The 61,108-nt window shown below is 45.1% G+C and overlaps 1 protein-coding gene across 1 annotated transcript; it reads left to right on the forward strand.

The window, feature by feature from the left end:
- The first annotated feature begins 5,012 nt into the window (after positions 1 to 5,012).
- On the forward strand, positions 5,013 to 59,358 carry YES1 (YES proto-oncogene 1, Src family tyrosine kinase). The gene is made up of 13 exons (XM_066579612.1): positions 5,013 to 5,237; positions 14,539 to 14,595; positions 41,102 to 41,359; positions 41,692 to 41,791; positions 44,746 to 44,844; positions 46,299 to 46,402; positions 46,738 to 46,887; positions 47,479 to 47,634; positions 50,665 to 50,848; positions 54,516 to 54,588; positions 54,672 to 54,825; positions 55,790 to 55,921; positions 57,039 to 59,358. The coding sequence occupies exons 3-13, from the start codon at positions 41,107 to 41,109 to the stop codon at positions 57,245 to 57,247; spliced, it is 1,614 nt and encodes a 537-aa protein (XP_066435709.1). The 5' UTR covers positions 5,013 to 5,237; positions 14,539 to 14,595; positions 41,102 to 41,106; the 3' UTR covers positions 57,248 to 59,358.
- The last annotated feature ends 1,750 nt before the right edge of the window (positions 59,359 to 61,108 follow it).

Genomic DNA, 61,108 nt, shown 5'->3' on the forward strand with positions numbered 1-61,108 from the left:
ACCCTGTTGCACCGCCTCTAGCTTGGATACAAGATGTGATACGGGCGAGCATGGAGGCATAAAGGTTCTGTATGGTATCCTGCGGCATATCTTTCCACATTTGCTATAACAGCCTCTACATCTAGCAAACTCATAGACTGTCGAAGTTGGTGACCCAGATGGTCCCATACATGTTCTATTGGCGATAAATCTGGCGACTGGGCAGGACACGGAAGTGTGACAATGTTGTGGAGGCATTCCTGTGACCCCCTTATGTGTGCGGCTGGGCATTATCCTGCTGCTTCTTGGAAGCCGCCATGAGAGGAACACATGTGGCTGCAGGATGTCCTGAACATATCGCTGAGCTGTCATTGTCCCTTGTACCACTACTAGAGATGACTGTCATATGTGATGCCCCCACCCAGACCATCAAACCAGCAGTAGGGACAGTGTGCAGCTGCACAGCAAAGGTAGGATTGACGCACTCTTCCCTAGGTCTTCAGACACGAACACAGCCGTTGTTGGTGCCCAAACTAAACCTGGAATCATTGCTGAAAACAATTTCACTCCGTAGCATCCAGTTTCATCATTCACGGCACCACTGTAAACGGAGGAGATGGTAGGTGTCAAAGGCTGTAAATGTAATGGGTGTTGTAAGACCAAATGTCCTTCATCCAAACCCCTAGAAATGGTTCTGACAGATACATAGGCCTGTAACGATGGTGCTACCTGTCTCTGGATGGTGAATAACAAAGCAGTTGGAGCTGCTCATGCTTGTCAGACAATCAGATGATCATCTCTACTATTGGTTTATTGAGGGTGTATTGAGCCCGTTGCCTTGTGTACGTGCCCTCATGCATCCAGTGGTCCCAACACCTCCTAACAGTCTGGTCTTAAGGACCCAGGTGGTGGCAATTCATCAATATGACCATTCAGATTCTCACATCCCAATAATGCTTCCACTCTCAAACTTTCTTAACTGGGCAAAATCTCTTTGATTGCACCATAGAGGCATCTACTATCAACAAGCTCTACACAAGCGTAAAAAGAGGTGACTACACACAAGGAGCCTCCGAGAGCCTTTCTATAGGCCAAGGGTGGAATCACTCTTAGTGCCTCATGTGGCAAGACCGTTCATTTAATCATGCCACAACTCTAATGTTTCATATCTGCTTGAGATGAAACTGAATGCCGAGTTTTGCAGCAAAACGACAACTACTTCTAGGTGCTTGATTTTTTTTGACAAAGTGGGTATACCATAACTGTATATAAGGCACTGTAACTACTGCATATAATATTGCGTATCCTGTCCATACCATAACTGTATATAAGGCACTGTAACTACTGCATATAATATTGTGTATCCTGTCCGTACCATAACTGTATATAAGGCACTGTAACTACTGCATATAATATTGTGTATCCTGTGCGTACCATAACTGTATATAACGCACTGTAACTACTGCATATAATATTGTGTATCCTGTCCGTACCATAACTGTATATAACGCACTGTAACTACTGCATATATTGCGTATCCTGTCCATACCATAACTGTATATAACGCACTGTAACTACTGCATATAATATTGCATATCCTGTCCTACCATAACTGTATATAACGCACTGTAACTACTGCATATATTGCATATCCTGTCCGTACCATAACTGTATATAACGCACTGTAACTACTGCATATATTGCGTATCCTGTCCATACCATAACTGTATATAACGCACTGTAACTACTGCATATAATATTGCATATCCTGTCCATACCATAACTATATATAACGCACTGTAACTACTGCATATAATATTGCGTATCCTGTCCATACCATAACTGTATATAAGGCACTGTAACTACTGCATATAATATTGCGTATCCTGTCCATACCATAACTGTATATATACATATATATATTTCTTTTTAACTACTGTATATCTCATTATGTATTCTATGTGTAACATAGTAGGAAAGTGCAGGCCGAAACGTGCGTTGTGGGCACTAGACTTCAGATTTGCTATCATCTATGCTGATATTGGGGGTTTTTTGCTATCAGATATAATTTAATAGTTTCTTTGGCTATTTGTGTTAAACTTTATAAGACACATTGTTTTCGCTCCAAGTACTGTTGCAATTGCACTTTATTAGTGTTATTAGTATGAGAGTTCTTTCTACTGATTTCCATGTGTCTTTTGGTAGCCATCTATCTGCACCTTGTTAAGGTATGCTTACCTCTACTCTGGTTTTATTATGGCTGTATACATTCAGGGTTATTTTTAAACTAGTTTGCTAATAAAGATTGTCGTGTAACTTTATAATAACTGGCTGTGCTGCGAATCTTCTATAGGTGCAGTATGTCTTATTTCACAGCTATTTACTGTTGGTCTGATTATACGTGTTATATAGTAACGAGAGATGAGCGAGCATACTCGGTAAGGCGATATACTCGAGAGAGCATCACCTTTTTGAGTACCTGCTGGCTCGTCCCTGAAGATTCGGGGGGGGGGGGGGGCGGGGGTTGGGGGTGGTGCGGGCAGCGAGGGGGAGCAGGGAGGAGAGTGAGAGAGATCCCTCTATCTCTCTCTCTCTCCCCCTCCCGATCCCCTCTGCAAACCTCCACTCACCCCCGCGGCCCTCCCGAATCTTCAGGGATGAGCCAGCAGGTACTCGAAAAAGGCGATGCTCTCTCGAGTATATCGCCTTACCGAGTATGCTCGCTCATCTCTAATAGTAACATAGGTGCAAATGTATGTTTGGACTGAACTTTACTTTTATATAATCGTTTCAAAAATCATTCAATAGAACAAAAGCGATCGATCGATATTTAGTTTAAACGCGAGCCAACGACCAAACGAACAAGAATGTGCGCTGCTCGTTCATCGTTCAGCTTCAGACGACATAAAACTCATTGTTGGCTTCTCGTTGCGTTTAAACATTGAACAAAAAGTGAAGAAGTTCACAATTCCCAACAATGATCTGCTTGTCTAAACAGGCTGACGTCACCAGCCCGTTCACTCGGGCAAACGAAAATCGTGAGGATCCAGTTTGATGTAAAAGGGCCATTAGGCTGAAAAAAGGCACATCCATCCAGTTCAGCCTACTACCCCCAATGTTGATCCAGAGGAAGGAAAAAAACACCAGCGAGCTAGAAGCTAATTTTCCTCATTTTTGGGTACATGCACACGGACATTTTGTTCCATCCAATTTTTGGACCAAAAGTTGGTTCAAAAATTGGACAGTGATAGCACCAATGCATTTGACCAGAATGCGGATGGGATGTCCGTGTGCTGTCCAATCCAAGCTGTGCCTAAGAACTTCAGACGCAACTTTTTAAATGCTCATGTGCACGTGCCCCTAAGGTATACGCCCTCGGACGAGATTTCTGTCCAATTTTTGGACAGAAATAGCTCCCATCATTTGACTGTGCATGCACATAGGCTTTGTTTTTCACTCGTGCAAAAAAAAAAAAAAAAAAAAAAAAATAAAAAAAAAAAAATAAATCGCTGCATATCCACATTGGTGAGTTAATTCTATATGGTTGATATATATATATTATATATGTATTAAGTTGTGAGTGTATCTTATGCTTGAGAAAGGCATGTCAAAGACGCCGAAACGCATTGCATTAAAAATTGGTTAATATAACCCACGGACCATCGGGTCTATTGCAATTCTTTGATTCTCGGAGCGCGGGGAAACTTTTTTCTATCCCTTGAACATGTCAATGTGCGGTGTTTAGCACATGAAATGGATATCTGATGCAAGTTTAGCCCGTCTCGCGTGCAACTTTGGAAATGTCCATGTGCATGTACCCCTAGGGGAAACAAATTTCCTTCCCGTCTCCAATCTGGCAATTGGAATACTCCCTGGATCACCGACCCTTCTGAGTAATCGGTGACTATAACGGGTGACATTCCTATACTCCAGGTAGACTTCCAGGCCCCACTAGAACTCTATTAAAAGTTTGCCATTACCATGTCCTCAGCTAGAGAGTTCCATAGTCTCACTCCTCTCACAGAAAAGAACCCCCTTCTGTATACAATAACTGTAGCTGCTGTATATAATATCCTGTATACACCATATTCTGTATATAATGCACTGCAACTACTGTATATACCTTGTATACACCATATTCTGTATATACTGCACTCTAACTACTGTATAGAATATCCTCCATACACGACAGCTCTATATACTGCACTGTATATAATAACCTGTATACACCATAGTTGTATATACTGCACTGTATATAATATCCTGTATATACCGCATTGTAGCTACTGTATATATCCTGTATACACCATAGCTGTATATACTGCCCTGTAACTACTGTATATATCCTGCATACAGCACAGCTGTATATACTGCATTGTATATATCCTCTATATACTGCACTGTATATAATATCCTGCATACATTACAGCTGTATACACTGCTTTGTATATATGCAGTATACACCACAGCTGTATATACTGCACTGTATATAATATCCTGTATACACCACAGCTGTATATACTGCCCTGTATACACCCTATTCTGTATATACTGCCCTGTAGCTGCTGTATATAATATCCTGTATACACCACAGCTGTATATACTGCCCAGTATATATTCCGTATACATCACAGCTGTATATACTGCCCGGTATATATCCTGTATCGACCATATTTTGTATATACTGCCCTGTAGCTGCTGTATATAATATCCTGTATCCACCATATTCTGTATATACTGCCCCATCTCCCTACAGTGTGAGCTCCGCTATTCCCGGCTGTGAGGACATGTCTCCCCCGGGAGAGGCGCAGCAGGTGACCGGTGTGAGCAGTGTGCGGTCTCCCCTCCCTGCGGTAACACCAGGCGGCCATGCTGGGGTCAGCTCCGGCATTGTCGCTCTCCTCCTCCCCCCTCCGAGCCAGGAGAGCCCGGTACAGGAGGCGCTACAGCCCACAGCCGTCCGTGTGCTAGCGCCGCTCCCCGGCACCTTCCATCGCTCCGTCCTCCCCGTCCCGCATTCCTCCTCCTCCCGCATCCCCGCCCCCTGGACTGGAGCCGCTGCGGGGAGGGCGGGGGATCACAGGACCCTGGATGTGCCTGATTCCTGCAGGAGGAGGGAGAGCAAAGTGCGCGGCCCGGGGCTTCACCGCCGACATGGAGTGACCGAGCTTGCGCTGCCCATGGCCGCCGAGTCCCCGAGGGAGTGAGGAGGACGCGCAGCCGGCATCACCCCGCGGAGGACTAGTAACTTATGTGAGGTAAGAGCAGAGCGCCCCCCGCCGGCAGCCGCGGGCCCCGGGTTGCATCCCGGCTGACGCCCCGTGCGTCCGTCCTCCGCCGCCGTCCTCCCAGGCATTGTGCTGGGGAATCCCGCGACTAGGCCCGCATCCCAGCCCTTCCCTTCCTGCTCCGGCCGGCGCCGGGAATGTGGCTGCCGGGGCGGAACTTCTCCCCGACTTCTCTGGCCTCCGCCAACTTGGGATGGATGTGAGGAGCCCGGGGGCGCCATACTGGGCGGCGGGCCGGCGTGTGCCGGGGGTCGGCATAGACCACCACTGCATGCAGGGGGCGCCTGGTGACGGGGATATATACCCCCCAGCCTCTGTATACCCTGTGTACTATATACCCCTGACATGTGTCACCCGTACAGTCTGGGGGGGGACCTGGCATGTAGGCAGCTATAGGACCCCATATATATATATATATATATATATATATATATATATATCTATCCCCATGAATGATACCATAGACCACCACTACATGCAGGGGATATATACCCCCCAGCCTCTGTATACCCTATGTACTATATACCCCTGGCATGTGTCACCTGTATAGTCTGCGGGGACCTGGCATGTAGGCAGCTATAGGACCCCCCCCCATATATATCCCAATGAATGATATCATAGACCACCGCTACATGCAGGGGAGGGGCTGGTGATGGGGATATATACCCCCTACAGCCTCTGTATACCCTGTGTCAGGGGGCTCTGTGCACTATATACCCCTGACATGTGTCACCCGTATAGTCTGCGGGGACCTGGCATGTAGGCAGCTATAGGACCCCCCATATATATCCCCATGAATGATACCATAGACCACCGCTACATGCAGGGGAGGGGCTGGTGATGGGGATATATACCCCCCAGCCTCTATATACCCTGTGTCAGGGGGCTCTGTGCACTATATACCCCTGACATGTGTCACCCGTACGGTCTGCTGGGGGACCTGGCATGTAGGCAGCTATAGGAGCCCATATATATCTCCATGAATGGTGCTATAGAGCAGGGGTCCCCCAACTCCAGTCCTCAGGGACCCCCAACAGGTCATGTTTTCAGGATATCCTATGGTAAGAACACCTGTGGCAATGTCTGAGGCACCGACAATAATGACATCACCTGTGCAACACTGAGGAAATCCTGAAAACATGACCTGTTGGGGGTCCCTGAGGACTGGAGTTGGGGCACCCTGCTATAGAGGCAGTCGGACCACAGCTTGGGACTTGTTTTGGCATAGGCAGTCTTCTCGTTCCCCGACCGTCGGTCCTCTATGTGGCGTGACCTGCGCTGGACCTCCACAAGCAATAAGTCCTACATGTAGCACAGACGCAGTGTTTTTTGGGGGGTTTTTCGCACGGAAATCCCAAATAGTCATGAAGTAAAGGAGAGTTCAGGAAATAGAATCCGCGAGAACATCCGCAGCGTATTTTCACCTGCCGCATGGCGGTGTATACTGGAAATGTCCCCCTTTAAGTGAAAACGCTGCGTCGTACAGCATTTTCAAATGCATTCAACCTCGTTAACGCACCCCATTACTGCAGGGGGTTAGAGAGTGCTGCAGCGCGCTAAAATAGAACAGATGGCGTTCAATTATGGCAGCATTAGAAGCCCCACTCTAGAACGCTCGCCTGGGAAGCGGGCGTATAAAACGCTGTAAAAAACCGCCTGTGTGACTGCGGCCTAAGGACATAGTGCTGCGTATTACGCATGCGCAAAATACACAGCACCAAACGTCCATGTATTTCAATGGGGCCTCTCACACGGGCGGGTTTGTGGCATGTATTTTACGCACACAGTATCACGCGGTGTGGCTATTTTTGGCGTTTCAGCGCGTATTTCACGCATAAATCGCCTATTGAAATGAATGGGCTGCATATAGAATGCAGTGAATATGTAATTGCACACGTAATACTGCGTTTTACTGCCTGTTTTGTGCTGGTTTCTGTGCCTCGGGATTAGTGGTGACGGCATCAGCTTGCTTGTCTGTTTTTACGCACACAAACGCAGCCGTACACGCAGTAAAATGCTGTGTTTAAAAAAAAAAAAAACCGCGGCATTTTTACATACGGTCATGGCAGAGCGGCCTATAAGGGCTCGTTCACATGAACATATTTACTGTCTGTATTCATGGACCGCATGCAACCAGGGTCATATTTACCCCTAGACACTAGAGATCCAGCGCCTAGGGCGGTTCCTTCCATGGGGCGGCTTCTGGCCAGATGATTTAAAAAAATAATAATAATGCTTTGTCTTAACCCCCTCCCTGCTGGACATCCAAGCAGTACTACCGGAGGAGGGTGGGGATCTCCACTCATCACCCCCCTGACGGCACACACTGCATCTTATACTTGTAGTTCAACTCACTACCTCTGTAAAGAGCTCGGCACTGCTGTAGGGCCTCGGTGGTTTGGGCACCCAGATTTCACCTCTCCTCCTTGGTTCCTTGGAGTGGAGCATCGACCATGTATGCTGGACCAGCGCGCCAATCTTTCTGATGTCATTGCAGGGGAAGGAGTGACAGGCAGAGGACGACTCGGGACCCCCATTCTCGAGACCAGCGGGGGCCTCAGTGGTGAGACCATCACCTATAATCAAGTTATCCCCTCCCCTGTGGTGTGGCGGGAATATTCACTTATAAAATGGTGATCGTTTTTGTATTCCTGTAGTGTTATGTTTTATACATTGAATGGCGGTATTATTTAGCCCCGATATGGATTGTGAGCAGCCGTAGTACGGCAGTGTTACCCAGTCATTATATTGCGGTGTTGGATAGTCTCAGGCTTTAATAGGGGCGTATTCAGGCTCTGGAGCTGTGAATATGGCCCTGTATTGAACACCATTGGATTCAGATGAGCATTTTTTTTTTCACGGAACAATCATTCGCAAAAAATGAAAAACGCATCTACTGTTTTCCGCCAAAAATCCTGGACGGAAATCGGCCGTTAAAATCTACGGGTTTATGTAAAAACTCAGCAAATAACGCAGTGGCGTGCCTATTCACTGCAGGTTTTACACATGCTGCCAGGTGACAGTTGGTCCCCCTTGTATGGGTTTTGCTTTTTTGCACATGAGAAAAACAATGTATACAGAAGCGATACGGACGTAAAAACCGTTCATGCGTCAAGCGTGCAAGCAACATACATATTCACCCGCAGTGGAAACAGTGCATTCTTCACAGACCAAAATTGTATATCCGAGAGCCCAAACCCCTGCGGGACTGCTCCATAACCCGACACGGACTCTGCTGCTGGAAGTGCGTCCCGTGAATGTATACTTAGGCCTCATGCCCATGGGCACGCACGGATACTGAGTGTGGAATCCCGCAGCATATTCCACCCGTGCCCGCAGACATGAGGCAAAAAATCCATTTACCCACGTGGCCGGATCTTCTTTCCTCTGCACAGGAGATGCGCTCAGCACGCTGGCCGGTGTGCCACGTGCATGCGCCGTGCCCTTTTTCTCCTTTTAAATCTCCTGCTTTCCCACGGATCCGCGCACATCCACAGTGTCAGCTGCCGGCGTGCCGTGGACTGAACAGCTTCTATCGACTCCAATAGAAGCCGTCTCTGCGGGATCCGCAGAAAAATGGAGCATGCTGCATTTTTTTTCCCACGATTCGCATGCAGGGGAAAAATGACATCGGCAGGCATTTACATCCCTGCGGATGCCCAATGATAGTCTATGGGCATATTGAACTGCGGATCATCTGTGCAGGTGGCCCACACGGATTCCGCAGTCCGCTTATGCCCGTGGACATTAGGCTTTAGGGCTCGTTCACACCAGCATATTTGCGCAGTGCATAGAACATAGGTTCCTTCATATATTCGGGAGATGTTCGGTGTGTATTCGCACAGCCAATCAATGGGTCCTTCTGCGCAGCATGTGTCCTGCGTACCTCCTTGTGAACCGCCCTTGGATTCGGGTTACTGAATGCAGGAAGCGCTTCCCACTTATCAGTTTTTCCAGAACTTTTCTTTTACACTGTTTACCACGGGAACCCGCTCTCAAATTCCCACCAATCAGCTGATTTCCAAGGCTGCTGTCACTGAGGTTGTGACAGGTGTCTGGGCGGAACTTCCAAAATCTGTCTACAGGTCTGGCCGTGGAAGTCGCTCAACTCATTGGATGGATGAATTTCCCTGTGAAAGTCCATGACGTTTCTGCAACAAACGGAGTGTGCTGCAGATTACAGAGGTCAGTCAGGGCTTCCGCCTCTGATCCTTTTTGGGGGAGAGGAACTAGAATTGGACTGAAAATAAAAACTATCCCATTTGCATTCCATTTTTTTTTTTCTTAAACGTCGTTGAAATCCATTTGGGAAAAAAAACGAGCCTCTTTTTTTTTCACTCTGATTTCAGTTTCTGACCTCCCAAAAAAAGTAGCAAAGAAGGAAACCTTAAACTGCCCGTAACGCAGGTGTGACCGCAGCCTCAGGCCAGGCTCACGCAGGTAGATTTGTATTGCGGATTCCTCAATCGCCGTCCAGGTAGACGATCCACGGTAAAGCGCAGGCATTGAAAGGCATGTACATTCGTTTTTTCTCTTCGCGCTCATGGATACTAATTGCGTATTCCGCAAGCAGAAGAAAAATTGCAGCATGCTCTGTTTTGCAGTGGAATCCGCGCAGGTAGCCACCATTGACGTCAGTGGAGATGTCCGACCCGCAGCCCATACGAAATGAACATTGCATATGGGCTGTGGGCACCTGTGTCATCGCTGAGCGACGGCGTGGGAAATACAAATGGGGGGGCCTGTACTGCGCATGACCACCTGTGAGCCTCCACGGTCAGTTTAATGAGGTGCGCAGGGTCATCGTCCGGGCTCACAGCCGGAATCTGGCCAGCTCATGTGAGCCTGGCCTTAAATAACACTAAAAACGTGCAATATGTATCAAAAAATATGTAACAAAAAGGCAGGAGGATCGGAAGGTGTTGATAACAGTAAGGACTTTGTAGCGGTTTGTAGGAACCTGTGATGTAATGATACGCAGAGGTATGAGACCAATGATCTTCAATGGTTTCCCTCACATCCGCCATGTTTTCACTCATGCGATATTGCGAGGAAAAAAATGCAACGTCCAATTATTATTTTTTTATCTCCCATGTTTCCCTATGGAGCCTCCGTTGCATCGCATCGCAAAGCATGAACTTGCGATTTTCTTACGATGTGATGTCAAAAAACGCGCGAGAAAATTACAAGCAGCAGTGATGTTTTAATGAGAGAAAGCAGCGCTGCCGCTCAAAAATCACATGGGAAAAGTTGCGATTTTTGCTGCGATTTTTCTCGCAGCGATATCTGGAACGCCAGTGTGAAGAAGCCCTCTTTCACGCTGGCAACAGTGATATCGGCGCTACAAAATCACTGTGATGTCGCAGCTTTGTACACGCGGTTTTGTAGCGTCAGCGATGCTCTTTCTTGTGAACTAAAGATCTTGCATCGCGTCGTTCTGCACGATTTTCTTGCGCAATAGGAAGTTCATCGGACTTTCTAATGTTAAATTTGCATCGCACGAAAATCGCAAGTTCGAACGATGCGATAAACTATTTGGCTCTATAGGGAAACATGGGCCACAAAACATCGCAAATCTCAGCAGTAGAGAGCGCGCTGCGATTTTTATTTTTTATTTATTTATTTATTTTTTTTCCCAGCAACATTGCATCAGACAAAGCATCGCTAATGTGCAGCAACCCAGTGGAAACCACGGGCTTCATATACATGTGTTTTATAGCGATGTCGCATCATGACAAAATCGCCGCAGCCACATAGCTCTGATGCCTTTCTTACCTCCAGCAGAAGCAAAAGGATCGGTCATTGAAAATCTATTGGCTCAATCCTTCTCCACAGCATCATCTGTCTGGGCAAAGGTAGATGTCCCTATAATTTTTTGGTCCCACTGATATTGGCGGGTTAGGTCTGTTTCCATCCATTTATGATACAACCGCCCCGTGACGCTGTATATCGGACTGTATAGTCCTATGTGTCCCTGTGATGGCAGCTATGTATTGTTCATCATGACTTAAGTATGAGCACAGGTTAAAGGAATTTCCTTCTGTATACTGAAAAATGAAATCCAAAAACAACCCCCCCCCCCCCCCCAAAATAAAATAAATTATCCAATACTTTAGATGTACCCAAAATGATGCAGCAGTGAAGTGGAATAATTTTCCGGGATAAAGCATCGTTGACGCTCAAACATCGCATGAGCAAATATGTGATATTGCCCCGAGTTGCTTGCGGCGATATGGTGCTCGCCCGTTAAGGGGTTAATAGTAGTCGTTCTGAGTACTACAGATTTGGCCCATTGAAGTGAATCGACGAAAATCAGGTGATCGGGGAGGATCCCAAGCGGCGGACCCCACCAATCAGATATTAGGGGCCTATTTTACAGCTAAGCCATCAATTTTTTAAAAGGCTGGATAACCCCTTTAATAGAAGTCCAGCAGCGATGGTGGTCCCCGCGGGCCGTGTTGTGAGAGCACGGGACTACTGATTTGTCATGTGCCTCACGTACTGACATCATCCGTGATTGCCTGCGCGGTACGTCATCGGCGCTGCCATGTAAACACAAACTGGCGGGAGGCCTTAGGAGCATCAGTGGGAAGTGGGAATGACATGTTAGTACGGGCTACCCCTTTAATGCCTGGTCCTACCATGGAAAACCCCCGCACCTTGGCAGTAATTATAGCCTTCTGTTCACCCATGGGCGGCACTAGTAAAGCCATATGAAGGGTTACCTGGGGTATTACTAGTGTCGCCTAAGAGGTTAATAGTTTTGCCTGTTGGAAGAGGAAATAAATCCTGTAATCCTGCTTTTGACCCTCTTCCACATGAATAGTCATAGAGGAGGAGGAGGAGGAGGAGGAGGAGGAGGATTCATCCCCGGCCCCCCTCCCCCCTCACATCCTTTCATACAAATGCACTGCTGTCTTGTCTGCTGATGGCTGAGAACAACTGCTCCAAGGACTCACTAGGCTCTTTCTTCTCGCAGTCCTACTGGATGATTGAAGAGGACAGCGTGAACATGTTTGTGTGTATACGGAGGTACAACTGGAACCTCTTGTTAACCCTCTCTAGTAGGCCAGGGAATTACATTGATATATAATGTGTGTGCTGTATACAGGGCATATACTCCGTCAATGGGGGGAGAATCCCTCAATAATAGGCTATTGCAGTAAATGTAGTTGCTTGAAGGGATTCTCCAGGATAGGTTGCCAATAGTGCATCAATGGGGGTCTGCTGCCTGGGACCCCTCCTGATCAGCTAATTATATGTTGCTACGGGCAGCTGGACCTGTCAAGGCTTCATCTGTAGCCGGGTGGCCTGGTTTGACATTACAGTTTTCTCCTATTAAAGTGAATGGGAAAGAGCTGCAAGGCCAAACCAGGCCACCGTGCTGCGGAGGGCGCTATGACCATACTAACTGTCCATAGCAGCATGTAGTCGGCGGATCTGCTAATGGTGACCTATCCGGAGGCTAGCTTGCTGCTGGAAAACCTCTTTAAGTATACACTCAAGGCTCTACTCACATATGTCTTTGGCCCCGACTTCTCTCCATCCACTTGGGTTTCCGTCTCCTATGCAGAAAACTGCGCAGTGATGGAAGCTGGACAGAATCGTGGTGTTCAGCGGATGAGATGGAAAGCACTTTGGTCTCCATATTTCCATAGGTTTTCAGGCTGGTAAAGCTTTCTAGCTGGACAGAAAAGCAACCGTGTAATGTGAAAAGACTTGGGGTCTGTTCACAGCTCAAGGTCCCGGATATGATGCAGTGAACTGTAGTAAATACCATACTAAAATAGTTTCTGGCACGGTGTCTGTCATTCTAACAAAAAAAAAGTAGTGCAGAATGCTGCGCTGTTTTTTTTCTTTTCTTTCTGAATTTGTGCTGGAAACCCTGGACTGGAGGCTTCAGATGGAAGGGTGAACAGAGCTGAAATGCGTCGTGTTTTTCTCATATTCCAGGTTGTTTTACCATGTCTTGGCTGGAGGGGTTGTCGCCCCCCTTTCTTGCAGCAGGTTTTTTGATCATGGGTCGATCATCTGGGATCAGGCTCCCGATCCCGTTGAAGTGAGTGGCCACTCATATTACACTTGCAGTGAAGTCCGTGGAGGCCGCGCGACCCGCAGCCCATCCACAATTTAAATTGCGGACAGGTTGGGAATTCCGCGTCATCACCTACTGTTGGCGAGGGAGAAAAAAAATATCTGTACTGCGCATGTCTGACAGCAAACTGCTGGGTCCATCCGCAGTACAGATGAAGTGGGGAAATGACAGGTATGTGCGGACGCCACTGCTGTCACCTCCAGATTCTGCTGCGGGCAGCGGCATGCAGAATCAGGCTCTGCCGTGTGCAGGCGGCCTTAGAGAGGAAGAGAATGGGGGGAAAAGGCACCATGTAAAACAAGAATAACGGTGCATATTGGAAACATTAAAAAAGGCAATGAAAATAAAGATGATTAATACATAATGGCAGAAAATAAAAATTATAGTATTTGATAAAAATGACATCCAGAGGATAAAATCCAAGAAATAAGTATTCATACGGATATATCAAATCAGAACTGGTTAAACTAATAGTCTTACACAAAATAGCAGAAGTGGGCAAACGTGTATAAATGAGCTGGATTATACCAGATAGAATATACACTGAGCAGCTCAAACGTAGATAGTGGGGGGGGGGGGAGGGGTGTACAATATTCCTGGTAATGCTGAGCCAATTATTGCAGGTGAGTGGAAGGAGGGAAAAACCGAGTTCTGCATGTGATAATATAAAGACTGTATCCAACGCTGTATCACTGGCATGTCTCAAGCACATAACATGTGTATTAAAGAGGCAGCGCAGCGATATAGCATTACGCTTGTCCAATTGGTTGGACCTGTTATTTTAAAATAAGAAAATGTGTTCTGAAGGCAGCAGGACGGGGATGAGGAGACCATTAACCCTTGCCAATCCAGTGTCGGGCCTCGTCCCACATTGAGATTTCTCTGCATAGCTCTGCTGTCGGACGAGGTCTTACACTATGCAGAAGGGAGCTGCGATGTCAGATCTCTCCTGTATACTGTAATATACAGAAGAGCTCCAATGACCAACCCCTCTCCTGCATGGCGTTTTATTTATATATATATATATATATATATATATATATATAATATAAAATTTCTGTCCACTGCAATATTCCTCACTTGGACGTCTTCCACATCCCTACCCCGCGTCATTCTTTCTCTGCTCTTAACTTATTTTCTCCTTCCCAGGGTAACCTTCTTCTTTTTTTTCCCCAGATTCCTCCGTATATTTCCCCGGCAGTTAGGACCTCACGTCCTTCGGGTCCCTAGCTGGTAAGCTCTCACACTTCTTGTATTCTTCCAGTGATGGTCTTATGCCTGGTCTACTGCCTTCATAACACACAACACATTTTTACTTATAAACAACCACAATATCGCCCCACTGCAACTTAGTCACTTTTTTTCTTGTTCCCCTTCTCTTTGTGCTTGAGACATTCTAGTGATACAATTAAGTTATTAGATACTGTACCTTTATATTATTTATCAGATGCAGAACGTCTTTCTTTTTTTTCATTTCTCTTATTTATTTGTTCCCTCTTTCCCCTGACCTGCAATCCACCGCAATAGTTGGCTCGGCATTACCAGTAAAGTTTTACATACCTCCTTTCACTAGTTTTATTGCTTGGGCTCAAAACCCATTTACACAGAGCGATGATCGCTCAAAAATCGCTAAAAAGCGATCGTTTGAGCGATCATCGGCACGTCTAAACGCGCGGCCATCGTGCACTTTTCGTGCACTGCTAGCTGAGCGTTAAATTCAGTCCCACCTAAAAATCCTTGTTCAGCCTTGTCAGCAGTTCTCCATGGGGAGTGCTGATAGCATTGTTTCCCGTAGGAGAACAAAGGATGTGAGCTCAGATAATAGCCCTCAGGCTATTAAGAGCAATTAGGTGTGCAAATGAAGCCTTCCCTGAATGCAGTTAAGTAGCTGAGGAGCTACTGTCCCTTAAGCAATCATCGCTCCGTGGAAATGGGTTTTTAGTCTATATTCTATTTGGTGTAATCCAGCTCATTTATACACATTTTTGCCCACTTCTGTTCTTATTTTGTGGATTCCAATCCATTCGTACAAGGGGTAAAGCTATTATTGATTGATGTCAGTCTAAGGCCGGCCTCACACGACTCTGCGTACCTGTAGTTTCATTCGTAATTTCCACGCCGTCACTTAGCGATAATGCGGGTACCTGCGGTCCATTCACAATGTTAATGGCGTATGGGCTGCGGGTTGGATGGCCTCCATTCACTTCACTAGAGGCCGTGCGCAGCAAAATAGAGCATGCTGTGTATTTTCCTACTCTCGCAGAATGCGCAATTGGTATCCACATGTGTGTGATTTGCTGTGTATCCTTCACGCTGATCGCAGGTTTTGCAATAGGAATCCTGTCTCCTTGGCACATGGGTGACCCGGGGTATATTGTATATCCTTGGATTAGACGGGAGGAATACGGCTGCGTGCGGCTGTAGTCCAATCATTCTCAGTAGTGACATCCGGTAGGATGATTAGTCCTCACACCGCTGATTGGTCAGCGACAGACCCTGGGCACTTTGCTACCTCTTCTCTTGTGGATGCCTTGTATTGGAACACTGCTTTTGTCAGGCCCTGCGCTAGGAGTATGGCTTTTGTCTGTTTAATTCCCGACATATCAGGAATACGATAGATTATTCGGAGTAAAGGCGTCTACATATGGTGATGGAGGAAACAGATGGTTCATTTATGTCAGAGAAGCAGAATATGGAGAATATAGATGGGACCTTTACTATTGAGAAGTGTGTGGATATGGCTGGGAGCCTTGCCAACTACTCTGAACAAAAGCTGAATTTTCACTTTTACGTACCTGGCGATCACGCCGCATTATTATTTGGCATGGACTGGAGCTTAAATTGTACTTTTACAGGGGCACAAAAGCTACGATTTATGAAAGTATTGTGGATTTGGCCATAAACGGCCGAATGTTCCTGGAATATGTCATGCGTAGATGTCTGTACCTGCGCAGGAGATACAATGACCCTTCCACCAACCAGGCTAGAATAAGGACTGTTACAGATGAGTACATTACAGCCACGTCCTGGCACCTGTATTATTAAGTATTCCAGCCCAAGTACGGATCTAATGCCCCAAATCTTCTGATGCTGTGAGTTGGGGGTCAGTAGACGAACGGTTGGGCTGGGACGCTCGTCCGTCCGACAGGTGCAGAACTGCCCTCGCAATTTGCTTGTCTGAAATTGGCCTTGTGCTTCCTACACACGGCCCAGCGTAATATCGGGCTGTGAAACTCTGCCCAATACGGCTCTCGCCAACATGCTCTTTTCTTCAAAAATGCTTCCCATCACTTCAGTTTTCAATGGGAAACCTCGCATTGCACTAACGTGCGCATCACATGCCGTGCGGTGTGTTTTTCTGTCCCATTGAAAACAATGGGTGATGCATTCCGAGGAACGCGTAAGGATAGGGCATGCCGCTTATGTATAAGAGTCTATTAAAAAGAATGGGGTTCATATTCAGGGGAGATTTGTACATCTCGCAATGCCAAAATCTTGTGTGATTTTTGAAATGACCAATTACTACCAGATATGTTCTTTTCCCAGCAGAATTATGTAATGTTTTAGCATCTCTTTGCGTATATGCGCTCAATGGGTTGTATTCACTGTGTATTGCAAGTATGTCCGTGTGAAGGAACCTTCCTGTACTCGTTGCAAGAACTAGGGACAACTGAATGTTTATGAAGCACCCAGTCGGAAGGCAATGCTGAATCCATTACCATAAATGCCCCGAACCCAGCAGAGTGCTGATCAGGAGACTCTTGTCACTTCTCATTAGCTACTCCGTCCTTGAGGTGGAAGTGAGATCCTTGAAGGAGCCGCTGGTATGTAGGGTATTAGTCAGCTGCAGGCTTCCTGTAGTAACAGGACAAGATATCCTTGGCAGGGTGTGGAGTTCCTGATCACCTTCCTGCTTGCTGTGGCAGGAGCGCTCCTTGCTGACTGATTCCGTCTTGTCTTTCGTGTAGCACATTTCTATTCATGTCTCTCAAGATGAACTTGATACTTTCTGGCTACACCTTGTTTATATTGTGTTTGTGCTTTTGTTTCCGCCCTGGCTCTGTTTATTCTCTGCTTGGACGCAGCAGCTTGTTCCGGCTTTGTTGGAAGGGTGCTTTTTCTTTACTTTTCTCCTCCTCCTTGTGGCTTCGGTCACTATTATATATTTTTTGTATGTAAAGGGATTTTGAAGTATTTATCACGGCTTGGTAGTGTAGTCAGTAATTGTTAGATTTGTGGCATACGGCGATGGCTCGAACAAGGGACACGTGTATCCCAGGGAGGCTGGGGTTACTAGTGAAGGAACAAATGGAATTTCCTCCCTTTGTCCACACCATGGTTAGCATTGACTGCAGTACTGTAGGGGGTTTCATGGCGGGGATCAGAGGTAGTGGCTGACAGTCTCGGATTGTATGCCAGTTGGCTTTATTCTATTCTTCTTATTTTCACCCCAATTATCTGTGCTTCATCATGCGGTAAATCTAAATGCGCACTGGCCATTGTATAGCACGGGGGAAACTTACTAGACTGGCAGTTTATTCTAAGTAAAGGCAGAGTCAAGTGTGCTAAACTAAAAAGAATTAACTGGGAGCAATTGGGTCCTAAACTGAAAAATGTAGGATCCAGAATAGTTTATAGTTGCCAAATTTGAATGTGTGCAATGCCTGCTCCTCAATCTGGTCCTTCCAATTCCTCCTTTTTTGCTTTTTAAAGATTACTTGTAAGTGTGATCATGGTTTCCACACCTCAGGCATCATGTTATAGAGGAGGGGGAGCGGAGCAGATTGATATATAGTTTATGGGAAAAGAGTCAGTAGAACTTGTATTTTATTCATTTATATCGCTGCACATTCTGAGCTGAAGAGTCCAATGGGCGGAGCTATCAGTGATTGACAGCTCCCCCTATATCATATACAGATAGCTGTCAATCACTGATAGCTCCGCCCATTGGACTGTTCTGCTGTGAATGAGCAGGGATATAAATGAATAAAATACAAGTAATACTAAAGCTTTTCCCATAAAACTATATATCAATCTGCTCAGCTTCTCCTGCTCTACAACATGATGCCTGCAGTTTGGACAACGTGTTCTAGTTGACAGGTTCCCAGAAAGTGAATTCTGCTGTCTGAACATCCCCCCAGTATCATATACCTGCTCATCCAGCCGACTGCCTACTACTGTGATGTGGAGTAGATACTGGTTGGTCCCCTGACTCCACTGTAAACATGCTCCGTCAGATTGGTCAAGTGTGTGTATAAGGCCGGCTGCACATGGGGGGATTTGCATTGCGGAATCCGGAGTAGTCATCCGCCTCTGGATTCCGTAGCAAAAATCACCCATAGCATGCTGTGGCGAAACGTAATTTCCTCTACACGAGCGGAAATCGATTGCAATTTTTCCATTCACAGAGGAGAAATCGCACCATGCTCCATTTCTGTGCAGATTCCACGTGGACGTCTTCTGTTGAAGTCAATGGAAGTCGTCCGATCCGCGGACCTTCCGGAATGACATTGCAGAAAGGTCGCGGATTCCACGTCATCGCCAGGCGACAATGCGGGAAAAGCAGAGATTTAAACCTTTTTAAAAACCTGTACTGCACAAGTCCGCCGGCTCGCTGTGCGGACCATCCACAGTACAGATAAAGACTTCAGGACAGGCACGTGCGGATGCTGGCTGGGCACAGGGTCGGATATCACATGGGGAATCCGCCCCAATGTGCAGGCAGCCTTAAGTGAGAAGCAGCGGCTGGTACTTGGGTGCCGCTTATCTCCTGCTTATGCACGTCATGTGCCCACACGTAGCATAAATCCTGTGATTGTCCACAGCGTTACTGCCTTCAGCTAACCTCCGGTGTTGTACTGTGCTGGCCGTGTGGATGTCAAGTCCTATCATCACACACTGCAGAAGAAATCCGCAGGTTCCAACAACACGTGCTGCGGATTTATATCTCCAGCATGCCAGTGTATGCTGTGGTGGTCACGTTGGGTTTGCATGGCACCGTACCATCTCTAATTGCTGTGCAGCACGGAGACTTGCTATTAAGTCCTGGTGCGCCACCTCGCCAATTAGTAGCGCTCCATATGTGGCTCCTGCAGACATTCGCAGTATATACGGACACCGTTGGCAGCTTTCACCTTGCAACAAAAAAGTTAGACTGGCTTGTCTTAAACGGATTCCTATCATGGAATCCGCGATCGGCGTCTGCACGGAGGATGCGCAGCAAATCGCATGCATTGAAAGGCATGTACTTTCAGTTTTTTTTCTCACATATGGATACGAATTGCATATTCCACAAGAGGAGGAAAACTCGCAACATGCTCTATTTTTCTACGGACGGACCATAAGCAATTAACATTGCACATGGGTTACGGCTACCCATATCATCGATCTGCGGTGGCGCAGGAAATACAAATGTTGAAAGAAAAACAAACGTGTTCTGCGCATGACTGACGGCGAGCGCTGTCTGCTCTACTTTCACGTGTTTTAGTGCTTTTTAATGCATCTCATCACCAATAAAGGGATGGGGTGCGTTAAAAATTTCTGTAACGCGAGTTCAAAAATGCAATGCGAAATCGCGGTAAAATGCTGTGGTTTTGTGCAGCGTTTTCTGAACACGTGCGAGAGCAGCATTGGTGGTTGTGTTCAGAGTCCCCATCACTAAATTAAAGTATAGGACAGCTGGGCGCAAATTGAACAGCCCCATTATAGTAAACGGCGCCGTTCGGTCCCATCAGAATACGGATCCATTTGGCCAGAGAAGCAGGAGCCGCAGCAGCCCCACGGTGGATTGGTAATGGCAGTTTCTGCTGAGATTGTGATAAGCATGACTGTATTTGATAAGTTGCTGTATTTACATAGTGAGAACAAGTGGCGTTTGTTCTTGTCCAGCAGCGTGTAATCTGCAGTTGGTGTACTTTGAACGGAGGATTTTCTTGCACGCTAAGTTGGCAGTAAAAACTTCCGCATTGTCAGTCTTCTTACTAAATGTATATAATGGACGGTGAGTGCTATACGTGGTCCGTGAGCGAGGCTTCTGGTCATAGAGTGTTGGTCCTTGCTAATGGAGACTGCATTACTTTCGAGTAAAGACTGCGCTTTTCATTGCCCTGTGTGTTCTTAAAGGGAACCGGTCACCTAAAAGTTCCTTTTCAAACAGCCACCCTAGTGTTACGCTGTAGGACACAGGCAGAGCGCATGCGCTTGCAGCCCTCCCAGTCAGCATGTCCCGGCCATAACCCGATCTCTCCCCCTGTGGCATCATCCTGGCACATGCACAGTGAAGCAAGGGGTATTGCGCATTCACCAGAAGACTCCAATGCAGCGTGAGGAGAGGCGGGGTTATGGCAGGGACATGCTAGCTTGGAGGGCTCATGGCACCGCCTCTTTGACACAAGGTAGATGATTTGTGGACTGGGATCGCTACATTCAAAGTGAGGCCACCTACACGTGGGTGGATATTTGCTGCGGAATCCACGGTCAGCGTCCGCACCACAAATTTGCAGAAAATACCGCCCTTTACTTCCTGTGTGCGAACAGAAAGCAATTGTGATTTCCGCTCACGGAGGAAAAATCACAGCATGCTGCATTTTCATGCAGGCTCTGCACAGACGGCTTCCATTGAAGTCTATGGGAGTCGTCCGACCCGCAGCCCGTTGGCAATGAACATTGCGGAGAGATCACTGATTCCGCATCATCGCATAGCGACGGCATGTGAAAAAAATTTAGGGGAAAAACAATCTGTACTGTGCGATGGCATGCCGCCGGGTCCGTCCATAGTACGTAAAAGCTGGCAACGGAGCAGGCACGCACGGACTCCGCTACTGCCAGATCCAGAGTCCGGCTCTGCTGTGTGCAGGCGGACAAGTTTCTGCAAAAGCGAAAATACTTTTTTGGCGTAAAAGCAGAAGTGTTGTGCTTGTGTCACACTGCGTAACACTGGCGGGGGCTTCACAGGGGGTTCAGGTGACAGGTTGTCTTCAACCAATCACAGCAAAGCAAGAAGTATAGTCGTGCTGTTTATGGCAACTTTCTTATCCTTCTATTTTTGACAGGACTGAGCAGCTGTTGGCACCCATAATCATGGGCTCCTTGTCCTCTCACTGAAAAGCACCATGGCTTAGTTTATGGCATAGTTTGGGGTGGACAGGGTCCCCTTCAAGGGTTAAACATTCTTCTTCTAAAGTTCCGCATAGAACTATAGATGAGCTTTGATTATAAGGGTGACTCTTCCCTTTGGCTTTGTGTGCCATGTAATTCCTTCCTACCATGACCTGTTTTCCTGTTTAGAAGCGCAGGAAGGAATCTGGGGGATCAGGAAGGAATCCGGGGGATCAGGAAGGAATCTGGGGGGATCAGGAAGGAATCTGGGGGGATCAGGAAGGAATCTGGGGGGGATCAGGAAGGAATCTGGGGGATTGTCACTAGATTTATGTGATCTGTTTGATAAGTGAAGGAGTCTTGTTCCCTTTCCATGAGGTCCCGCAGTAATCCTTGTCCTCACGGAGCGCATCCACTAGATCGCTGCCTTTGTGGTGTCTTTCCTCCACTAATTGTGAGTGTTGATCACATGCCGCTGCTATTTATAGGCTCGGGCCCTTATTAACATTTAATTTGATTTCTGTTAATTGTCACGCTGTGGACAATTGTGCATTAAAGCAGTTCACATGCATTCCAGGTCTGCGGAAGAGAGGAACACAACGTAGATCGTACAGTTTGAAGCATTAATGTGGGGACTTCTTCGTACCACCCTTTTTTTCACTAGAGCACTTTGCAGATTACTTACTGGTTAAGGCCGGGCTCAGACGGCTGGGATTCGCTGCGCGGGATGCAGCAAGTATGCGATGATGGCAATCGCCATGCACCATCTTGCCGTGTGGGTAGTACTAAGATAGAATGTGCTGCAATTTTCCATGCATGCTTATTTTTCGCTCGGGTGACCCTGCGCTCGGGTGAGCCCACTGTAATCGTTAAAGCGATTTTATGAGATTAAAAAATGCCTGTACTTGTGTGCCGTTCATTGCTGATGTGACTGCTCAGCCAGTCAGCCGCCTCAGTGGTCACGTGCCCGTTCATGCACATTTGTCATTTGAGGTCGGTAATTGTGTGAGCAGACTCAAGAGCTGAGTATAGTGTTTTTTTTTTTTTTTTTACTTTTTATTTTATTTTATCCTATTTTGTTCCAGCAACTTTTATTTATTTTAACCCTTTCCAATCCACTGTCTGACCTCTGAAGACATTATGATTTAAGGCTGTGCAGCTCCGATGTTGGAAGACATCCGTCGGGGTTTTCTTACTGTATATTGCCAGCCTCTCTGCTGTCGGAGTCTATCCAGCGTGTCACCTCATGCAGTACTGGCTTTAGCCAGCAGATAGCGCTGTTGTATAATGGTAGAAAAAGAGTAAGCCCCCTAGGAAAACCAGGATAGATATTGGATTGGAAAGGGTTAAATTTAGTAGAACCCTGGAAAGCATATTCTGAATTTTAGGAGTCTTTTTAAGAAGGTTGTCCAGTTACCGGACAACATCCCTTTAGTGCAGCTGTCTGTAGTGAAATAATAAACAGCTATCCTTACCCCTTCGTCGCCAGGACCCAGCACTGCAGTCCTCCTGTGGTCCCGACATTTGTGGTGACAGCAGCTCTCACCAGAGGTCAGGGGGCTGCTGTAACATCAGGCTCTCTAATTCTTGGCATCATGGCGCTCAGGATATTGGTGCCGATGCCAGGAGAACAAATTGTGACGCTGCAGCCGTCACCTGACTTCTCGTGAGAGCCGCTGTCACAACAAGCATTCACACCCCCTGGGAATTTCCTACCTTCATGTTCTCTGAAGAAGTCTAAAACTTCTTGTGTGATGAAATTATATGGACTGTTCCACACATGCTGTTCTCAGGGGTAACAGTAAGGCCTCATGTCCACGGGGAAAATCAGGCCCGCCGCAGCGGGTCCCTCCTGCCCTGCGGACATGAGGCCTAAAAAGAAGAATAAACTGCGCATGCCCCTGGCACATCCGCCGGGCCGAAGAAAGAAGATCCGGCCGCGAGGAAGGGAAGAACCACATCGTCCGGAGCAGGTGAGTTTAATTCTGGTATGGGTCTCCCGCGGATCCGGACAGCTTCCATAGGCTTCAATAAAAGCCTGCGGGAGCCGTCCCCGCGGGAGCATCACTGCCCTAAACTCCTGACATCATGGCGGCCAGGATGTTGGTGTTGATGCCAGGTATTCGCGCGTTAACGCTGTGGCCTCTGATTGGCTGAAGCAGTCGCCTGACTTTTCTCCATGTGATGTCATTCTGCATGCTGAGCCGGTTTACAAACAAGCTGTAGCAGCCAATGACAGCAGTTATGGTTGAGCGCTGTCATTGTCTGCTACAGCAAGTTTACGGGATGTCACTGCTGTCTGTAAACAGAACCTTTTTTAACCAGTTGGCGGTTGAGTGTACTATGTCCGCTTTCTTTTATTCCATATGGAAATAGGTGGTGTGATGCTTAAAGGAAACCTGACACTGCCTGTTATCACCAGAAACTGTTAAGGTGCTTTTTTTAATATTTATCAAGCTCCCCTTTCCCGTTCTGTCACCCGTAGAAGCCAGTGAGCCGACAGCGCAACACACATCTCTTCAGGCTGCGTGCATGCACTCACTTAGAGAACAGTGAGAGTGTGTGCACACAGCCTGCGCAGTCCGTGCATTGACTTCCACGAGTCACTGTGTGGGAGCAGGTAGTATAAAAAATATCCTCGACTCCTCAGGACATATCCTATGAGCACCGTAACACAATTTATAGTGCTTATAGGTGGTGAGGGGTTCCATTTAATATTGAATCTGCCAGCTTTGCTCATGGACCAGATGGAAAGGGTTGCTCCTAGTTTATTTGTATTTCTGTTCTATTGTTTATTAAATTTACTGCCAGATACAGAAGTCTTTTTCAGAGGCAGGATTTAATAGGAAACACTATTGACTCGTCACAATACATTGCAGTACAGAAGTATTGCCATGTACTATACAAAAGGGATCGCATGTTCAAATTTCCTTGTGGAACTTAGGCCCCCTGTCCACGGGCGTTGCGGTATCCCGCCTATCTAGGCTGACCACGGAGAATCTCTGTAATTTGCAGCATGCTGCGAATTGCCACCCACTATGATTCTCCCCTCGTGGATAGGGGGGAAGCGCTTTCCATAGCAACGCTATGGAAAGCTTTCACTGTGTTCCCCGCGGCCGTATTATCGCCATGGGCAACGCAATGAAAATACGCCCGTGGACAGGCCTCGAAGTCTCATCAGCAAGGGACTAGGCACGGGGGCAGAGACTTGCCCTGCTGTGGGAATAAGCCTTTCTGACATCACTGCTTATATACCTAGACCCGGCTGTCTATAACAGACAGAGCTGAGGATGTCAGTCATTCAGCAAGGGATGGGGTTTTGGAAGACTGAAGAGAAAGCCTTGCAATGGACCATCCAATGGCCTGGAGACTATTTGCATATTGTACACTCCTGGGAAAAAGTCTTGCTTTTAGGGCAATTGTAGTAGTTTGACAAGAAAATGAGGTAATTATATACCGTATATACTCGAGTATTAGCCGACCCGAGTATAAGCCGAGTCAATAAGTTTTATCGCAAAAAAACTGGTAAAACTTATTGACTCGAGTATAAGCCTAGCTATACTCCAGTATATACTAGGTAAAGAGAAAATGCAATACTCACCTCCCAGCCGGCAACTGTGTCCCTGGCGCGATGCTCCCCCCCGGCGGTGCGGCAAGCTGCTTGAGATTGTCCCTGTTGGGCTTTGAATTCCCCTGCCATCAGCACTGTGTAGGTAAGCGCTGTGATTGAATCCAGCGCCAGCCAATCACAGCCGGTGCTCGATAAACCACTTCCAGCCATTCAGTGATGTCATCCACTGAATGGCTGTGAATGATCGAGCGCCGGCTGTGATTGGCTGGTGCTCGATCCAATCACAGAGCTTACCTACACAGCGCTGATGGCAGGGGAATTCTCAAGCAGCTTGCTGCACCACTGGGGAGAGCTTCGCGCTGGGGACACAGACGCCGGCTGGGAGGTGAGTATTGCAGGTTTTTCGTTGTGTTTAACCTCACTCGAGTATAAGCCGAGGGGGAGGCTTTTTCAGCATTTAAAAATGTGCTGAAAAGCTAGGCTTATACTCGAGTATATATGGTACTTTATATTATCCACTAATGGTTGGGATTGTTTTAGGGTGGTAAATATTGATGACAGCATTCCTTTTAAACATATTTTTTTTAGAAATAAAAAAAGCCAAAATATTAAAAACAATTTTACTATTAATCATGTAAAAAGACAGAATTGATATCGCTGTGTTAATAAGTCCAAACTATTAAAAAAAAAAAGTTAATACTTTGGCTGCAGGACAGATAATTTCTAGGCTTTGGAGATTTTTACTACGTGATGGGCTCTAAGGAAACAAAACCTAAAATGCAATGTCGGAATTTCAAATTTATTTTTTTCTCGTTCCAGTTCATTTTTTAAAAAGCGTTCCGACTAATAATACGTCATGCGGTGCCATGCGCTGCCCATGAAAATGATATCTCAATGGCTCTTGGAAGGTTGGCATGAAAAAGAACAAAAACTAGCTGCGGCACCAAGGAGTTAGTTTAGTGTTTGCAAAACCCGAGAATTTTAACATTTTTCACCTGATGCATTTCATGAACAAGATTTTTAGAATTTCTAGAGCCATCGACTGTAAAATATGACAGCCATGACCGAACGGCTCTTTACACTTTTCATCCGTATTGGTAGAACTATATTATTTTCTCATCTGAAAGTGTGCTTGACCTTTAATGGCAGGAATATTGGCAAATGCTTGATGATGCTTCTTACATTACTGTCAGCTTGTCAGTCGGAATAGGTTTCCAGGAAAGCATACCAGCCAAAAAATATGGTTTCCATAGCAACATTGATGCCTTCATTTGCAGCGCTGAGAAGTTTCGTTAGATATCTTGATGGACCGCCGCAGTTTTTAGCGGCTGTTTACAATGCCCTTTTCAAGTGCCAAGAAACTGAACTTTATTGTCTTCGCACTTTGTTCATTGCGGCATCAGGTTGAAGACCGAATATCGGTAGCGTTATAATAAGATGTGATATTCATGCAAACGGGGGGGGGGGGGGGGAGATTTCCCCCCCCCCCCCCCCCCCCCCCCCGCTTTTAATAACCTCTGGATTAAATAGTTGAAGGATAAAAATCTGACCAGTGGAAAAAGCCCCGATCTGACCGTGTCAGCTATACGGCAGCCGCTCATTAACGACGAGCAGATGTGCGCAGCGCTACAATTTGTTTTATTTCTCACAGATGTTAATGTTTCCGTGTAGTTTGTGCGGCTGGCGCGACGGCAGGAGGGCTCATTTTACGCGATGAATCATTAATGTTCAGCAGTTTGTTTCGGTGGCCAGAGAATAGTCATCACTGGCCATACACATGGGAGTTTGAACTATTTTCTGTAGTTTATTTAAAACCTTGAATAATATATTTGACGAATTCTTGAATGATGCATCATAACCGATTATTCACACCGGGTGAAGCGGCGGTTTAACTTTCCAACCAAGTCTTTGAACCGAAGCTATAAATCGGGGCATCTGACCCCTGTGCAGCGTAGAGCCAAAACTATTATTTGTCCCTTACAAAGCCAAACCACAATACCATGGCACGTGTGTATCTGCTGAGGGGCAGCATATTATGTCTTGGCAGCTGGGCACGGGAGGGGAAGCCAGGATGCAAGTCAGCATTTGTGTGCCATGTGTTTTAGCCATTTTACCTTCTCACCCGGGTCAGGGACATTGTTGTTCTCTATGAAATCCTCTGATTCTTTGTTGGTGGCCATTAGCGACTCGTAACTCTTTTGCCGGTTTTTATATTTCTATCCCATATTTTCACTGCACCTTTGTCGAAAAACGGCATGTAAATATGCAGAAAAATGGAAACTTGGCCTTTAAAGCGACCCTCCCGTTCACAGAATGCATATTGACATATCTGGTGCCCTTCTTTCAATGTTAGAGCCACAGCTTGTCTCCTCTAAAGTCCCCTAGTCATGTTTATAGTGGCTTCCACATTTTCACTGCCCCCTTTGCTCCGGAATGGGCCAGCACTGATGACCTAGTAGGCACATGTCAATCCTCCCCTTCGCCCCTGTATGTGTAGGGAAAGTCTTATCAGTCAACTGGAGGGTCACTTTAATACACTAACTGTTGTGTTCTTCATGTACATTACCTATGAGAAACTTTTTTCCCCCCCCAAAGTTCAATTATCTTTGCTCCTTTTTCCTGCTGCGGTGATAGGAAGTTGTCCGCAGCTCGGGGAACAATCTCTGTTATTACAATCCTGCTAGATAACATTAGACTTGCCATACTTTCCCGTTCTCACACTAGAGAGACTGCTTGAATCCGTGCACCTGTAATCCTCCCCGTCGCAGGCCCTTGTTCATTTCTTTGTTCTTATTTTTCTCCACTTTCAAAAAAATCGTAAGTTTTTTTAAATTTACCGGTGACTTGGCTACATGGGGGATTGTTTTTTGCAAGATGCATTATACCATTCAATGTACCATATAATATATTTTATTTTAAAAAGTTTTCCAAGTGGGATTAATTGGGGGGCAAAAAAGCAATTTCACAAGTTTTTGGGGGCGGAGTTTATTTTACAATGCTTATGGTACAGTAAAAATGCCATGTTTATTCTGTGGGTCAGTACAATCTTGGCGGTTCTAAATTTTTTATTTTTGTTGTTGTATTCCTTTAAAAAAGTGTTCTTTGGCCAACTCCTGACCCTATAAGGCAGAGCCAGATTCCGCATGATCGATATCATAGGTGGATATGTCTCTTGTGGCCCAAGTAGTCATGTACAGGGGGTGGACAAAAGTATGGAAACACTGTACGAAATGCATGCCTTAAGTTACATGGGATTTTAAATCCTATTTCACAATACTACCGGTAAATTTTAACTAAATCAATAAAACATGTAGAGACCGTTTTGTTTTGTTTTTTTAAGTGGAGGTAATATAACAGATTCTACTGGGCAAAAGTGAATATCTACCCGAGCAATAAGGTTCCATTGGTCAGGGTGTTTCCATATTTTTGTCCAGCACTGAGGGTTCAGGCTAAATTTCCTGAATATTTGCTAAATGTTTTAGCTGTTGATCTCGCTCAGCTGCTCTACCTGAAGGCCCGGATTCCCCGTCGGCTTCATGTGCAGTAACACAACATGTAAGTGCGCTCATGGGGAGGAAAGTACACTTGGTTAAATGCCAGCTACCAATTTCTAGGCTCATTGACTCCTGGATTTTCCAGCCCTGTTTGCTGTGATGATGTGTGAGAAACTGCAGGGGCTTTACCCTTTCACTGCCGGGACCATTTTAACACTTCAGACACCAACCTAAATTATTACAAACCTATTATTGCACCTCTGTATCTTTGCAATGCCCGCACCATTTCAGCATTGACCGGTCAGATGAGACGGCAGGCACAGACCTCACATCTGTCTACGGCCATCAAAGGAGTTATTCTGTAAGGTCGTCTGTGTTGTTTGCCCAATGCTACTTGTGCTGGTTTATCAGACCCCGTTAAAAGGGCCTTTGAGTTTAGTCCAGTTTGACAAGTGTTCTTATGTATTATCATTTGTCTGATCGTCAGCCTGTGTAGAGCTGCACCCGATCAGCTGACAAACCCTGGTTGTCAGCCGCAGATCTCCCTGTGTGATTGGTGGATGTGCTGCCGACAGTGGTTCTCTCTATCCGCGAAATGATCCCATCAATGATCGATCCATATGAAGGCTGAGTAAATGAGCACCGATCGCGTTGATTTGCGCTCATCTACAGGAGCAAAGAACCTCGTGTGGCGCAGCAGAATGCAGTCCTAAGCTTTCTCTCACGACCTGAAGGTTGTGGGTTCAATCCCTACGTGGTTCAGGTAGCCGGCTCAAGGTTGACTCACTGTGTGATTGGTAGATGTGATTAGATGTGATTCTCTCATCCCCCGAGGAGTCAGTCATGACTCGGTGCTTGCCCGAGGGGACATTATCTTATTACAGGACTAAATCACTACATGTAAAAGAAGTCTAACTAGCAATTTGCTTCCGTAGGTGAGTGCCTATCAACTAGGCCTATCTGTATTGGCCTGAGCAAAGCAGAGGTGAGGTGGAATGAACAAGTCATGTATATTGGCATCCCCTCTTCACGTATGCAGCTGACAATGTTTTTATTCTTTTCTGGCTTTTTTTTTTTTTATACTTTTTGGCTGCACAAAAGATGACCTTTGCTAACAAATGAACATTTACTCATTGTCATACAAGCGGATTTGAAAGGCATTTGTTTCCGATTTTTCGTTGGCAATCGCAGGTATGAATTGCAAATGCTGTGAGCGGAAGAAAAATCGCAGCATATTCTACTTTACCGCAGATTCCGTGTGAACAGCCCCCTTTGAAGTTAATGGATGTGAGTGTTCCATCGCCCATACGCAGTTAACATTGTGTATCGGCATCGGAAATGCTTGCAACGTCAAAGGAAAACAGATAGAAAAGCCGGATTGGCATTTGCGATCTTCTGTGTTCATTCACAATTACTTTCCGCGAATGATCGCAGGTCTTCCATTGCGGAAATTCGCATGCAGAATCCGACCTGTTCGTGGGAGCCCGGCCTTCGTCAGATCGGGTGCAGGCCTACACACGCCCAACAGGCCGACAAGCAAGTGTTCATACACACGTCTGTGCCAAATTGCCGGCCTGTGGTAAAGGGACTTGAGTCCAAGGGTTGTGTTCCAGAACCTGATTTACACTTACAGTTCACAAACGCTATTGAAATGGGCAGTATTGACACAAGGTGGTGAACGGCTGCCAACCTGCACAACATCTACCGCCCGGCACTTATTATATAGGAGCTGGCCGGCCCCTTGGACAACACCAAACGTGGTACAAAGATCTTCTCACAAGTTCACCATTCTTGAAGGAAGTTAGAAGTTTACTGTGGCAGAACAAGCTGCCCCCACAGAACTCATAGCAGTGTTATGGGGTCTTCACACCTGCTGTGGGGGTCTTCATGTTGGGGTGGAATCTAGTGTTACTTCTCTGCATTTATCTTTGTGTATGGCTTTTGTTCAGAAATAGATCTCTAGTAAGAATGGTCATGAATGTAATAGGGCTTCGAGGAGGGACTTGTATCAGCAGCACCTGTCAGTGGCATTCCTTGGAGCTCGAGTAGAGCAGAACGGATTCCTCACAATGAGGGCGTATTAACTGACCATGGGCACTTGTGCTGCCGTAGTTGGCCCCAGAGTTCTTACAAGTGAAATGCATTTATTTTCCATCTTTCACCTGTAAAATCTTGGGCCTAACTACTGCATGCGGCTTTTCATACAGGTTTAACTGAACCATAGAGTGTGACTCTACCCTGAGCTTTTAAGTTTGAGTCGAAGGTATATGTCATGCGGTCCTCACCCTAATGGGATATATGGACACTGGTTGTCCTCACAAGATCAAACCCTTTATTAATTTTTATAATTAGGATTTCCGGCTTGGAGCAGATTCACACGAGCGTATGTGTTTTTGCGCATCAAGCATTGCGTGCACGTTGCTGTCAGCCATTGAAATGGCCAATTATTTTAAGGAGTTCTTTCCCTATACAAATGTACAGGAAAATAGAGCGTTCTGCATTTTTAATTATTTATTTTTTTTGCGCGATGTAATTGTACAACCAAATATACGCATTTGAACAAACCCATTGAGTTCTATATTTTGCGTATTGTGCGTGCAAATTATTTGCATGCACACATGAATCCGGTCTTAGGACCCGTGGAAGTCAATCGGGATGCGCAAATGCACAATAAATTAGGAGATGTGTTAATCGCTAATTGCGCCGGAAAAAGAGCTTATCTGGAACGCAATAAACTAATTAGCCATCTCAATCGGTGCATGTTTTTTTTGCCGCATGCAAATAAAAATGCCATGCAAACGGAAAAAGTAAAGTAAAATACACTGATACGTGTGCAAAAAAAACCTGGTTCATTACGCATACGCTCGTGTGAAAGGGGACGTAGACTGCTGCTACACAACAGCGTCGAGAGCCGCTGGCTGATACCGGCACCTGGACTCGCCATGGTTATTGAGCTGAGAGGTCCAGGTGCCAGCTGCAATCAGTGTAGCCCCACCTGCATTTAATTACATGGCGAGTGCAAGATCTGGCCGACAAACTCAGACCAATATCCGTTTCTGCCATGTGGGTAAGCGTGGCGCTGGAACTCCAGGGTATAAGCACCGCGGCCTGCGCAGATCTGGACTGGAAGGCTTTTCTGATTACTAGTAAGCTGCTTACATGGTAAGACCTAGTAGAATTTGTTTTCTTGAGTACAATGCTGAGAATAGTGTGTAGAATATCCCGTGAGTACAGATACCGCCTGCGGGCTCTCAGAACACATTCGACATCTTGTATTCTCTGCTATTATCCTCTAGATTCCATTAGGGACCTTACAATGGTTATTATAGTGCATTAAAGTAGATGAACCGCCAGATATCTACAGACTTGCTTATAGACCATTGTTGTAAGTGTTCTGTAACCTAAATTCCATGTCCTCGCGGCGTCCCCGCATCTATGTTCTTTAGTGATCAGGCATGCAAGCGGTTCGGCCCCTTGAAGTCATTACTGCGCACCTGCAGCTGATGACGATGCAACAAGAAGCTGCCAGAAATGGACATTCTGACGTAAAGACGGGGAAATATCAGCACAGGTTGTATGTTATGACTTGCACCTCATGTCCACTTGCACGTACGGATTCCATCTGTTGAATCCTGCAGCGGAATCCCTCATTTGCCCACAGACATGGACATAGACGTTTTCCTACCTGTACAGGTACAGTGGTGGTTTCCTCCGCGACGGCCACATGAGCAGTGCAAATCTCCAGCTTTTCCCTCGTATCCGCGGCACATCCACAGTGTCAGCTGCGGGTGTGTTGCGGATCGGACGGCTTCCATCGACTTCAATGGAAGCTGACCCTAAGAGATCTGCAGAAAAATGGAGCATGCCGCGATTTCTTTTCATGAGTGTGATCCACACGCTGGGAAAAAATTACATCCGCATGCTTTTAACTGTTTTGCGGATGCTAATGCATCCCTATGGGCGGCTTGATTTGCAGATCTCCCGCGTGGGTGCCACAGATCAAATCCTCTAGTGGATATTGGGCCTTGGTGTATCAACGCCTGCTGGTACTGGAAAATATTCTTAAGAGTATGTTCACATGGGGAAATTTGCTGTGGATTTTCTGTGTGGACCCTCCACGGGGAAAATATGCAACATTTATAGTAGCAGCAAAGTGAAGAAGATTTTAAAAATCCCGTCCTCACACTGCTGGAAAAATCCGCTGCGGAAATGGCCATGCGGAGGGGAATTTAAAACCGCAGCGTATCCACCTCTTCAAATGAGGGAGTATATTTCAAAAACTGTCAATCGGCAAGGAATGCATTTTGTTACGTGCGCTTGTGCAGCCGATCTGTCAGGCTTCGGTGGTAACAGCCATCCAGCATCCAGGAGCGTGAGGATAGCTCCGCCCCCTGTAACCATACTCTCCAATTTTTTGTGGATTTTTACTGTTGCAGAAAACCTGCAGCAAATTAGTTATCTCGCTTGAGCACCGATCTAGAATGACTACGACCAAGAGCATTGTTCCATTCGTTGTTGATGTCGGAGGAGGGTACCGTTGCCTATCTGTTGCACCCACGAGTGCCGCGGACAACCAGGGGGCCTCCGCCATCCGGCAGGGGGTTGTCTCTCGATTTTCCCAGCAATTGCTGCAGTTAGAGCACTGTGGGCCGGAACAGCTTCTGACAAGCTTGCAACATGACCAAAAAGTGCAAGTCATCTCCTTGTTATTGTTTTTGTAATTGATGCAAGCCTGTATCTCGCTGTTTCTGATGAAGTCAAACCAAAGGACACGGAGAATCTGGCGTTGGCATCGCATGTGAAAGGACTCCAGACACTCAGTGGTTTGCGACAGCAAGGTCCAAGTCTCCAAGCCGGACAATAATATTGGCATAACGCAGGTCTAGTAGAATCGAATCTTAGTCCTGAGTGTTATGTTCTGCCTCCACCAGAGTTTATCCAGGGACCTCATCGCTGAGGCTCCCAGCACTATTCTCTGCAGGATGTCTGAAATCGCCCTCCCATCTGTGTGTTGAATGCTGCCGAGGTACACTAACTCATTGACGGCATCAATTCTGTCCGTTTACGTCTAGGTCCAGAGGCATTGCGCTGGCTCCTAGATTCTGCAGCTTGGTTTTTTGCCAGGAGATGTGAAGCCCAAGACAGCATGCCTCGAACTCGAACTGTTCAATGAGTGCCTCAGATTATTAGATGTGACATCCAAAAGTGCAACATCGTCGGCGTAGTCCAGGTCGGCAAAGTGGTGCTCCGGAAGAGTGACCCCATTATGTTGGACAATATGCTGAAGAATCCAGTCCATGGCCCTGCAGAAGAGTGCTGGAGCCAAGACGCAACCTTGTCGAACACCAGACGAGGTCCCAAAACTAGCAGAGGTTGAACCGTTGATACAGACTTTGGCAGATGTGCCCTGATGCATGTCTCTTAGTAGGTTTAGAAGGGACGTGGGTACGCCAATGTCACGCAGTGCCTTCCAGAGAGCTTCTCTGTTGACCGAGTCGAACGCCGCCTTGAGATCGACATACGTGACGAGGAGTGGTTTGTTAAATTCTCTATGTATCTCTGAGAGGAGCCTAAGCGCGAGTATGGCATCCATGGTGGAGCGGCCTGCCGTGAAGCCTGAGTGTTTGGGTCTCCGCTTGGAGGTCAGGAGTGGTTGTACCCTTGAGAGTAGAACATGTGCGAAGACCTTGCCAGGAACCGAGAGGAGCATTATCGGCCTGTAGCTAGTGCAAGTTGTTTTTGGGCCTTTTACCTTGTAAAGGGCGAGGATGATGCCCTCCTTCCATTTCACGGGGACTTTCCCACAAGACCAGACGCGCAGAAGTAGTTGACGTAAAGCAGTGCTTATCGGCTCAATTGCACATTTCAGCAGTTCGGGTGGAATGACATCTGATCCGGCGGCGCGTCCGTATCCAATTTTCTGAATAGCAGAATGAACCTTTTCCCATGAAGGAGCATCCGTAGGCACAGAATGGTTATCCACAGCAACGATACGAGGTCATCGAGGTCATGGCACGGGTTTGCCAGTGGATGGTTTAGGGCGGATGAGAAATGTTCATGCCAGCGTTTTAAGTGTCTCGTCATGGTTGGTACAAGGGCTGCCATCGGATTTGTGAATTGGCGTATGCCGGCTGGTCCCTGAGGACCCTCGGATTCTGGCGACTTTGTATGCTGCTCTTAAATTTTTTGACTTTAGACCCTCCTCAGCTTCATCAGCCAGAGCATTCTAGTACCACTCCCTGTCTTTCTTGGCCTTTGCCTAGAACACACCCTTCAGCCTTTTACATTCCGCTTGATTGTTTTTAAGGCGGGCTTCCGCCTTCGTTTCAAGGACCTGCATAGTGTCATCTATTAGCCAGGGCTGCCTACGGGGACACCGGTATCCAAGAACGGTCTTTGCGGTTTCACGGATAGCGTCTCTTGTGACATTTCAAGCTGCCTCTGGTTCATTCGGGAGATTGCCAAGAATGTGGAACGAGTTTTCGATTGCGATTTTATATTGGTATTCGAGTGCTGGATTTTCCCTTAGGGCGTCAACGTTTAATGAAGCTTGTGATCCTGTCTCATGGGGTGGACTGAGTGGAACTGCTATTTCGGCAACAAGCAAACGGTGGCCTGTGTTTGCTGGAGCTTCTGCCCCGCGATATACTCAACACGATTTGAGAGAATTGCGATGATGAATGCGTATATGGTCCAGTTCCTTTTTTGTACGTCCATCGTTGGATATCCAGGTAAACCTATGAATGCTACATCTCTGGAACCGTTCTGAGGCACAGAATGACAGCTTCTGGTGTGAATTGTCATTGGTTGGGCCTTTGCCAAAGGGTCCAACAACGTCTTCATAGCCAGGAGTCCGGGGACCTGAGTTTGCATTCAGGTCGCCGAGCACTATGAGTACATCATGCGGAGGGACGGACTGCACAGTGGCGGCAAGCAGGTCATAAAAGGCATCTTTGTCTGCAGCTGTGTGTTCTTCAGTTGGTGCATATGCCACAATGGTGGATATGTGACCATGACGATGAACAAACCTGGCGTACAGCAGACACGGAGAGATCGGATGCCACATTTCCATGGACTGATTTATGGGAGGGCGAAGGATCAGTGCCACTCCCTGGGTGTGGTCAGTGCCACCGGAGTGTAATATGGTGGCGCCATTAACCTCGCGCTGGTCATAATGCAGTAGACAAGCTTCGGTGATGCCAGCTATAGTGATGTTATATCTAGCCAATTCGTTGATGAGTGCCACCTGGAAGCCAGTCCCATTCAGAGTAAGGACATTCCATGTGGCAAAGTGGGTGACTGAGCGCAGGTCAGTTTTTGGGACCCGGTGATCAACCTTCATGCTGAAAGGGCCGTCCCAAACTGGGCTTTCGGCTCTTTCCTTCATGCGTGCACTGTGAGGTGCTGGTTGGCAACGGGAACTCTGGTTGTCAGGGGCTCTAACCCTGGTGCTTGAAGTGCTAGCCATTGTTTTTAGATCAGGAGTCCCTGAATACTTCGTCGCCTTGGGACGGGGCGGCGGGAAGCGCAGTAATGAGGCCCATTTCAAAAGTGTATTGGTACTAGGCTTTTCACTATTGCATGCTGTTGCGGTTTGCCTCGACTAGGAGGTGCATCCGCCTTCGGCAAGGAAGGAACCGCTGCTGCCCGGCCTTCACCAAGACCCTCGTTAGCCAGCCGTATTCGAGGTTCCTGACAGACCTTTACGGCTACCGTAGCGGCCACCATACTTCGCCCTGTCAGGCAGTCCCCTACTTAACTGTTGCCCGTCTCCCATGAGCAGTAAATTGGCTTTGTGTAAATACACCCTTAAGCCGCGCTCACACATGCATTCACAAACTACCGCATCCGAAACAGAAAGCTGCGTTTTTGAATGCATGTTACAACGTTTGTGTTAACTAGCGCTAAGATGCAGTAAAATAGGTGCAGACATCAGCAAATCGCAACATTTGTAACGCTGGCCTGCGAAGCCGATTGAAATCAATGGAGATGACGTACCGCGGTTAGCTAATCGTGGTAAAAAGCGGGCTGTGTGAGAGCGGCCTAACAGTAGCTCCTACCCAACGGTAGTCTGTCAATCTGTCACTGCGCCAAATATCTGAAGGCTAGGATGTTCTCCTCATAGTTGGTAGCGGTAGAACCACCTGGTGCCGACAAGGGGTTGTGCAGGATTAAATGAACATGGCCGCTTTCTTCGAACCTGTCCTTGGGTTGTATCTAACATTGTAGCTCTGCTCTGTTGAAGTGAGCACACAACAGATAGCCAGAGGAAATGCTGATTTTCGACATGTTAGAAGCTTCTAACCCAATTAGCAAGTTCCTTTCACTACTATAAGCAGTAATACTCACGACTAGTTATGCCCCATCAGAACATGTTTGCAGTCTGTTCAGATGTACGATTGGGCTTTTTTAGCAGATAGCGGTTTGGGGCTTTTTTTCTTTCTTTTTTTGGGGGGGGGGGGGGGGGCGCTTACAATTTTGAAAGGCACAGACTTGCCCCTGAAATCAGTATGTAAACCTGCAGGTAATGACTCACATTAATGGGGCTAAACTGCTGCTTTCTTGATTGGAATCTGCAAGAAGAATTAACATTTTTGATTGTTTTCATGAATTTTTTTTTTTTTTTTGTGGTGCAGACAAATATACACGTGGACTCTTTCAGGACCATGTGACCAGGGATACAAAAATCCTATTCATATGCATTGTATGCAGAATGTTAGCAGTATTAGGCCTCTTTCACAGAGGCGTTGCGATGCACAAGAGAAAGCCGCGAGCAAGTCGTGGCTAAATCTCGCGTTTTCTTACCCATTCACACAGCTGGGTGTGGTATATATACGCCGCAGCCCAGAATTCCGTTGGCCGGAGGGAGACAATTTAGCGATGCTAAACTCTCTCTCTCCCTTCGCTGGCTGACCACGGCAATAGAAGCTCCTATAGAAGCCTATGGGAGCTGCTGGCAAACGGAGGGGGAGGGAGTTTAGCAGCACTAGGCTTCTATGGGAGCTGACGGCTGATGGCAGCCAAAAGATGGGGCAAGACCGGAATCCGCAACGTATGTGCTATCTTTTCCAGGCAGACAAGTTTACACGCCGGAAAATCACCCATCTGAACAAATGCATGGAATCCAATGCTTCAGATGGCCAGGATTTTCATCAGACGTTTTATCGTGGCAAAATGTTCATGTGAATAAGGCCTAAATGCGGATTTTGGCATGGAATTCCGTGTGCTAATCCTCTTCAAATTCTGAAGGTGTGACTGGCCCTTAGTATTCAGAAAATGCTGCAGCAGCTGAGCAGAGAAGGAAAGTTGGTGCTCAGGATGTGCAGGAGATCCCGATGATCTGCTGAACAGAGAAGGAGAGTTGGTGATCGGGATGTGCAGGAGGCCTCTATGAGCACTGAACAGAGAAGGAGAGTTGGTGATCAGGATGTGCAGGAGGCCCCGATGAGCTGCTGAACAGAGAAGGAGAGTTGGTGATCGGGATGTGCAGCAGGCCTCTGAGCACTGAACAGAGAAGGAGAGTTGGTGATCGGGATGTGCAGGAGGCCTCTATGAGCACTGAACAGAGAAGGAGAGTTGGTGATCAGGATGTGCAGGAGGCCCCGATGAGCTGCTGAACAGAGAAGGAGAGTTGGTGATCGGGATGTGCAGCAGGCCCCGATGAGCTGCTGAACAGAGAAGGAGAGTTGGTGATCGGGATGTGCAGCAGGCCCCGATGAGCTGCTGAACAGAGAAGGAGAGTTGGTGATCGGGATGTGCAGCAGGCCCCGATGAGCTGCTGAACAGAGAAGGAGAGTTGGTGATCGGGATGTGCAGCAGGCCCCGATGAGCTGCTGAACAGAGAAGGAGAGTTGGTGATCGGGATGTGCAGCAGGCCCCGATGAGCTGCTGAACAGAGAAGGAGAGTTGGTGATCGGGATGTGCAGCAGGCCTCTGAGCACTGAACAGAGAAGGAGAGTTGGTGATCGGGATGTGTAGGAGGCCCCGATGAGCTGCTGAACAGAGAAGGAGAGTTGGTGCTCAGGATGTGCAGGAGATCCCGATGAGCTGCTGAACAGAGAAGGAGAGTTGTGATCGGGATGTGCAGGAGATCCCGATGAGCTGCTGAACAGAGAAGGAGAGTTGTGATCGGGATGTGCAGGAGATCCCGATGAGCTGTTGAACAGAGAAGGAGAGTTGATCAGGATGTGCAGGAGGCCCCGATCTGCTAGTATGATGCAACTTGGTAGATTTAGGGTATGTTCACACAGCGCAATTCACCGTGAATTCCACCTCTAAAATCCACATCTTTTTGATAGTTTTTCACGTGGATCTGTATGCAGAGTTTGCCGTCAAAGAGCAAAATCCACATGTGGAAATGTGAGGCAGGAAAACTCGTTTCTGCATCAAGAACACGATTACTGCTCTGTATTACAGGCATGCACACTACGCTTGTCTACAACTTGCTTCTGTAGAAGCCGGTGGAAAACACTGGCGTTTTTTTTTTCTTCCAATCCCCGTCCAGATGGGTAAGGGTGCTTTTACATGGAAGGGTGATCGTTCGAATTTACATATTAATCGTTCAGTGTAAAGGTGGCCGATGATCAAACAATAATTTGTTGGTTTATTGTTTTTTTTTCATACAAGTAGCTGTAACGTGAACATGCATGGACTGTCTGTATTCACTGTATGTTTTATGCTCCCATAGACTTTCATCTGCTGCTTTGGTTCATGACTATGGGGTAAAATAGTACATCCTGCAAATTTTTTTTTCTTCTTACGCTCGTGAATTCAATGGGTCCGTATTCGCACAATAAAATGATGGAGTGAATGCGGACGGGCAGTACGCCTGTGTGAATGGGTCCCAAGGCTTGGGATGGATTTGTCTATTACATAAAATTGCGCCGCACCCTTAGACAAATTCTTGAGCCGTTAATAATCTAGCGCTGTACGAGCGTATAATCCTCCCCAGTAAGTCCCTGGACTCTTCGCACTGCCAGCAGCGATTATGTAGTTGTTTAGTAGTGTGACATCAGGACAGATGTTTTTAATTATTGCGCGGTTTAGTCTGTAGCATTAACACGAGGTTAGAGTCTTCGCCTGAATCACGATTTTTCTCTTGGGTTAAACCCACTGGGCTCTAAGAACAAAAATCGCCAGAGGCAAAGGAGAATGCTGGAGATAAAGACCGTTGTCACCGCTCTGCGCCCTTGTGGGTCTTGGCATTACGTTTTAGGTTCCTGAAGCGGATTTAATTCCGCTGGTTCTTGGTCATCTATCGATGGGAAGGGCAGACGTAGAAGATGCTTTGAATGTTCCTGTAGTGCAGCTGAACTGCAGTTGCAGATATGGCCCATAACAAGGGGAGCACTTTTCCTTTGGGGGGGGGGGACTTTTTTTTTTTTTTTTTTACATCTTGGATATTTTTTATAACTTGTCAGAAGAGGACAAAGCAAGGAGTTATTGTTTTTACTCCTTTTTTAATTTTAGTGTGAAACGTGAGTAGAATTGGGGTGTTGAACACTTCCCGGATGTGTTTTCTTGTTTTAATCTGTGTATGACACCGTATCTGGACTGCAGTCTGTGGAACATCGTATAGAGCAGCTTAAATGATTAGTGTATTTTTGCATCCCCATCATGCCTTTGGTATTGATAGTAAAGCCATGCACGCTGTCCTGGCCATTTTACAGTGTGTTCACAAGTAGGGATCTACTATAGGCTCTATGGCAAACACCCGGATTTCTGGCACAGGTATGAGGTTTGATGTGCCACGGAGCCACCTGAGGATAAGTCCCGTTCAATAGAGAAATCTGCTCCCAAATCTCCTGTCAAGTCATGAATCGGAGTACAAGCCCTTAAAGAGAGATTCCCATCTTGGCAAGTTATTCCCTATCCACAGAATAGAGGATGACTTGCTAATGGCCAGGGTCTGACTGCTAGGACCCTCAACGATCATAAGATTTCACCCTCTGGTGCGTCATGGAGTTCTGACAGCTGTGGTCATGCATGCATATCTCTGCTCCATTCACTTCGAAAGAACCCCTGGAGAGATAGTTGCCGACCAATTGAAATCACATATCTTCGTATGTCCCCTAGAAGAGAGTGAAGCAGAAGTGCGAAGGTCAGGCCACCAGTGTTAAGACTTCGGAATGTGCCTGGGGTAAGATATTGGGATCGGTGGGGACCCCAGTAGTCAGACCCCCATTGATCAGCAAGATATATCATATATCCTGTGGATAGGACATAACTTACTTAGATGGGAATACCCCTTTTAAAACTTCTACTTAAGTGCTGCCAAAATTATCATTGCTCTGTTTAGAAGAAAAGAGTAGAATTCTTTCCAGCGCTGCTATTTAAGCACTTTACGAAGCTTCTGCTGCTGCAAAAGTCTTTATTGCCATCTGCAGAACCGGATCCCCAAGCTCCAGATAGATAGAGCATGCATTCATCTGAGCAGAGGGGAACTTTACCTTCTCCATAGCTCTGCTGTTGGACGTAGCAGTAGCATGGAGATGGTCTAGTGTAGTACTGCCTTGTTCTCATCAGCGCTGCCGCCTACTCCAGCCATTTACAGTCCTGTCTCTTCTTTTTTACATAGGTATAATGGGCTGCATAAAGAGCAAAGAGGACAAAGGTCCATCAATAAAATACAGATCGGAACCCAAACAGGAACCTATTACCCAATATGGCGGTGACCCCACACAAGCTGCACAGTCGCCCGCAGTTAAAGGACCACCTACAAACTTCAATAGTCATTCCATGACACCGTTTGGTGGGTCTTCTGGAATGACTCCCTTTGGAGGGGCTACTTCCTTATTTTCACCAGTGCCAGTTCCTTACCCCGGAGGGTTGACCGGTAAGTTTATATTATTTTCAGTAAGATAGGACTAGACAATTTATTGAAGTTGTGCCTAAGTATCTAAAATGCTCATGGATAGGCCAGGGATCTTGAGTAGAATTTCGAAGGTGGATCTATTAGAAACTGTGGAGCATGTGACAGGGTTCTAGTGAGGGGGGAGGGGCATATCAAATGGAGTTCTTGGGGCAAGAAGCTGGATGGTGACAATTGGAGACTATGAACATAGCATTTAAAATGTATAGCAAAATAGGGCTTCTACTTTTTATTAAATTTGGTGAAGCCTTACTTGTAGTTTAACATCCTTCTGGGTTACTTTGTGATCTTTGCAGGGGGTGTTACAGTCTTTGTTGCCTTATATGATTATGAAGCTAGAACATCAGAAGATCTTTCTTTCAGGAAAGGGGAAAGATTTCAGATCATCAACAACACGTAAGTAGTTTCCTCTCCTGTCGTAGTCGTGTTTAACATGGGTTTTCAGAAATAGGATATCTTGATTTCCTTGGCGTTCAAAATGTTTGCGCTGTGTGTATACATATTCTATGTATATATACTGTATGTGTGTTGAATATTAATAATTATGTGTGTGTAGTATTGTGTTTGCCTCCATATGGGCAGCATCACGGACCCAGTTAATACAGGTAACTGGACAACCCCTGTCTATTCTATGGCATCCTGCACACAAAATGAACCCCTATTTGCATTAAGCTATAACTTTTATTAAATCCCACTAATATCATGTACCCACAGACACACACAAAAAGGGCAAGGATAAATGCGGCCTACAATGGCCCTTCACCTTTACTCTAGAAGTCCAATGTTCATACAGGAGCATTAAAGGGATGGCGCTCCAAAAACACAGACTTGTATCAGATGGTGAGGGTCAAAAGGTGAACTCTGCTGTGAGCTTGTGGTCACACTGAAGCACGCGCTGACCACAAGCTGGTGATGGGTACTATTGTACCTTGTCGACACCGGAAGTGGTGGGCATCGACAAGGGGAGAAGGCAGTTTGACAGCCAGGTGAAGCCCCCAGTCTGATTGGCTGCACAACTCCCTCACTCAGGTCCTGCGACTCACCACTTCGGTCTCCCTTGCCTGCACGGCTGGCTCGCTCCCGTCCTCAGGCTGCTACTCAACACTCCTGTCTCACCACAATGCCCCCCACCCCGGAGCCACTACAGCATAAAGTAGAGCGCCGACACAGGGTGAGTAAGAAGAGTCGGGAGCAGTTAACCGCTACAACCCTGGGGCACGTTCTGTGACAAGAGGCGCGAGGGGTACCGCGGATGCAGCCGGACGCTGGGTAGGAGGAGACACTGGGAGCACTGCTCCGGGAAAGACAACGATGAGCCTTATCAGGGATTCACAGTGGGATACAGCTGATATTGTTTCAGCTGTATCCCGCTCCCTTATAACAGGCTTAGTATGGAGAACAAAGCAGTCCAGTTCTGTTCTCCATGGAGCACTCGGCTGTATAACGGTCGGGCGCTCCGTGCAGAGAACAGCTGGATGCAGCAGACAAGCGGGGACACCCTGCTTGTCTTCTGCATCCTCTGCTCAGAGCGCTCGGCTGTATAACAGCCAGGCGCTCAGAGTGGGGGAACAGCTGGATGCAGCAGACAAGCGGGGACACCCTGCTTTTCTTCTGCATCCTCTGCTCGGAGCACTCGGCTGTATAACAGCCAGCCGCTCGGAGCAGAGAACAGCTGAATGCAGAAGAGGAGCGGGGACACCCCACTTGTCTTCTGCATCCTCCTGTATAACAGCTGGGCGCTCCAAGCGGGGAACAGCTGGATGCAGAAGACAAGCGCCCTCAACATTGGAGCGATCATCTTGCGCTGCAAATGACACAACGATTGTCGCTCAAAAGACATCTTTTGAGCAATAATCGTTGTCTAAATGGGCCCTAAGGTTTTACTGTACCTAAATCCTGTGCGCAAAAGTTCTTTGTTTTTCTTTTGTTAATATTTATACAGGGTGACTGCCCTGATTAGGGTGACACCCCTAAGATTCCCTGCTTCTATAGTATAACAAACAAGCTGGGTGTGTCTGGTTTGGGTATAGCACATTCTTTGTATTTAATTAGCTGACAAAAATAACAAACTCCAAGCTTGAGAAAAAACACTTCTGACAATAACCCAATGAAAAAATAGCCTAGTAACCTACCGAACAAGACGAGTGGTGGTGATGGCACAAAGAAAGATATAAAATACACCAACTATTTAATAAAAGTTATAGTTTAATGCAAATAGGGGTTCATTTTGTGTGCAACTTATTTGTGATTGATACCCCTTATCATAGACAGGGGTTGTCCTGTTACCTGCATTAACTGGTTTAGTGATGCTGCTTATATTAGGGCAAGAACAATATTACATTATTTTATATACTTATAATTATATACACACACACACAGAAACCTACTAATTAAATCATAACCCAAGTCTATTATTAACATAAAGTGGGTATTCTCTAGTTTCTTTTTAATCAGCTAAGTGAGGTAAAATAAGGTAAAGTCCCCTGGTGCAAGCACCGAGTCATGATTGACTGCTATGGTGACCTTTTTCTTGGTAGACTGTTTTTGCGGGGTGGTTTGCCATTGCCTTCTCCAGTCAACTTTTACCCCCCAGCAAGATGGTTACTCATTTTACCAATCTCATAAAGATGGAAGGCTGAGTCAATCAATCTTGAGCCGGCTACTTGTACCAAGCGGGGATTGAACCCACAACCTTCAGGTTGTGAACGAGAGCATTTCTGCTGCCTTAACTTGCTCTGTGCCACATGTGGTCCGGGCCATCCACAATTTCTAAAGGTGGTGACTAGTGATGACCAATATGAGCAGCTCTCTGTTTAGGACTGGCTGCTAATAGTCTACTAACAGAACCCCTGTGAATTTACTATACGGGGTAAATAAGAGCGTTCTCAGGTGTTGATGGATATAAAGCTGGTACCAGATTAGGAGTGAGATGTGATACATTTGATGTATAATTTTCGCAGACCGCAGTTTATTTAGCTGTACGCTTTTCCCTTCCTTTCCAACAAAGCAGGCAGTGGTAAATAATTCCCCAGGGAAATTACTCCTTCCCCTGCAGTCTAACATGACGCAGCTACTCAGTGATAAGTCATTATTGATTTGCAGTTTTATGGTACACAACGTAATGCCAGTTTCTGCTTTGCTACATAAACCTTTACCTGCACAGTATCTACCGACCGCGTGAGCCGCCATACTTCTGGCATTGTACCGCTTCGCACTCCTGACATCTGAGGTGACAATCCTGCTGGCAGACCAGTTGCAAGAAGCCTTCATGTTGATGTAGATCGTTGTCTTGGCCGTCTAATTTGTACAGTACATTGATTTCTTTTCTTTTTTTTGCCTTTTTAATTCAGAGAAGGAGACTGGTGGGAAGCTCGATCCATAGCCACTGGAAAAACAGGTTATATACCCAGTAATTATGTAGCCCCGGCGGACTCCATACAGGCTGAAGAGTACGTATAATCAATGTTTATTTATCTGCTTAGCATTTAGATATTGGCACAATAAGAAGCAATTATTGCAGTGGGCATCATGGTGGAAACTAGTAATTTAACAAGTGTCATCACAAGATGGCTTATTTAAATTACATTTTTGTATAAACAAATTTCTATTTCCAATCTTTCTTTTTTCATTCTGCCAAATTGGTCTTTTAATTGTCCAATATTTAGTTTCCAGGTTAACAGTATTTCTCTAATGGTCACTTCTGTAGAGACACCTATATAGTAGTACATTTGGCCTTCAGAACCGTGGCTGTGCGTCACGGCTCCAGGTATCGGGGTGTGCTAAGGAATGGCAGGTTTTGCATTTTGACGCATTACTTGGAGCATCAGCATTGTATTCGGCTGCAATCTGCTTAACTCATTTAGGACCAAGCACTGTAAATTTACAGCACTTGGTTCTGGGCTTTAAACCCAGCCGATTGTAGAAATACAGCACGGGTTTAAAGCCCGAGAAGCAGGACAGTTCGTCAGCTTTTAGTCACAGCTGATAACCTGGAGGAGAAGGCAGGAGGATTTTTTAAGGGGGGGCACGTGACAGCCGGAATTCCTTGCTGCAGCAGAGCTACAGGATCCCAGCAGACCCTAATCAGCTCTGCCAGTCACTATTGTCACTACAGGGGATGTTTTCCTGTAACTGGGGCTCATATGGATTCCCCATATGCAGTGAGAACGTGTCATATAGAAAAAAAAAATGTAAATATCACCCAGAGGTCTTATGACGTCATGGAGGACATAGATGGTAAAAAACGTAATTACATAAGTAAAAAAAAATTCCAGATTAAAATAAAAACATATACATAAAAAGGAAAATAACCCATAGCCGACGCCAACTAAAACAGTCTATATTATATATCAAAACGTCCGAAACAAAATAAGGAACCCATTCCTATACTTTATTTTAGCGTAAATATATGAATTTAAAAAAAAATTACTATAGATGTTAAAAAAAAAAAAAAAAAAACTTTTTTTTTTTTTTTTTTTAAGCTTTTGACCCCAATAAAACAAAAAAACGGGGGGAAAAAAGTCAGTGAAAAAGATTTCAAAAATATAGCCCTTTATGTTATGGGCGAAAAAGCAGCGAAAATAATTTTGGTAACTGAAGGAAAAAAGATAGGGCAGTAAAATCCCTAAAAAGTGTCTGGTGCTTAAGGTACAAAGCTTGGTATTTAAGGGGTTAAAGAAGCTCTGCAATCTGTCTGGACTCTAGCGGCTTATTAGGATAATATGGTAAATTTCATTGAACATAAGGAATGAAGGCGATCTTTTCTCTAACATGAATAGTACTTATAATGTGTATCCTAGTAGCCAAGTAACCTGTGTAGAAGGATCTTTGTTGGGGCCGATGACTAAGGGGATGTTGTGCTGCTTGTAGATGAGATGGCAGATGCTTTATTCTTTATTTACAGGTGGTATTTTGGGAAAATGGGGAGAAAAGACGCAGAGAGATTACTTCTCAGCCCGGGAAATCAAAGAGGAACCTTTTTAGTTAGGGAGAGTGAAACCACTAAAGGTAATTTGATGTGCTGTTTTTAACCCCTTAAGATCTTGCCCGTTTGTCTCATTACGTAGTTTTATAACATTTTCATTTGGGAGCCAAACAACAAAGTTTACTTGAAAAACTGCAGCCTTCCATGTTTCCATTCGTTCTTTGTGATCCCATATTCTCCAGTTTATCCACTTTTAAACCCTTTGCTGACCATCCTATAGGGCTAGTTTACATGAGCAGTTTCCTCCCTGACCTGAGACTAGTTTCATGGTAATCTACTTACAATCCTGGAAGAGTTATCGTCTTGCATAATGATGGCGTCTTGGTAATACTTCTTGCACAATTTTTTCCCTTCCTAGGAGCTTTTTCACTGTCCATCCGAGACTGGGATGAAGTGCGAGGCGACAATGTGAAACACTACAAGATCAGAAAACTTGACAATGGAGGATATTATATCACTACACGGGCACAATTTGAATCACTACAGAAACTTGTAAAACACTACTCTGGTAAGAGCTTAACGTTTGATCGTGTTACACTGGTTTACGTATTCCCCTTCCACTTTGTAAATTGGGCAGAACTTCAAAGTTACTTTTCATTACAGTGCGTTACTTTTCGTACTTTAATACAGGGCGTTCTGCAGTTTTGTTACAACACTCAAAGAAATAAATTCATATATAATATGTTTGTTATTATTATTTTTTTTTAATTCAATATTCTTAAGTTGCACAAATCGCCCCCCAACAAGAGATTTAATGGAGCTCTCCATTCTATTCTGAGTATTACATTAGGGGCATTGTAGCATGAGGTAATCTCACATTCTTCTCATTCCTTGGAAACTAGAAACTAGAGTTATAAGGAACCCCTCCCAAATGCAGAGCATTCATCTTAACGGTAGTGTAGCCTACAATGAAAAAAAAAAATCTTTAAATCTTTAAAAAGTACCGGCCATCCTCCACAATTAGCATAAAAATAGGGGGAAAAATACAGAATATCCTAGTTAAATTGTCACCCCAAACGTATTGTAATATTTTTCCACGTTTCCTGTGTATTATTTCTACTGCATTCAGTAATCCTTTTTTTTTTTCTTCTTCATGAAGAACATGCTGACGGCCTGTGCTATAGGTTAACAACTGTATGTCCCACCGTGAAACCACAAACCCAGGGATTAGCAAAGGATGCATGGGAAATTCCCAGAGAATCTTTGAGACTTGAAGTTAAATTGGGTCAAGGATGCTTTGGTGAAGTATGGATGGGTGAGTATAAGCTGCATCATTCTGCAGAGCAGTTTAGTTGGGGTCTTTCATTTTTTTCCATTTTTAATATCTGCTGATTTTAGCTTTGACGCCCTTTTTAACTGATGAGATGCACGAATATGAACTTCATTCTTCTAAATGGGGTCATACACATGAGCAATGTCTTCCCGCATCAAACAAATCACAGCATGTTCTATCTTTGTGTGTGCTCTCGCATCACATGTCCCATTTTTCCCATATGACTAGCGGCAGCATCATACCGCGTGCTAGGTACACGTGATGTGAAGGTTTCTCCGTTGAAAACAATGGGAGAAACTACTTGATCCTCCGCCATGGCTGACAGAGATGCGGGGCGGTTTTGTTACAAAAACGCCTCTCTTCCTTGGCAAAAACGCATTTTGGCGCGCGCAAGAGGTTTTTGTAGTGGGGTTATCTTTCACTTTTTAATATTTATGAAAGTGCATTTTGAATATTTTTCTGGCTCTCTAGAATTCCTTCCAAAGATGGACCCGGTGTCCAAGAAAGTATCTTATCCTGACACTGTTAACCCCTTCATGATGCTGCCCTTTTTTTTTTCCCATTTTCGTTTTTTCCTCCCCTCCCCCCCCCCCCCCCCCCCCCCTTTAAAAAAAAAAAATCATAACTCCTTTATTTACTAGAGATGAGCGAACGTACTCGGTAAGGGCGATTTCACAATCAAGCACCGCGATTTTCGAGTACTTCACTACTCGGGTGAAAAGTACTCGGGTGCGCTGTGGGGCGGGGGGTTGCAGAGGGGAGTGGGGGGTAGCAGCGAGGAACAGGGGGGAGCCCTCTCCCTCTCCCCCCCTCCCCCCCCCCACTCCCCGCTGCAACCCCCGCTCACCCACAGCACACCCGAGTACTTTTCACCCGAGTAGTGAAGTACTCGAAAATCGCGGTGCTCGATTGCGAAATCGCCCTTACTGAGGACGTTCGCTCATATCTATTATTTATCCATCCACGTCGCTGTATGAGGGCTTGTTTTTTGTGGGAAGAGTTGTAGTTTTCAATGGTGCTATTTAAACTACCATATAATGTACTGAAAAACTTAAAATTCTAAGTGGATTAAAATGAAAAAAAGAATCGACATTCCGCCATCTTTCAGTGCGTCTTGTTTTTACGGCACACAAACTGCAACAAAAATGACATGATAACTTTATTCTATGGGTCAGTATGATTACTGCGATACCAAACTTTTATAGTTTTTTTTTTTTGTTTTATTTTTTTTTTTACTATACTACTTTTTTTTTTTTTTTTTAAAAGACATTTAATTTTTTTCAATTGTTTTCTGCGGTCATCTTGTGCGCGCAATAACTTTATTTTTCCAACGACGTAGTTCAGCGATGGCTCATTTTTTGCGGAATGTCCTGTAGTTCCCGTTAGTACTAATTCGGAATACATAAGACGTTTTGATAACTTTTTATTGCGTTCTTTCTAGAAGACAGGGTGACTTAAAAAGTGCATTTCTAGCGTTCTTTATTTTTATTTATTTTTTTTCGGATGACGTTCACCGTGTGGGAAAAATCATGCGCTACTTTGATAGATCGGACCTTTACGGATGCGGCGATACTAAATATGTATTTTTGTTTTATTATTTAGACTTTTTATTTATAGATATGGCAAAAGGGGGGTGATTTAAAGTTTAGTACTTTTTTTTAATTGTTAAAGAAAAAAAAAACCTTTTATTGCTCTTTTTTTCACTTTACATTCAAGTCCCCCTGGGGGACTACAATATGCGATGCTTTGATCGCTCCTGCAGTATGATGTAATGCTACAGCATTACGTCATACTGCATTCTGACAGGCAGCCTATCAAGCCACCCCACGGGGATGGCTTGATAGGCAGTCTCTCAAGGCAGCCCTGGGAGTTGTAAATTGTTGCGCAAGTATGGAATTGTGCAGAGATTCACAACTGTTGCTGTCTGTACCGCCTTTATAAAAATGGGGGTGTGACATGGCCTCCCCAGGCCAATGCATTTCTGTGAAATTTATAAACTATACCAGAAATGAAGGCCTGATCGGTGTATATCTCTGCTTGGGTAGTTCATCCATGTGAAAGGACCCTAAGATAGCTGTTTAAAAATGCCGGCCTTAATAACTTTCGCCCTGTATGTTGAATATATGGTCAGTTCCAATGATCCGTAGACCGTTGTGTGTTGGGAGTATTTTACTCTGAGGTGGCTGTAACTTGAGGGATCATCGTATTGTGTCATCTTCTGTCACTCAGCCAAAAGTGTTTGTAAAATCGAATGCCCCTTCATAAATCACTAAAACCACACGACTATCCTTCTGGAATGATCTAATATAGCCGTGAGTGTTCAGAGATTGGGCGACTTCATACAGTCTGGAATTTGCTAAACTTACTAAAGTAACGAATTTGTCTCAAACTGCAATAAGCAAATGTTTCCTCTTTGATACTATTTAAAACCAGAAGGGGTAAATAGAACATCGCATTTAAGATGGGACTTCATTTGGAGTATGTTATGAGTGATGGAAAGTGAATATATAATCTGAAAACAAAGATCTGGTACCGTGTTAGCCAGTAGAGCAAAATGTGATTGTTCTCAGCAAGAGACCGTGTTAGCCAGTAGAGCAAAATGTGATTGTTCTCAGCAAGAGATTGTATTTTTGTTAGCCATTAAAAGGTATCATATCTACAAGATTACGTCGTTTCTCTTGCTGAGAACAATCACATTTTATATAATCTGAAGCATGTTGCAAAAATGCTCCTAATCTCGTACACGCTTACTTGGAATATGCTTTGGAGTTAGGTTGGAAATTGCAGTACGCTGAGCCCTGGCAAACGGATGGAGAAGATGTTAGCGCCATGAAGAATAACATGTAGAAGGGCTAAACCTGTTCTGGCCATCTACAATGTTAAGGCATGCTTAGTCCGTTCAGTAGCAGCGAGCTTTCATGGAACGAGAAACAGATGAATGGTAATTTTGTAACTTGTTCTGTTCTTTTTCTTCCTTATTTTTGTTGACTTGTTGATGGGTTTGTTATACAGGAACTTGGAATGGAACTACGAAAGTAGCAATCAAAACCCTTAAGCCTGGAACAATGATGCCCGAAGCCTTCCTGCAAGAGGCACAGATTATGAAAAAACTCCGGCACGATAAACTAGTCCCTCTGTATGCGGTGGTGTCTGAGGAGCCCATCTACATTGTTACAGAGTTCATGACGAAAGGCGAGTCCTATTTGACAAACTAGCTGCAGCTGATTTTTCTGGCTACCGCGGTACCTTGCTATTTTTGTTGTGACAGCTTGTAGAACAGTTTGCGGTAATTGTTCACTGTAGAGTAGGAAATATTGCAAATTCAATTATTTCGACTAAATCTAGTGCATGTAAGTCACTGAAAGCATTGTATCAAAGAAACCTTACTTGTAAACACTTTATGAAAAATAATCACAGAAAGCAGCCATGTACCTCCCAATGTACTAATACAAGAGGGCAGGCAGAAGCACCACAACCCTCAGCTGCTAAATGGAGGAGCCACTCGCATACCTTCATTATACTGAGGGGGGCGGCTGCTTAGTACCAGGACACAGATATAGCATGCAAAGGGCCAGCGTGCAGTGCACCATGCAGGCTTACAACTTATTATGCCATATTTCAATCCAGCAAGCTGTCCTGCACCATATAGGTGAACGAGACTGGCACCCTGGGCTCCCACAGTGTTCAAAGCCGCACTGCATGTTAGGGCTCCTTCACAGTGGCGAGAAAATGCACGATTTTCTAGCAATGCCAGAGTGAGTGAAAAAGCAGGATTATGAAACCAATGATTTTCAATGGTTTCATTTGCATTCGCAATGTTTTCACTCCTGCAATGCTGCACCAAAAATAAATCGCAGCATGTTCCCTCTTTTTGCAATTTCGTCCATTGTTTGCGATGGTGCCGGCGACAGCAGCACCAGCGCCATTCAAAACAATGGGAGAACATCGCGATCCCCTGCCGCGGCTGTGACAGCAGGGGGTTCCTTCAGCCCTGCAGGGATGTGAGACTGTCGGATCTAGGGGTTTCCACATGCTCCCAGCAGCAGCTCTGGCCCCATTCAAAACAATAGGAGAACATTGCAATCTCCTGCCAGGGCAGGAAAGAAGGGAACCCCCGCAGTGATGCGAAACTGTTTCCATGTGAAAATGCTATTGGGCCATGAATGATGCCCATACTGATAAATACAAGGCATTGGTTAATATTTTGGCCAAAATAAACAAGCTCACAAGCCCATGTCAAGGGTCTTCGTCCTTGTATGCGATATCTATGTGCAAGTATGGTACTAAGCAGCCGCCCCCCTCAGCATAAGGTCGGTGTGTGAGTGGCTCCTACTCAGTACCTTCACCTGTGCAATGCTCCTTTATTTAGCAGGTTGGCTGTCTGCATGAAGGTTGAGGGATGTGGTGATTCTGCCTGCCCTCTTATATTAGTACGTTGGTTAGTTCATGGCCACACTCTGTGTTTCCTTTGTTGTTGTTTTTTTTTTTTGTTTGTTTTTTTTTGGGGGGGGGGGGGGTGTTGTATATTCCCTTTTTCGGGGATTTTTTTTTTTTTAAATAACCCTTAATACATTCATAATTTTAATATTAACAGGGGGTAAATATCTGTCACAATCGCTGCACCCGTGAACTAGATGTGACTGTAAAAGGAAAACCAGATTTCCACACACCCTCTAACATGCACTTTTTGTATTAGCCTAAAAATTAGTCAAGCGCCCCTTAAAACCAGTCTATACATCCACACACATTGCTGCCACCCCTTGCCATGTTAGGCCAACCAGATACTCGTGATACTGCCCAGGCACACCAGATCTGCCTAGCATCAAACAGGGTAACTACTTCCACACTGGCATTGACAGGGTTAACATGGCCAGGCGATGTCTTGCTTCTTCGAGATTATGAGTAGCTTTAGTGCAGCAAGGAACAAATTTCTCAAATTAAGATTTAATAAACTTGAGTACTTTGGTCGCAGAAGGTTGCAAAATCGGTGTAATAAAAATGACATGCATGAGGCAAACCCGATATAACAATAATAAGGAATAAAGCGAAGAGCAGACCTCTTACTAATTAGATTGGCGAGAGATGCTGAGGCTTGCACACAACTGCAGTCTTGATTGCATCTTCTGGGTCTGACCCTGTGAACCTTTTATCTTAAGTCTTAAAGGGTCTCCATCAGAACCACTCAGCCCCCCTCCTTCCCAGGTCACAGGGCGACATCTAATTATATATGAGAGAGCTGTTACAGGACACAGTTCTAGCTTATGTCATATCGGCTCATATGTATCCTCTGGCGAGATAATGATCAGCCCGTTCCAAAGCATATGTTAACCAACGGAGACATACCAAATGTAAATATGACATATCTGTAACTTGAGCTTATATTCAATTCTGTGGCTTCTTAAGATCTAAAATCCCAGTGCTTGAGCCAAAAGAAGCTGCTGAGTTTCCTAATTACATTGCTGGGTTATTTAGAACATAAATTGACAGGAATGGCTTTGAAGGAATCAGAAACATGGGGCGGGCTGGAGACTGCTGTCTGTTAGTGGAGGCATTTACCTTCTGCAACTCGTTAACGCCGCTCTGTAAAAGTATGTGGAAAGGACACTTGGTCTTCCTGCAGACTTTTGTCTTCATTTAGGAGGATATTTTGACCATTATCATCAACTTTTATCTGTCCAGAGATATTTAGGTCTTTTTCAGCGATGATCATTCCCGTGCTTCTACGCAGGATCGATCGTCGCTCAGAGAATGAAGGCGGAGCGATCCGGGGATTGTGCCTGCCTCCATTCACAGTAAACAGGCAGTCATTCAAGGATGAGGGACTTCCTTTTTACACTGGCCGATCATCGTTCAGGTTATGCATGCGTAAAACTGAACGATATCAGCTCGTGTAAAAGGTCCCTTTAATGTGGACTGGATTCACTCATGATTGCACCATAACCTATAACACTATCACTTCATAAAAGTTTTCAAGCGTTTTGATCAGTGGTGTCCGGGTGCGGAGATCCCCATAGACTACTGGAACAAAGAGGCGCTAGTGCTCCGCTCTGAATGTTGGTGTCCTACCTGTGCCCTGAGGCCAAGAAAAGTCATCACCGCTGCAGGGGCGGAGCATTTCTGTATTTTCATGCTTGGTGGAGGTCTTGGTACCTGGATTTCCACCAATCAAGACTTTGACATGTCTAAAGTTTTTTATGAAATGATAGGGTGCACTTTAACTTAACCTATAAAAATTTTAAACCCTGTTGGCAGAAATAAAATTTCACTTTAATGAAGCTTAGCAGTAATACCTGGTATGGCCTATGGAAAGTTTTTTGCTTTTCTGTTTGACTGGCCCCGTCGTTTATCTGACATAAAGGCATCACTTGGGCTCTATTCGCAGAGGCCATTTTGGCATGTGATTGATTGCTATGGGTAACGTAACTTCTCAGGTGAAGTCATTAGACTTTGCCTTACCCATTGTGTTGACATGGGACATAACAGAAGGCATCATGCCCTTTGCTAGGTAATACAGCTGTTCTGTCTAGCTTTAGTACAGAGGAGAATTCAAAATTGACTAACACAAGAAAAATTAAAGATTTAGTGCAAGATTAGAAATACATGGCTACTTTCTTCCAGAAATGTCTCCACCCTTGTCCAGAGGTTTTATCCGGTATTGCAGCTCTAATCTCTCCCTTGGAGCTGAGCTGCAATATCCAACACAGTCCATACAAAGCTGTGAGACTGTTTCTAGAAGATAGCAGCTCTGTGTTTCTAATTCTCTACAACCACTTAGAGATACTTAGTAAATATATATTGTGTAGTGTGTTCATTCTCTAATACTTTACTAATTCTCTTTTTTCCTGTTGTTGTAAAACAGGTAGCCTATTAGACTTCCTTAAAGAGGGAGATGGGAAATATCTAAAGTTACCCCAGCTTGTTGACATGGCTGCACAAGTAAGTATACTTTGTTCTGTCTGAATCCTGCTTGACTCAATGCCAGCAAAACTAGACTTTAACCTGTTGCTTTTTTCCCCTAGATTGCAGATGGCATGGCGTACATTGAAAGGATGAACTATATCCACAGAGACCTCAGAGCTGCTAACATCTTGGTGGGGGACAATCTTGTATGCAAAATTGCTGATTTTGGTTTGGCCAGATTGATAGAAGATAATGAATATACAGCAAGACAAGGTATAGTTTTCCTTTTTACATCTTTGTTTCCGTAAACCCCTACAGGACACACGAGTATATACCATCAACATTTTCAAAAGATTAAAATAATTTGTTAATGGGGTGTGGCCTAGCACTTGAGGCGAGAGGACGGACGGTTGGTGAGCTCCTGTCTCTCAGCGCTAAACTGAGTATCCTACTTGAAACCACTCTGTTTTAGTCCTTTACTGCTCACTAATGTTGGGTGGACTCCCGCATACCGAGCAAACCTTATATCCTAGACCTCTACAGATAGGCTGCTGCCCAAGACAACTGCAAAGTCCAGTACCCACATGACTCACCGCTTGCTCTTGTCATCCTGGGTACCAGATGGGTGGCTTGATGGGACACAACTGCATTGGATGGGAGGCCACAGAGAAGGATGTTGCAGTAGTCTAAACAGGAGATGAGGGCATGTACTAGCATTTTTGTTGACTCTAGGTTGAGGAAAGATGGTGTCTCAGATGTTTTTGAGCTGGAGGTAGTGAGGGCTTTTATGTCCTTTATGGAAGGAGAAAGGCGGATAATACTCTTGGGATAATTCTAATCTCCACACATTTTTAGATGGGGTGGTATGGATAGATTTGTACAGAGATGGCCACAAGACACAGTGTGCCATTCACCGGAGGGAAATGCTCTGTCACAGACAATGCCTTTTGGAAATGCACTTTGCTGTACTTGAATAACTAATATGTACTATGATGATACAGGTTTGTCAGATCACCCCCACTTTTTCATAATAATTCACACTTGCGACTTCTCCTTTTTCATCTTTGTGGCTGAGAGTCTTTTTTTATAGTCAAGGATGGTTAGATTGTGATCGTATCCGATTGTCTGAGATCATTCATTAGGACTAAACGGCCTTTACAGCATATCGCACAGACCTGTTGGCCATTGCTTTGAAATCTTTTAGTTTTTCCTCTTATTGGTTTGTTTTCCTATTTAGGAGCAAAATTTCCCATCAAGTGGACGGCTCCTGAAGCTGCTTTATATGGGCGATTTACAATAAAGTCTGATGTCTGGTCATTTGGGATACTCCTGACGGAGCTGGTTACCAAAGGAAGAGTGCCATATCCAGGTACCGTATCAAACCACTTTCTGTAGTAATATTTTTGTGCATTTACTGCCATGTATACAACGTATGTGTTCATATAAACTTTGATAGTACAGTCATCCCTCAAGTTAACATTAATCGGTTTATTGTTGTAAATATTGTATGATAAAGCCATAACTATGGAATCTGGTAATTGGTTCTGAAACTTTCAGAATGTCAACCAAAAGTAACACAGAATGAAGACTAAATAAAATTCTGCAGATAGTTAAGATAAAGCACATTGTAAAGTATTACGGACAGATATGGCTGCTGGAAGATGCCAGCGACCTTCATAAGGGACAGGAGCTTTCTTAAGGTCCTGTACAGAACACGATAGTGTGCCAGAAGAATAACATGGAGCCGCCTTCTCCTGGTGTCCAAAGGAGTCACTGATTATGGCACAGGTAAAAGGTAGTACAGAACATGTAGTATGACACTGTGTGGAGTAGAAAATCTATGCCAATACTTCAGTAATACGCAGGGGTTTTACCAGTGAATTGCCCATTCTGATTAACTAGATTTTCAAGCAGAATGCATGTCACAGATCCGAGCTGTCTGTGACGTATTTTGAATTTGGTTTCACTTGCCCAGGAAAGACTAATGTATGTTGAAAATACTGTATTCTGCAGCCTTTGTAACTTGAGGGATGACTGTACTGGTCACTATTGAGATATGGATGGAATTATGTGGTTGGCTAGAACTGCGCCAAACTTATAAAGCAAGTGAAATTACTGGCAGGAAAAGCTGGCTGTACAGCCAGGGGGTCATTTATAAGTTCTACAGTGACATTCCTACCTATCCGGGTAACCAGAAGGATCTTACGAGAACTTGATGGATTTTAGTAGAATTGTATTGACTTCCACTTCTACCTTGCTTGTATAGAAAAGTAGCAAGAAGTAGGAAGGTGTAACTGCAGGATCAGACTACACAGGGTTTGTTTGTAGTCTGTTACCATGGAGATTTATAGGTTTGCATAGAAGCTGAACTATAAAAAACAGTTGAGTGCAAAGGTGGACAATTTCAATTTGGTTTCAGTATAGATTACAATTCTATAAACCTTGCTTGTCATTATGTAATAAATGGTGTGCTCTCCTTTTTATAGGGATGGTGAACAGGGAGGTGCTGGAACAAGTGGAGCGGGGTTATAGAATGCCCTGTCCTCAGGGCTGCCCAGAATCCCTGCATGAATTAATGAAGCTGTGCTGGAAGAAGGACCCAGATGAAAGACCAACCTTTGAATATATTCAGTCCTTTTTAGAAGACTACTTTACTGCAACAGAGCCACAGTACCAACCAGGCGACAATCTATAAGATTAAAGACTGGACATCAAATGCACAAATCTGCCAAAAGTATAAGCAAGACTTTTGCATAAGTTCTTACCTGTTTCTATGAGGAAAAAGGAGAGTCGTGATCACTCTGCATGCTTATGGCGAACTGGAAATCCACAGTACAGTTGCACAAAACCACTTTGAAAGTATTGTAAATGGACAAATCATGTGATTCAGAGCAGGTCCCAAAGAAAAGTCTGTTGGTATCGATGGTGCAGAAAGCCATGCGGCGCTGTTCAGCGTAGCGTCCAGCCTAGTGTTTCAGTACATTTCAAGATCACAAAATGAGGACTTGCTGGACCAAACATTTCATTCCTTTTCAAAAAGGTTTCATTTCTATTTGATTAAATGCTAATCCTCCTCCAGTCTGTTATCTTCTTGACACTCAGATCGGCCATAGATCCCTCTACACTGCCATATACATACAGATTGCCGATGGGAAGTGATGACGCACTTCTTACCGGTTTTCCTATTGAATCCTGTCATTAACTCTGACTTGCTGTAGGTTTTACGTGAGAAAATATTTATGTAATGGATTGCAGACTCAAAGAAATGACCTGCTGGAGGCAAAAATTGTGCTGCCTCTCTCCATGGTTTTTCTTGAGTGGTATTGCTGCGGTGGCACTGCTGTCACGGATGTCCTTGAGAGTACTTGGCTCCTTAGTTTTGCTCTCTGCAGTATCACGGGTTTTGCCTTTGAAGGCTTTTATACTGCTCTGAACATCTCTAAAGAACGGCAGTTCCAGGGTATATAGTCTCTTACCCATCATAATGGCATATGGGTTCGCTTGGGTGAGCAGGTTAATCAGGAGCGGAGACCGTAAGTGGGGATAATCATCTTTATGCAATCTTTTCCTACTTTTTGTTTTCTGGACTTATATTTTTTTTGTAGAGGAAAGACTTAAGGGGGTTAAAGTTTCACAAAATAAAGCTTATTCCTTGTAGAATGAAATGATGCCGTTTTCCAATATACTTTCTAGATTGCTTTGCAAGATCTTTGCATGCAACCATATAGTAAAAAACATTTTTTTTTACTTCCATGGGATAAAAATCTGTCCTGGCCATATAATAGAAGACGGCCGCTCTGATCCGAGCACCCATGTGTCTAATATATGCTATGTAGGTGTGTGATCATCACATGACCAGGGCAGACTTTTGACGCAAACGGAGATCTTGAAAGCCGTGAAGAATTGATGCAGAAGGTATATTAGAAATGATCTAAAGTCGTAAAACTCATTTCAATCTAAAGTTATTTTTTTCCCACATATCACATAATTGGGGATTCCATTAGTGCAGATTTTGCAATGGCACTTTGGCTTTTCTTTGATTACAACGGATGACTAGCGTGAGGTGACTGGAGACAAAATGTGAATGTTTTTAATGACTGTATGCAGACACTTTTATTTACTGTGGTGAAGGCATAAGACCCCCGGCGTGTAGCTGGCCGGTCCTATATGCTCATGCAAGATTTCATACTCGCAGCTGACACATATCTGGCAATAAATGAACTTTTTTTCTTTCTCATGACGTTACTTCTCTAACGCTACATCAAGGAGATCTGTTCTATTCTGCGCTACATTTGATGATGCAACTTGTAAAGGTTTGATTCATTCTATAACAGGAAGGCATTCAGTAATTTTGTTTACAGCGCCTGAAACGTTACTGTTTTGTTTCTTTAACGGCGGTGCCATCATTCCGCTTTATTACCTGCATTGTGTTTAACGAGGCAAATCATTTTTTTTAAAGGGCTTTATACAGAAACTATGGAATTGTATCTTTTTATAAGTCTTTTCAAAGCCAATTTAACTCGAATTCTGTAAGTTTGTGTACTAGGTTAAAAAAAAAGGCAGTGTTTGGCAGTCTCGCTGTCACTCATTGTGTTTTCACAACTAAACAATCATGTAATATCGTTTGTATAGTAAAGGATTAAAACACTAATTAGTGCATTTATTTTAAGTGATTATGATGATGCTTATCTAATGGAAACGAGGGGCTGTTGGTTCATATATTTAACACCATTTTATGTTACACTTGATGCCTGTACAAGAGCAGGTGATCAGTATGTAAAATAAAACCGTTTTTTATAAAGAGAATACTCGAATTTGTTGGAGAATACTTACTTGGGAATTAAAGGGGTATTCCCACCTGTCGGAAGCAGCCAAGAGCTTAGCTTCCATTGACTTCAATGAGAACTGCGGAAACTACGCTGGGTGGCTGAGAGCCATGGCGGCAGTTTCCCATCTTGGCTATGAAAAACTGAGATGTGAATCCCCCTTTTTAAGTTTTTGTGGTACAGTATTAACCCTTTCCAATCCAATTTTGGATTCAGGGTTTCCTAAAAGACTTTTTCTCTTATTGCTGTTATACAACGGTGCCATCTGCTGACTAAAACCAGTGTCTGTGCGCCAGAGAGGCTCCGACAGCGGAGTGGCTGGCAATAGACGGTAAGAATACCCTGTCGGACGTCTTCTGACATTGGAGCTGTAGAAGCTTCAATCAGAATGTAGGAAGATGACAGACAGTGGATTGGAAGGGGTTAATAGTTATACAAGAGCTACAATGCAAAAAAAACACAGGGTCATAACTGCTTGGCACGTGCGAGAAGGGTGCCAAGAAGCCTCTGCCTTGGCCATGGGATTTTAGATACAGGACTAAGGAAGACAATCCCAGTTGTAGAAAAGCTTAGCTGCACCTCTGCACATGCTATAATAAAGTTTTCATATGTATGCCTGTTAAAGGGGGTTGAACCATAATATACTTTTACCACCTATTTCAGCGGCAAGACCCTCACCAATCCCAAAAACTAGGGTCCTGTTTCCGCCTGGAGTTGTGCTCACGCTTGTGTGAGATCTCTCCATTCATGTCCATTGGGATGTCTGAGTGCTTCTACTCTGTTTCCATTGAAATAAATGGGGCTATGTGCAACTGCCACTCCGTTCAATCACCTGTCACTATGGAGGGGGCGTGATGAGAAGAGGGAGACATGGGATCTCCTTTCTTAAGATCGGTGGGGGTCTCAGCGGTGATAAGTTAGTTGTGTTATAACCTCTACACAATCCAGTGTTTTCATCATGAGTGCCCTGATCTAGTGATTAAAAGAAATGAAAAAGGAGGGTGGAGCAAGACCCAGTGAGGGTAGTGGAATATTTATGGAGTACAAAGAGTTTTCAATGATTGAGTATTTTGAATGGTGGAGGTGCTGCCAACCAGATGACGCTCCACCAGTGTGGGCGTAAGTGTAGCAAAAAGGATGTGAAAAGAACTGGTATGGAGAAAAAAGTGCTTTAACAAGTTGTTAAAGCACTTTTTTCTCCCCTGTCCTCCTGCACACAGGACCTCCGACACATCCTATATATCTTTGGAATCGTGTCACCCCTAGGCATCCTGTTGTCCTATCCAGCCGAACTGACGAAGGGGTTCTTCCCCGAAACGCGTATTCCATTGCTGGTTTTTAATTTCTGAAAAAATAATAAAGAAGTGCTTTCACCATCACACATTGGACTTTGATCTACATCTTCTAGTAGCTTAGAGTGTTGCGCCTCCATACCAGTTCTTTTCACATCCTTTTTGCTGATCTAGTGATGGTACATGAATTGTGTAATGCTCATAGGAGACTTGTCCCCACATTAAGGCCACCTTGTACCGCCACAGTTCCCAAAAGTGTCATCTCAGTAATTACATGGATGGCACAGTCCTTTTTTATATGGTCAAGGACCCCTTTCTTGGTATCTTCTAGCATGTTTAATTCTAATTAATGAGTCAATTCTATGTGTTTTTTATATAACTTTTTCAATGTACCAATAAACGTGCTACAACTGTAGCCTTTACGCTACTGCTGGTATC

The sequence above is a fragment of the Eleutherodactylus coqui genome, chromosome 9, assembly GCF_035609145.1.
Source record: "Eleutherodactylus coqui strain aEleCoq1 chromosome 9, aEleCoq1.hap1, whole genome shotgun sequence".
Taxonomy (NCBI): domain Eukaryota; kingdom Metazoa; phylum Chordata; class Amphibia; order Anura; family Eleutherodactylidae; genus Eleutherodactylus; species Eleutherodactylus coqui.

Bases quoted from the DNA above. Each gene is read 5' to 3' on its own strand.
- YES1 (XM_066579612.1), top strand. From the start codon at position 41,107: ATGGGCTGCATAAAGAGCAAAGAGGACAAAGGTCCATCAATAAAATAC. The intron at 46,403-46,737 runs GTAATTTGATGT...TTCCCTTCCTAG, and splicing joins GGAGAGTGAAACCACTAAAG to GAGCTTTTTCACTGTCCATC. The intron at 50,849-54,515 runs GTCCTATTTGAC...TAAAACAGGTAG, and splicing joins GAGTTCATGACGAAAGGCGA to CCTATTAGACTTCCTTAAAG.